Genomic DNA, 72,089 nt, shown 5'->3' on the forward strand with positions numbered 1-72,089 from the left:
TTTATTGGACAGTTAACAGCAAAGAGGCAGATTTTAAACGTGGCCTGCAGGGATATGGTATGTGCTATAACTTAGTGAAGTGACAACGAAGCTTCGTTAATCATTTTGCTTTTTTTTTTACCCCACTAGATGGCAGTCTTGCCTTAAAAAAAGGCTCTAGCAATGGTAATTGAGTGTGTTTTCAGCCCTTTGTTGAACAAACAGCGCCATCTAGTGGGCTCAGAAAATAAAGGAAATGGTTCACTAAGCTTTGTTGTCCCTTCCCTTCTATAACCGTTCAGCTGCTAAAGTGCTCTGTAGGTTCTTATCATTCATCACTGGCTGTAATTATAAACAAACAAGGTTCTATTAAGGATAAACAATGTGATTGGACTGTGAAAAGGACAAAAAACACACAAATTCACTTCAGTCATGATGCTGAACAAGAGACTCAAACAGCAATAAAGCTGGGGAAAAAATACATAATACAAATAAATAAAAATAGGAAATATTAATTTTAAATGCAAATTTAATGATCAAAAATGTCAAATAGTTCCAGGTTGTTTACACTCAAAAGTTGTGAAAAGATACAATATGTGAAATATACCTTCAGATACACATCTCTACATTTTTCCCATAAACATTCTTCTTCATCACTTCTTTATGGTTTGAGTGTTTGCATGATTAAGGCCACATGTGCAAACTCTTTATTACATTCCATTTGTTACACACACGTCAGGAGGTAAACTGACTTGTTTAATATAAAAACAATACATGACTTGATGGTAACCAGTTACAGATTACATATGAAATGTTAAATTAAAACAGAATTTGATAGATATAACATAGATAAGTACCGAGATATATGTATTATAACAGTTATAATATCACCATTGCAGACTTAGTGTTGTGTGGTTGTCAATGTGCTTAAGTGATCGGACATTAAAAGCGGAATTGATGATATATTTAGTGCAGGATGCATGACACATGCATATTACTTCATAAACTAGGACTTCAGGTTTGTGCTGAATTTTGAAAGTGTTTTCATCCACATGAAATAATTAGACCTTAACTATGAAAAACAGGCTCCCTCGCTTACACACACAATGCCATGTGAAGAGCACACTGTAATGTTATAACAAAGCTGGGAGTGTTGCTACCAAAGCAGACAGTAAACTAGTTTGACGCTTTTTAAAATGAGTGATACCTTTAGATGAGCTAAAGTAACCAGATGAATAAAGAGGTAGTAGATGTAGCTCCTTAAAGTTTTTCTTCAGATCAAACTTAAATGTTTGTTCAGACTGGTAAAGTATTTGTGCTTACTCAACTTCATCAATATAAGGAAAGTAGATGGGTCTCCACTCATTCAAACTAACTGTAGCATGCTAGCACACTGCGGGAGCATGTCTATGTTCCCCGGGTCCTATGTTCCCTTCTTTGTATGAGACTGGGGAACATAGGACCCTTTTTCCCCGCTTTTCCCAAAAAGGGTCCTATGTTCCCTGGTCTGTTACTTTTTCCAACATTACTGCCAAATTTCATGGCAAATAGGCCTACAGGCTGTTTGACGGGCATATGCAAATAGGCCTAGACAAGGAAAGATTAGGTCAGGGGTGGCAAACCTGCAGGTCTCGAGCTAACCCTAACCCTAACCCTAACCCTAAACCTAACCCCGCAATAGCGGGGAACATAGGACCCTTTTTCAGAAAAGAGTCCTATGTTCCCCGGTATGTATTGCTACAGTGGAACATAGGACCCTTTTTGGGAAAAACGAGGAACATAGGACCTTTTTTCTCAAAAGGGCTCCTATGTTCCCCACTCGGGAACATAGGGATGACCCCTACACTGCCAGCTACTGCAGTGCAGTGTTCACTTTACAACTAACGTCTCAGCAGTCAGTATTGTCTGCTGTTTATAAATTCAAAAACAATTAAGCTTTCAAACTCAACACGAGGTGAGAATCCACTTTGTGTTCAGTGTGACCTGGCAGAGTTTAAAAGAATGAGCCGAGCCTTCATGCAGGGTTCACTGCTCTTGAGTACAAGTGCTTGCTTTTTTATGTGAAATGATATAGGCCGCAAAACACTGAGCCCTAAAACCAACAGAGATGATCACTGTGGTGTTATAACATGTCATTAGTATACTATGAGTACATCATGTCCAGTAAACAGGTGGTGCTGTGGTCATGACAGCACAGAACATTATTTTGTTGATTACATATATGTTTTTGGTAACACTTAAGATTAGGGAACACATATTCAACATTAATTAGTTGTTTATTTGCATGCAAATAAGTAACATATTGACTCTTAATTAGTCATTATTAAGTAGTTATTAATGCCTTATTCTGCATGGCCTTATTATACAACCAGTAAGACATTAACTAAGAGTTTTCCCTCAATAACCTCAGAATTATTGCTTATTAGTAGTAAGTAAGGAAGTTGTTGTATATGAGTTATGATCTTAATATGCTTTACTTTGTATGGACTTTATAAGTCTCTACATAGCGGTGAATGAAACCATGGAAACAACAAAACGCCACCTTCTCCAGACCTTTGACGTGACTGGTGGCTCCTTTTGGATGATTGGATGAAGATTGGTAGATTTTAATGTCAATCATTACTCTACAAAGTGGGGGTTATTGAGGGGAAACTCTTAGTTAATGTCTTACTGGTTGTATAATAAGGCCATGCAGAATAAGGCATTAATAACTACTTAATAATGACTAATTAAGAGTCAATATGTTACTTATTTGCATGCTAATAAGCAACTAATTAATGTTGAATATGTGTTCCCTTATATAAAGTGTTACCATGTTTATAATTGCTAAAAATGAAAGCTAATGAGGCCGGCTGCAGTTAATCAGCATTAGCGTTATTTTCCTAGTCATAGACTAAAGAAAGAGTTCAGTTTTATGCAAGTTAGGTTCAGTTCCTTTGAAACTTTGAATTAAATTATTATTATTAGCATTATTTTTATTATTATTATTATTATTATTATTATTATTACAAGTGGCAACACGGATGGTCTTGCTGGGGACTTTCAGAAAACATGACATTTGACTTTGGAGCTCTGTTTCATGTGATGTATCCTGTTTGTTATGTCAGTAAAAGTCTGACTGAAGCTGCATAATAACATCCTCAGGATAAACACACAATAACACTGGCTGAATCAATTTAATGCTATTATAAGCACTAATTTTCTATAATAGTAGGATACCATTTAAATGCCACTAACAATAATGTAATTTAAAAACAAGTACATAGTGATATTAATGCTTCAAACAGTATGATACGGAATAATAGATACAGGGAGACAAACCCTGTGATTTTACCTCTCACATTTTTTAAGTTCTCACATTCATTTTTTGTGAAACGGTGCATGTGAGGTAAAATTGTGAATGTGAGAGGTATTTTTTGTGTATGAAAGTGGAGATATGATATTTCATACTTTGACATCATTTGTATCGTTATGCTAATACACTGGGAAGATTAAGATTAAAATAGGTGTTGATGGCTTTTATATTTCTATGTCTACTTCCATATCAGTCACCCTTAACTTCATATTGTCCGCTGTCTTCATTCATTCCTGCTTTTTGGAGCGTCCCTTGAATGTGTCCATGAGGTTGAAGGCTCCAAGGTACTGGCCCAGCAGAATGCCCTGCTTCATGGGGAGGATACTGTGGACACAAACACAACAAAGAAATTAATGAGTGGAGAGACAGAACTCATGAAGATGCTTCCACACAGCTGCACTACTTGTTAAAGTCAGGCACTTGGCATGCAGTCCAGCTCTGTGCCATGTAATACACACCAAGGTTATTATAGTTAACGAAAACTAACAAAATCACAAAAACCAGAGTTGAAAAAACATTTTCGTTAACTGAAATAAAAATAAAAACAAGAGTTACAAAACTAACTAAAACTAATTAAAATTATAGTGAAAATGTCCTTCGTTCTCCTCTTTGTCAACTAACTTAAACTCAAAAAAAATTTGAAAACAAAATTCACAACGAAATTAAAACTAAAACTAATAAAAAATCCAAAACTATTGAAAACAAAAATTCACAACAAAATTAAAACTAAAACTAATAAAAAATCCAAAACTATTATAACCTTGATACACACTGTATAGACAAAACACAGTCGGGTTATTTACTGAATTCAGGTTTTTCAAACAGACCCCTTGCCACACGTGTAAAAAGTCAAGCTCCTAGCCATTCAGTCTCCATTTGCAAACATTTGTGATGCAAAACGGGTCGTTCTGAAGAGCTCAGTGACTTCAAGTGTGGTATTGTGATGGGATGCTACCTCTGCAATAAGACGGTTTGGGTAATTTCATCCCTGCTGGATATTCAACGGTCAACTGTAAGTGATTTTATTAGAAAGTGGAAGCATTTAGGAACAAAAGTAACTCAGCCACGAAGCAGAAGACCACGTAAAAATCACAGAGTGGGTCAACGACTGCTAAGGATCATGGTGCGTAAATGTCACCAACGCTATGCTGATTCCATAGCTGAAGAGTTCTGAACCTCCACTGCCATTAATGTGAGTAAAAAAAACTGTGTGGTGGAAGCTTCATGGAAGGGGTTTTCATGGCCGACCTTTACATCACCAAGTCTAATGACAAGCATCGGATGGAGAGGTTTAAACTGCATCGTCACTGAAATGTGGAGCAGCGGAAGAGTTCTGTGGAGTGTTAGAATAATTTGATTATTCTACGTTGTTTAAATGATTTGATTACACTGCTTCTTTTGTCTGACTCTGTTCTCTGTCTGTGCGTGACGCAGGTCACTATCAAAGGTCAACCTTGGTACTATTAATCAGGCAATATGATTATGATACAAAGATTATGTTTGTGTGTTAATGTTGATTTAGAAACTGTGATTACATATATTTCATTTGCTTAAACTGATTAAGATTCTATAATCACAAAGATTATTATTGTCTGTTTTATATTTTTTAGACTTTAGAATCCATGTAAGACAGTGAAAACCCTTTGGCTCCTGTTACGTGGTTCAGACTTCACGAACTGAAACCCATCTGTGTGTATCAGGGACATGGAGAGTTTTGGACCTGGAGATCTCTGTATTGCACATTTTTTGACGTATTGTAATAAGCTTTTGTTAAACTGAGAACTTGGACGTCCTCCTGCTCATCATTCCCCATCAACGATCTGCGCAGAGAAAATAGGTGAGGATTTTTGGTGTTGGAGTCAGATTATTCATTTTTCAAGGATTCCTCAAGCTAATTTTCTAACAGGAGTGACGAATCACGCTTCTCTGCTTAGCATACAGATGGTAAAGTCTGGGTTTGGTAGATGCTGGGAGAATGTTACCTGTCTGACTACACTATGTCAACAGTGAGGTTTGGTGGAGGAGGGATAATGGTATTGGGGCTGTTTTTTATGGTTTGGGCTAGGCCCCTTATCTCCAGTGAAGGGCTATGTTAATGCTTTGACAGACCAAGACAAATGCTATGCTTCCAACTTTGTGGCTACAGTTTGGGGAAGGCCCTTTTCTGTTACATTTAGTCATTTAGCAGATGCTTTTATCCAAAGCGACTTACAGGAAGAATAAAAGCAAACAATCAAGGTAAAGTGCAATAACAGTTAATAGTGCATCAATAAGTGCTAGTGACAATTCTTTAAGGAGTAGAATTATCGTGTGGTGCTAGGAGAGAAGATGCTCTCTGAAGAGCTGGGTCTTCAGGAGGTTTTTAAAGGGTAGTGCCTTCCACCAACGGGGAACAAGAAATGCAAAGAGTCTGGATTGCCTTGGACCAACGGCTGTTCATTGGAAGAGCGCAACGGTCATGAGGTAGCATATGTCTGAATGAGGGAGTTCAAGTAGGTAGGAGCAGTACCAGAGACAACTTTGTAGGCCATCATTAGAGATTTGAATTTGATGCTTTGGGCTGCAACAGGTAGCCAGTGGAGCTCAATGAGCAGCGATGTGACATGTGACTTTTTTGGCTGGTTATAGACCAGCCAACATGACTGTGCCCCAAAGCACAAAACAAGCTCCATAAAGACCATAATCATGGTTTGATGAGTTCGATGTGGAAGAACTTGACTGGCCTGCACAGAGCCCTGACCTCAACCCCATGGAGCACCTCCAGGATGAACTGCAACAGAGATTGCGAGCCAGGCCTTCTGGTCCAACATCAGTGCCAGCCCTTATAAATGCTCTACAGAATGAATGGGCACAAATTCACACAGAAACACAGAAATCTTGTGAAAAGCCTTCCAAGATGAGTGGAAGCTGTAAAGGGCGGACCAACTCCATATTAAAGTTTATGTATTTGAATATAATGCCATTACACACCCTGTTGGTATAATGGTCAGGCGTCCAAATACTTTTGTCCATATAGTGTACACATGAAGGAGGCATTTGACCTTGATTTGTGCCACTTTTATCTGTTTGGTACACCCAGTGACGTAGACAATTCCTATGAAAATAGCCCATCAGCCCAGCTGTTAAAGAGACTTTTTACATTGACTGGCCGTAACAAAGTTTCAAGCACATTTGTGCAAATAATGTCTTCAATCTAAATGAATGTGTGTTCAAATCCTTTCATTCACATTTCACATTATTATATACTGTATGCTTGTTCTGTTTGGCATTATGCCTCCCACATGTTTGAATGTATGGATATACAGAGAGGAGTGACAGAAGCCACCATGTTGGTTTTACAGCGGTTTACTACATTTTCACTGAAATAATGTAAACTCGTCTTTACACAAAGTGAACATTAGAAGCTCCACGAAGTAGCATTTATTAGACTGTATTAGATTAAGGTGGACCTAATAAACCGGAGACTGAGGGGCAAATTCACAAAAAGATTGAGCGGCTTTTGCAGCAGCTGAACATATGCAAATTAGTTAAACACCAACTGTAATTCTCAAAGCGCCTGCAGAGGGGGAATTGCACTTCTAACTCGGTGCTCAGGTTCTATTTGCACATATTTAAATGAAGTTATATGCATATATTTGGTGCAAAATCAGCCTCTTTCTATGCAAATTAGCCTCATTGCAAGAAAAGGCCAATTCACAGACACTAGCAGTCTTTCCCTATAAGTCACTTTGGATAAAAGCCTCTGTTAAATGGCTCAATGTAAATGTAAATAGCCACATGTAGTTAGAGTGAAATTGTGTGTGTGTGTGTGTGTGTGTGTGTGTGTGTACGCATGTGTATCTCATTTTTTGGATGTGCAGAGAAAACATTAATAAATATTAGTTATGGAGCGATTGGCTGGTCTGACTCTGGAGATGTTAATAATAAATGAAGACCTGCTGTTGTGCTGTTGTGTGTCTCTCCCATCTCTGAAGCCACACTTATCTTTGCGGTTAAATGAGCCAAATCTGATCTATTAAAAAAAAATATCACAAGCCCAGCCCAAATACGTGTCAGACTGAAAGTTATTCAGGGCTTCACCCCTCACAACTCACACTTTAACCTCCTCAGCTTCAAAACTTTATGGATGTATTTGCACCGTGATATAATTAGCGCAATGACTTTTGTAAATTGGTCCTTATAGCAGATAGCAGTTGCGAGTGATGTGCATTTCATTGTGCTATCAGCACCCAGTGAATTGGGGGGGGGGGTCCTACACGGATTCCCTGGTTTAACAACGTCACTCGCGATACAGAGTTTAAATGTTTGGATGTCACACTCAGGAGGGGTCGATCAAATGGTGGACTTTTACCCAGGAGAACGGGGTTTGTGCCCTGTGTGAAAACAAAACTGAACTACTTCTGTTGTTTGTGAATCACGTTTGTTACGTAACTTCCATGTCTTCACTTCAACCTCTTAACTACTTCCCTTTTGGCATTAACGTACATTTATTTAATGTTTAAACTGCCTTTTATAACACCTTAGCAGGAATTTTTTCACCCTAAACCTAAGGTCAGTGGTTTTGTAGCATAAATTCATAGAAACGGCAGACTTTTTGTAAAGCGATTTGAGAGATTACAAAGTCTTGAAAAGAGCTGTATAAGTGCAGTCTACCTAGCATTAATAGTGATTCTTTCCATCCTGTCATTAGATTTATTGGTTAGAAAGGAACCATGCAAGTTGTTTCAGCACATTGAACATATGTTGTCATTAACCCTTTGATGCACAACATGGGTCTAAAGCGACCCGATAAGTATGAGTTTTTATGATCTATATCTATGCTTTAAATTATTTTCATCATTCAGTATTCCAGGTTTTCCTCAATTAGTATTAAGTAGCTTGTAATTAAGTAGTAGTTGGCTTAGCAAGCTACTTTAAGAAGTTACCTTGAAGTAGCTAACTACTTAGCGGATTTCTTGGCTAATTACACAGCTAACTAGCTTGCTAAGCTAACTACTTAGCTAACTTCTTGGCTATGTAATAATACAAAAAAAAACGTTTTTCTTCCTAAAGTTTGAGGGGCAAAATGGAAATAATGATCTGTTGTTATCAAAAACAGGATATTTTAAAAATACTGGAATATTCAATCATAAAATAAGTTGATATCAAAAGATAGAGCACAGAAACACACAGCAAGCATTAAATAAATAATGAATAACAAATTAATTTCTGGTCATTTTTGACCCATGTTGTGTCAATATGTTGTGAATCAAAGGGTTAGGTGACACATAATGATTTACAAAGCTGATTTATATGCGGGTAATATTTTACCTTTAACTTTTGAATAACATTTGATGATTTGATTTGATTAAGTTCATTATAAAAACATTTATGTTCAACTTTGGATCTGTCTTTTTGCTTTGTGCAGCGTACTGGGAGAACTGAGAAGGAATTAAAACAACAGCTTGAGAACACAATGAATAAACCAACAGCCCACTTTTATCATAAGTGCCATGTTAATGGGTTTGGATGAATGAAAGCTGTGGTGTTCAATAAATATAGGAATGTAAGTGGACGTTACAAAAGAACAATTTCCTAAGAGAGAGTAGAGTGAGGCCACACTGCTGTGCATTATCTGCGCTGTTCAACAACTACGTCAAAGAGCAGCAGCACTGTTCAGTCCTTCAACATAGTTTGAACATCTGACATAAAAACGAAAAACAACAAAGGATCCAGTTATCAGGTAAAAACAAATATCACTTCACGAGGGTGCATTTTAAAGGCATATTTACATTCAGATTACAATTTATAATTTAGCTCGTAGTAATTATTATACTTAATTGTTTTTACTTCAATGAAATAATGAAGTTATTCTGCTCAATGGAAGCAAGATATGGGGCTCATAAACAAACCTAAACAGCATCCTATTGAAAATACATACAGTGAATATTGAACAAGACCAAAACAAAAATGCCTGCAAATAGGGCTGGGCGATATGGACCAAAAGTCATGTCCGATATATTAACATTTAGATTTACATTTAGCAAATGCTTTTATCCAAAGCGACTTAAAGGAAAATAAATAAATAAATAAATAAATATATATATATATATATATATATATATATATATACATATATATATATGACCATGTTTGAATGTTGTGTTCAAGACTTACTTTTGATAAGATAATACAAGTTTGTGTTTTAACTAGAGGTAGACCGATTGTTATAAAAATTTGTATTAATCTGGGGTTTTTCCAACGTTTTAATCATACTAAGCAAATGTGATCCTGTCTGCTGTATGTAGAGGCACTGGCTTTGAGTTACATCAGACCAGTGCTTCTGCAAAAGGCTGGCAGGCTAGATAAGGTTAACTATATGTTAAGATAAAAGGAAGTACACATGACCGGGGGAATAAGACACGGGACAGACGTATTTCTGCTGACCATACCTTTGACTTTGGGGAGCTGAGAATAACACCATCTGTGTCAGACAGGTCAGCTAGACGTTGGAAACCTCCCACTATAGGAGGCATATAAGCCAACAGTTTTGACTATCATATTGAGCCTTTTCCTCTGTAACCTTACTCGCTGTGTTGCATGATTTAAACGCTCCTCTTGTACAAGACTTTAATTAAATTCAACTTAAACTTTGATACTTTGAATCCAATTGTCTTTATTGAAGGGTCACTCTAAAAAATTCTTATAACACCGATATATTGACCGGCCGATATATCGAGCCGATATATCGGGCCGATATTTGCGTTTTTTACTTGTATCGGCATCGGCTGATACGTGCGTGCGTTCGCCGATCATTTAGCCCATGTCACTGAGCCAACAGCAGGCAAGGCTCGGTGCAACATCTGCCATTCTCTGGTGAGCTGCTGCTGATACCGGAAAAAAGAAAAACACATCAAATATGTGGATCATCTGAGGCGCCACCACCTCGAGGCCTAGAACAACATACACATTGTTTGATATCCAACTGGTAATATGTTTTGTTTATTTTGTTAATAAATGTTGTTGTATTGTTAAATTGTTTCTTTTTTTGTTTAAATTGAGACTTGTGTAACATTTGTTATCATTGTGTCATTTTTATCATGTAAATGGAGGGAGAAAAGGCTTCAAGAATCGGCCCAAAAAAATCGGCAGCACATATCGGGGATCAGTTAAAGCTGATGTCAAAATAATCTGTATCGTAACATAACAGTTATTTGTGCCTCTGACGGGCCCTTTTACTAGTAGAGATGGCCCAAACCTGTGAGTACTGTAGTTTAGAGCCAAGTCACACACTGAAAGAACCCAAACACTTTTATATAATAAAGGAGAAGGCGTTGAGGAAATTATTGAAAAAAAGTAGGTAACTAGTAGCTCCTGTCATTTCACAGTTGTATAGAGAACACTTTAGGGGAAATGCTTGATTCAAGCTTTTTTTTTTTTACCTTGACCCAAACACTAAAATTCCAGTAGGCTTCTGCATTCTGTGACTGTGGAAGAATTCCACATTTAATAGTAGATAAACATTGTTCGTGTCAACAATAAGATTGAAGCTCTGAATGGAACGACATATTTGTGCAAATGGAAGGAGGCTTTGTCTGCATCTCTTCTTAAATGAGCCTGTTAGCGGCTTTTGGATGACTAACAATCATCTGACTAACAACGACTGTCTTCAAAAGGGGAGCAGATAATACATTATTAAAATCTTCAATACAATGGCTTTTATGTAAAATGAACAGAGGTGACAGGCGAGGCACTATCTCTAATTGTGTGAGCTGTGTTCCAGAGACAAACAGCTTTCTAATAGAGAATAATGGCTCTGTCCTCAGACAAATGGACCAGACACAGAAAAGGAACAAGGACAGAAGACGTCTCCAGAATGCTCTCTTATCAAAAAGAACTCCGCTGAAGCACCAAGGGGATCAAAGATATACCACGTTTTAACCATTTTGGGTCAAGTGCCCTCCTTGTGCTGGAGCCAATGCAGTCTGCTCTGTTGCTATATGAAAGATGTAGTTGCGGCGACAAAGCCTTCTTAATTTATACTGACCGTCAGCTAATGATGTGTCTGTTGAGATAAAAACTACAATATGTTTACACCGTCCCAAAACTATGTCATGAAAGCTGATTCAACACAAAACAGACAAAAAGCCTTTCACACTACAATATCTGCTGAGTGCCAACTGGTGCAGGAGTATGTGGAAATATTGAAGCAACATCTCAAGACATCAGCCAGGAAGTTAAAGCTTGGGTGCAAATGGGTCTTTCAAATGGACAATGACCCGAAGCAGACTGCCAGATTAGTTACAAAGTGGCAACAAAGTGAATGTTTTCGAGTGGCCGTCACAAAGCCCTGATCTAAATCCCATCGAAAATTTGTGGGCAGAGCTGAAAAGGCATGTGAGAGCAAGGCTGCCTACAAACCTGATTCAGGTCCACAAGTTCTGTCAGGAGGAATGGGCCAAAGCTCAAGCAAACTATTGTGAGAAGCTTGTGGAAGGATATCCAAAATGTTTGACTCAAGTACACTTGTGACTCTGAAGAAAGTAATAAAAAATGATCTTGAAAATTGCCTCTCTCATTATTCTGGCATTTGCAAAAGTGACCAAAAACAGGAAAAGTGTAGTCTAATTTAAGGTCATATATATATATATATATATATAGTCATATTGATAATAACCAAAATCATTAGCCGTGTTTTGTCTAGGGGGAAAAGTGGCCACCAGGAAAGTCTCAGGCCACTCCCTCTCAAAAGTCCGCTCACTCTGCTTGTTTCGACTACAAGTTAGCCCCCAGAGGGATTTAGAGACTGCATATATGAAATATGGTTTTCGCTGTCGCTAACTGTGCACAACGTCAGCAGCTGAAAGCAGCATGGCTAATTATGCACAGTGTCTCCGCTGATCATAAACATAGTGATTGTGAATTAACGGCATCATGTCCGGTGCTTGCTGTAAATAAACAGAGATCGCTAAATGAACACCTCCTGCAGCAGCAGCACATACACACTGTACTGCTACAGAGCTAACTGTAGCTAACTGCTGCTAACGGCGGCTCTTCTTAACAAGCCGGCCTCCAGCTCGTTAGCAACTCCTTAAGAAGAGTAAGAAGGAGTTGCTTTCTTAAAAAATAGTTGCTAAGGGGGTCTGGAAAAATCACTAAATTTAACAACAAACTCGCTAAGTTTGGAACACTGCTTCGTTGGCTTTTTTAAATGGCGTGTGTTGTTGTCGTGTAGAGTACTACGTCACATCCTGCTTAGAGATCTATCCAATCAGTAACCAGGCTGTTTTCAGGGGAGAAAAAAGACCCTGCTCTTCTACAGGGACGAAAAAAGTCCCAACAAAAGCCGTCTCCGGACTTCTCATATTCAAATTAGGGCCGTTTCGGCAAGTGAGACCCGCCTCATTCCAGGTATTGCCCGGTAGTGGAAACAGCCCTATTATCAAGAAAACCATGGAAAATGGCTGGATATCAGCTCTTAAATTAAACTCTAAGCTATTTTTGTTGTTATCATTATAGTTGTCCAAACAAATGTACCTTTATATGTACCAGGCATTAAATGAACAAGAAATTGAAGAAAACAAGGGTGGTCTAATCATTTTTTCTGTTTATGAAAAATATACATTACTACTGAGTGGGTGGAGAGAGACACTTTGGGAGGTGGGAGCATTGGTGCTCCTGGGTTGCTGCTTTCAGTAGGGAAGCTGGTACTTCACCATGGCAGAAAAGAAGGAGACTTATCAATTAACTGATCTTGATGTGTATAAACAGTAAAGTAGGCCTTTAAGTGACAATACATACACTAACTAATCTAAATCCACCAGACTCATGTGATGGACAGATTTTTAACTGCATTGACAGTGTATGGTCAAAAGCTCAGATCACTGATAGGCTGATTTAACAAAAGTGACATTTCTGGACCAGATTTGGCAGTAACATCAATTAAATTTATCTAGCGTAAAATACATATTTTTATGCATACAGCTGCACATAAAACAGCAATTAAAATCACACCATTGCAGATAGTTTGAACTTGTAACTGATGTGTTTAACATCAGCTAAAAACCAGATCTGACATTATTATGTTTAATAAGTTGAATCAGGCCATATACTTGTGCCAACTGCCATAAAGGCACACAGAGGCTCCATAAAACTCAGTGTTTGATGGCTGTAGAAAGGAAGCTTGAGCCAGTTTCGTTTTACTGAAGGTCATAAACACTCAGTAAAAACAGAGCAGCGAGCTGATTTACCTTTAAGATCATGTCTGTTGTTTCTGCTGGGTGTTTTTTTTCTACTTTGTATTCAGTCAAGCTCTGCATTAGGAGACATTTGAAAAGGATCACCTTAGATATGCTCTGGGAGTGCAGAATGTTTGTTTCTACAACCATGAATCTCCCCATGTACTTTTTTATCCATACCCTATTTTATTGATCAATTCATCAACTCTGTCAATGTGGGAAAAACACACGGAAAGAGTATTTATATTTGTTCTTCCGGCACCAAGGTAACAGTTTCAGAGCACTGACATGATGAGCTGCTGTCAGAGCTGCCAGCATCTGACTGATACTGGCTGGACTGTCAAGATATTCAGAATTACTGTTTCAATAGATTAATAGAATAAAAGTATTTGTTGCATGGAAATATAAGACGCAGACAAATGAGCTCAGCAAGATGATTTTGAAATGTTACCAAAAGTAATCCTAAGGATTTAGATTATGTTTCCTAATTGGAGTTATTTTATGGAATGTTACAATTTAAATTATAGGACATGTATTCAATAATCTGCAGTGGAATATGACTTTCCCTACGCATAAGGGTGTCTATAATATTTCACCTTACTGTTGCAGCACTAGCATATTGTATGAGTCTATATAATGAAGAGAAGTCATGATGTTGTTAAAGGGGCAGTGCTTCAGTCTTCTACATCAAACAGTTTCTAGCTGTTGACGAGTTTGAAAGCATATCTGAAAAAGAGTTGTATAAATAGGTTTAGCGTCTCCAGAGGGAGCTATGTGAAATGTGATAAACTGTCTTCACCTAAACTGTCACTTGAGTCAGTGTCAATTGGGTCTGCTAACAAGTTTGAGGATAAAAACTTCTGCAAATGTGGAGTTAGAAAGAAGTGACTTATCAGACCTCTGTAACCCACTGAGGCACCAGAATACATTAGCTGCTTCAAGCATGACAGTTGACATTGTGGGAAATAGAGGCGGAAGAAAATGCATGAAATGAAAAGATGATATATGGTTCAGCTGCATGGATTATCACCTTTTTGGTCCATCATGAGTCCGACAGTGTTATAGGAACTCTATGTTGAAATCATGCAAAAAAGAACCAGCAGGCGGCTGTGGCTCAGTTAGTAGAGTGGGCTGTCCACAGATCGGAGGGTTGGTGGTTCAATCCCTGACCATGGCAGCCTACATGTCGAAGTATCCTTGAGGAAGATACTGAACCCCAAATTGCTCCTAATGCTGCGTTCATTGATGTGAGAATGAATTCCAAATGGTGGCAGATGGCACTGTTTAGGGTAGCCTCTGCCACCAATATGAATGTGTGTGAATGGGTGAATGAGCGCAGTTTGTAATGTAAAGGGCTTTAAGTGGTCGCAAACACAAAAGCGCTATGTAAGTGCAGGTCCATTTACCTGTGAATCACTTCAGAGTAGTAGATTCTTTCTTTCTTTCTTTCAGTAAATTTCTGGCAGTAAATGTCATACAGTCCTGAACAGTATTTTTTGTTCAGGAACCATAACAAAACTGAGTGTAGAGATTGTTGTGGACTGGTGTATTTTTGACACCCAAGACTGAATTACCAGTCAGGCAAAACCCTTTCTACCACCTTCAGTGGTCCCGGGTTCACTGGGACTACTTTCTGTCCCGTTAACACAGCGTAGATAAACTATTATGTGATTAATAATGTACACAAATCAGTTCATTCTTAGACACAAATGCAGAGTCTCTTATTCACACAAGTTATGGATGCTTCCATGAACATTACAGCCATTGACACCACCCCAAATCCATATCAACTCAAGCTTCCAGTCCTGTCTGTTTTCACTAGCCCCTTTCAGACTGCTGTTCCAAGCTGCATTATTTACACCTCTGTGACGTAATGGGGGGACTGAGGGATCTCGGCTCTGTACTGCCTATGAAGGTAGACTGTTTGAGATGGGATCAATGTGAACTGGCGGAGCCAGCAAGACGGAAAATATGGGACGTATGTTATTTGTGCGACCAACACCCAGGAAATAAGAAATGAAAGTGAATGAAAAGTGGAGCGTATTCTCAGAAACAGCCTCTCAGTCCAACAGTAACTCAGTGCGTTTACATGTACAGTTTAGTCGAGCTATGCTTAAAAATCGATAATGGTGTCTAATAGGACTTCTGTCCTTGTCCTAGTTTACTTGCAACTGAGAAAATCAAATAACTGACAGGAACGTGTCCTCCTCCTCAACACTGGGTGGTGATATGCGTCGTTTACGCGGGCTAATGCGACCATAGAGATCTATGAATGTGAGCGGCTTTCTTGGATGTTACTGTTCCGGGGTCATACGCCAGCGCGGGGGTGGAGCATGGGAGTATGAGCACATGCGTTGTCTTGTCATACATGCCGGCAAAAATCCTATTCCAATCACATTATCTGGGTGTCCTAATCGGAGTTGGAGAACTCCAACATTAGTCGGACGAATACGTTTACATGCACTTCAGTTGTCCAGTTATAGTCAGATTAAGGCAATACTTGTTTTTTTTCTAGTGTCATGTAAACATACTGACTGAATCATGTTCAGCAAAATGCAGGACAACTTTGCTATGTAGAGTATGTAGAATCTAGTACTATAGGGTGCAACTGCACGACGACAGTTCTTCCAACATCATTGTTTTGAATGCACTCACTGCTGCACTCGCTTAGTGTACATGTAGCGCCACTGCTCTGTTACACCGAACTATCATTTCCTCACACTTTGTTCCGGATTGCAAAGTGAATGTACGCAAATATTACGCTGTTGCAGATTCAGTATGAATGGTGAAATGACGGCAGAGCTTGTTACAGCACTTTTGCAAAAACGCAGTATATAAAGGGTTACTGATTACCACTACCACATTATATTAAATCTACTGTTCTGCAGCAGTCAGCTTCTGCCTTTGACATCAACCATTCATGCGTCATCCTATCTGTTACCTCATATAGCAGGTTTTCATAGGTGCCTTAATTGGGCTGCAATTTATATTTCGCTCTGCAGTTTTGTGATTCATAGAAACTAGGTAGCTTTTCATTTCCTGTAATTGTCTCCTTTTTTAGGCCCCTGCCTAAAATAGAGGGTTAAGAGGTTGTACAAAGAAATTAACCTGAACTCTTAATGAAAGAACTCTTACCTGAAATCGTAATGAGGTAAACAAAAATTGGACTAAAGGAAAATGCTTTTAGAAGTGAAGTGAGTATTGAAAGAGGCCTGTGGTGGTGTGACACAGCCCAGTGAATCAGTGCATATTGATGAAGTCAAAGAAAAGGTCCAGTTGAGATGGCTGCCTACACACATGTGTCATCTGTGCTCCTGGCTCTTTGAAAGCATTATGTAGGATTTATTTGTTGTAGTTATGCTTGACAATATGAATCCATGTCAGTGGACTCAATCAGAGACTAGATAGAGACACTTTATGATTGTTAGTATGCTTTTCTGAAGTCATTCTCCACAGCATGCATTGGTAAACTCAGCACACTTGATACTTATGGTATGTGTGTATTTTGAGGAACAGACTTTGTGTCTCTACTGTACATCTGAGTAAAATATTGATATGCTGACAACACACTGACCATACAGTCTGACCATATTAGCTGTGGCCAGTCTGACCAGTTTGACTACACCTGACACATATATGTTTCATCTGTGTAATACTTTGACAATGTATGTACACTATTGAAGAACCTGCAAATGTCCAAGAATAGCTGGCACCGTGCCATGACATGTATATAAGTGTCCAGTCTCTGTCACAATTAATTTCATATTCCTCTATAATAAACCACTAAAAGCATACTATCAATGATGGTCTCAGAAGCCTGTTAATACCAAAGAACTGAGGGAAGGCCTTTATATATTTAATAAGAGAAATGGTTAATTTCTCACTAATGGTGGCATGTCTTTAAAAGCCCCAAAGAAGAGGCTTTTAATGTCTAAATCCTGCAGAAAATGTTGAATTTCATTCATGGTAGCTTGACAGTGTCAGAGTTGAGCACCTGACATGACTGTATTGATGGAGTCAGCAGTGGAACAGGGCATTAGAACAGGTATACATTGAAGGAGATTGCAGTTTGCAGAAAGTGGAAACAGGTAAAAATGGAAAATGAAAGGACCCTGCTTACGGGCGGCTGTGGCTCAGTTGGTAGAGCGTATTGCCCCCCAACCAAAGGGTTGGTGGTTCAATCCCTGACCATGGCAGCCAACATGTCAAAGTATCCTTGAGCTGGACTGAAGCCCATATTGCTCCTGATGCTGTGTTCATTGGTGTGTGAATGAATTCCCAATGGTGGCAGGTGGCACCGTTTAGGGTAGTCTCTGCCACCAGTATGTGTGTGTGAATGGGTGATTTTATCTGACAACTTGAATGCATTACTTGCATTTTTGATTTGACATACAGTATCATGCTCCTCATATGAAGCTTACTAACTAACTAAACCAAGATGTCAATGTTTTGCACCAAATGAAGCCAGCGCTCTCACGGGATGATGGGATGTTCATCAAAGATGAAATACAAATAAACTTTATTCTGAATGAAAATATATCAGCAGATTTAAGCCGGGGCACTTTGCTTCAGGGAATGCCACTGAAATTATTAATCCTATTTGGTGTCAATTTTGCTTTCATGTGAGTCAGACATAATTCATGTTGGGAGATGCAAGGGGTCACTGTGGAGGTTTCAGTGGATCAGTTAGAGGTTCAGTGCCTTATTCAACTCAACTGTAGTGGGCAGCAGCAACAGACAGAGAGTGACTCATTTACTCTTTCTGTAGAGATTTCAGAAGGCTGTTAACACTTTGATGCACAACATGGTCAAAAGTGACCCGATTTAGTTTTTATTTTCTATATTTTTGCAATAAATTAATCTCATAATTCAGTGTTGTAGGTTTTGCTCAAATAACTTGTTTGTGATCGTCATACATCCTAATTTTTTGTTTACATTTCTTACTTTTTGAATAAAAACACTTTTTTTTATCACTACACAAGGTCATGTTTGACCCATGTTGTGCATTAGAAGGTGTTTATAAGTTGTCACCAATTCACCAATCACTAATTTAAAACCTGACAAAGAAGACACAAATATGATATATCATATTTTGTTAAATTAGTGTTTTTCCAATGGAAATTATTATTTGGTGGCTCTAATAAGTCATAAATGTTAAAATATGTGATTTTCCAATGTAATCTGGTGGTTCAAACATCTCTTTTAAAGTTAAACCTTAAAAATAAGACCAACATAGTTACACATATACTGAAATTGTTAATTTAGTATATCACTTTTTGTTTCACTACGCTTCTAATGCACAAGGTCATTTTTGACCCATGTGTGTTAACTTGATGTAATAATACAAAAACTATTTTTCTTCATAAATATGAAAGGAAAAATGGATATAATGATCTGTTGTAATAATAAAAAAAAGATATTCAAACACACAGCCAGCATGAAATAACATGGGAAATGAATGCGGGTCATTTTGTGCATTAGAAGGTGTTTATATGTTGTGCATCAAAGGGTTAAAGAAGCCAGTGGGCCCTCAGTTACATCATATCCTCAGCTCAATGTCACTAACTGAAGTCAGAATCACTACAAGTCAAAGTGCATCGAGTAGTCAGTTCCAACTACTGAAATGTTGAACACAGCTACAGCTCCGTCGTAAAAAACAGTTTTTACCAGTTAAGGATTTTATCAAAAGTAAAAGGCTACCTGCCACGCAGAGATCTGGAGAATGTAATCCATGCTTTTATTAATACGAGATTGGATTACTGTAATTCACTGTATGTTGGCCTGGACCACTCACTTTTGCAACCTGCAGCTGGTACAACATGCCTGTCTCCTTACTGGCACAGGCAAACATGACCACATATCACTGTCCTGTAGGTAACTTTACATTACCTAAAGCAAGATCTTACACCATCATGCGCACGTTTCTGTATAGAGGTATGAAAGAATGGAATTCACTATAAAACTCACCACTAACATAAAGCAATTCAAAATATTAATAAAACAGTATTTATCAAAATAAGAAAACATGGTATATTTATATGTATGTAGTATATTTCTATAGATATATATGTATTATAATGTATATGCTGCAGAACGAATGTATATACAATATATGTATCATGTGTTAGTAGATTTTGTAATGATGTATACATATATATGTAGAAATGTGTGTAATATGGATTAATATGTGAATATTTTTTTGTTTTGTTGTTTTTAATTTTTAGAATGTTTATGTTTTGCATTTTCAACTGTATATTTGATACTGTTGGACCCCAGGAAGAATAGCTGAGGCTTTGCTGCAGCTAATGGGGATCTCAATAATAAACTAAACCGTCCTAGCTTCGCTGCACTGGTTCCAGGTTGCTTTTAGAATAGATTTTAAAATGTTATTGTTTGTTTTAAAGCTTTTAATGGCCTAGCCCCCCAGTGTGACCGAGCTCCTTCAAATCCACGCCCCTGCCGGAACACTGAGATCCTCCAATCAGCTGCTACTGGCCGCCCCTAAAACCAGACTCAAAACCAAAGGGGGCCGTGCCTTTGTGGCTCTGGAAGAACCTGCCCTGGAACATCCCATCTGCAGGATCTTTTAAGGTTTTTAAATCCTCCCTAAAAACACACTTTTTCTCCCTGGCTTTTAACCCATTTCAGCCGGGGAACCGGGGTGCTGTTGCGTTATTCTCCCATAAAAGCCGGGAACGCGGATACGTCATTTTGTAGTATTTGTAGTTTTTTTCCACCTATTTTGTCTCTTGGCCAATGAAATGCATCAGAATACATGTGGGAGTGTCCCAATGTAACATGTTGATTTTTAAAAAAACTTTATTGAAGGTTTGGACAAATAAACTCAACTTCTCATGAAAGCCACATGTATAAGCTCTCAAATACTTTTTGAATTTCATTTCTATCTGCTACAGAGGCTGAAAAATCTATTATTTAGTAGGAAGCGTTGACACTTCTGTTGAATTTCCAGAAAAACTTCAGGTTTAAGGGGTTATTTTAAAATCGCCCAGAGGTTTTACAGGCATTTTTTCTAGGCGTTTTAGGACTAAATGGGTTAATCAAGTTTAAGCGAACTTCTGGCAAATTGTATTCAAATTTGAATGTATTTTATTCTATTTTATTTTTATTCTATTGTATTGCATTGTGTTTATGTATTTTAGTTTTTACCTCATTTCCTTCAACTGTGATATCTGTACAGCACTTTGGTCAACCCCGGTTGTTTTAAATGTGCTTTATAAATAAAGTTTGAGTTGAGTTGAGAAAGCCTTAGTGATAGTAGTGTCGACTTGGGCTTTATTATAAACACTCATCATTTAAATTCATGACAAAATACACAATCTTTATTCAACACATCCCATATCTGCATTTTTAGGGACAATTGACCAACACGGCACAACATTTTAGTCATTCAAATCATTACTAACTGCAAGTTATTTAATTGATACTGGATATTTAAAAAAAATATAACATTATTCAATTGACCCCATGATACCAAATCAAACCTACACGCTTCTGTCAAACCAGGGAAGTTGTCTGCAGAGTCATAATGACAGCTGATCTGAACATCAGGAAGCTGCTGAGCATAAGTAAACAATCCACTCCCTTCAGCTGTTTGCAGTTCATCTACAAAAGTCTCTGTCTCTGTAACGTCATCAATAGACAAGCAGTTCAAACAGGTTTGAGTTGTGTCTCAGGGTAAGAGTGACAGTTGTTTATGTCACAAATGTCTCTACACTGTCTCTGCACAATAACAGAACAATAATCCTAAAAAGCCACAGAGTATCAGTTCTCCACAGCTGATGCAGATAACAGTATGGGCTGAAATATGTGCCACCAGAAACTGAATTTGATTTATATATATATGAATTTGAATTGCTTAACTTGAATAATTGCATTAAAAAACTCAATTTGAATCAGATAATTTGAATTTGTATTGTATAATTTGAATCATTGCATTGAAAAACTGAATCAGAATTGTAATTTGAAATTGAATGTATTAGTTTGGAACTGAACATTCAGTTTTCTCATTTCAAATCCAGTTTGCAAAATTCAATTTCAATTTTCTGCGGTAGTTGAGGCAGAGCAATCGAGCGCAGATACATAGAGTGCTTCTTCGGCCAATCAGCACCTGCATTTTCAGCGCTCGATTGCTCTGCCTCACCTACCCGGATGTTTGGCGCAGAAAATTTAATTTGAATTGTAAGAACTGAAATTGGATTGTGAGAACTGAATGTTCAGTTCCAAACTAATACATTTCAGATTCAGTTTTTCAATGCATTGATTCAAATTGAACAATACAAATTCAAATTATGTGATTCAATATCAGTTTTTTAATGCAATTACTCAAGTTAAGCAATTCAAATTATACTCATACACAAGTCCAAAGTGTGTGTCCATAGACTATGTGTATTTGATCTTTTATCTCTACTTGTTGCATTATTAGGTTTATTCATCCATCTGTTGTGGAGATTTAAACTACACATATATGCACACAATTCAGACCACCTTTTCCCATAACCCCACTGTAGCTCTGGTGCTTTAATAACAATTCTATGTATAAACTGTTGAATGTGTGCTAGTGGTATTTGTAGTGCAGACTGGAGTTAGTGAGGCAGTCTGCTTGGTTTGTCAGTCCCAGGTAAAAGCCGAGGAGGGAGAAGAGCTTCCACTGCAGGACACTGAAGAGGATGATGGAGGAGGGGGAGGGGGGTAGAAAACACTCAGCTGACTTTGTGTATTCAGCATTGTAATTCATCAATCAGGCAATATCACACGAAAGCTGGTGTTGCTGTACTGAATCTTTCACCACTGTAATTTGGTTGTTGAATATAATCATCAGATCACTGGTGGTCTCTGTATCAGCACTCAGGGAATGTTGCTTGTCCAATCAAATGACTTGAGCAGAAATAACTGTTGTATAAAAGACACTATGTGTGTCAAAATTAATTAATTAATTGTCTGGTTTCTTTGTCTCTCATATCTTTTCACTTCATGATTAACAAACTTTTATGGTGATCTTTTCCAAATGTTCTGCACTGTTGGAACTTGGAACTCAGAATCCTTAAGCCAACTGCACTAAAATGCACTGTACATGACAGTAGGGCTGGGCGATATATTGATAAAAAAGATATATCGATATATTTTTAAATGTGATATGGAATTAGACTATGTCGCATATAGTTAAAAATATAAAATATAAAAATATTTTAAAAAAAATAAAAATATATAAATGCTGCCTTTACTAAGGTTTGTCATATTTAGTTCTTTTGCAATGCTCATTATTCTATTCTCATATAAATATATTTATTTCAGAAAAAGATTGGCCTATTTTATTACATAGGCTATTTTTATTTAAGATATTTCTTTTATTTAAATGTGCACTTTATGGGCCTGTTGTTATACAGCATTTATGTTCACCTAAAAATGGTTTCAATAAAACTACTTGTGATATGTCATATTTGACTTTGACTGAACATTTGCTCTCACTTTGCGATAAAAATATTGGGATATATATAATATATGGATTTTCAACCTAAATATATCAGGATATGACTTTTGGTCCATATCGCCCAGCCCTACAATAACCTTATTGGGGCTGAGATGGATCAGACAAAGGAAATAAAGGCAACATTTATTGCCACCTCTTTGAATCTGGTACCCAACAAATACCCCATGACAAAACAAACTAAAAATAACACTAAAACTAATAAAAACTAAACTAAAACGAAGCATTTTCCCAAAAATAAAAACTCATTAAAACTAGCAAACTCACTCTAAAAACGAATTAAAACTTACTGAATTTGAAAACAAAAAATCACAACGAAATTAAAACTAAAACTAATGAAAAATCCAAAACGATTATAACCTTGCTGAGTACTTAAGTGACCCTCAAGCTTTACTTGCACTGTATCAGGTGACTTTGCCTAATACTTAGGTTTCCCTAACACTTTTGTTTCTTTTAACACTGAACATTACAGTGTCACCTCTCAGTGAGTGACATTACTGTGAGCTTCTCATGCAGCTTTGCACTAAACACAGGAATCTATAGTTCACAAATGCGGTCATACAAGGATGGTTCCCATTTAGCAGTAGAGACAGGTCTAACAAACACAATTTCATAACTTGTCAAGAGGACCAATCTCAAACACTGTGACAGGATACACAAAAAATGCACATGCTGATAACAAACAGGAGCTCATCTACACAGGTGGGTTGTGTAGATGATTCATGGCCCAGAGGTAAAGGCTGAAACCTGCACCTCTTTGAACCCTCTCTATACAATGTGTACATCATGAGCAGTAAAACAGATTTCATGACCAGGGCTGCCATTACATTACAAGATTAACTATGGCCATTGCACGAAAACACAAAACCTGGACTCCTCCACCCTGCAAAATAAAGCTATTGTTCAGTGTGATTTTGAATGCAGGCAGATAGCTCTCTTTCCCCTCAAAGAATTTCTCCATTTGCACCAGACAACTGGATTTACATCAATACTCCTCCTGTGGCTCTGCACAGTGAGCAGCATTACATCTCCTGCCTAATCTGTCTCCAACATCAGATTATTTACATAATACATACATAATTACCTAGACTGTGGCAGTTGCCTTAGTCTAATCTGTCAAGCTAAAATTACATTTTTGGAAGGTACTGAAAGTACTTTTACACTATTCATAATGTAAAGGTAGTTTGCATTGTGTTGCAAAGTGTGTGTCACCCTGTCAGTCAGTCAAATGACTCCCTGACCCCTAAAGGGGGTGAATGCACACTCAATTTACCAATCTGCATCTATACCAAACATCTACCATGAGCTTGCTTAAATTAAGTTATGTGCATATATTTGGTGAAAAATCAGCCTCTTTCTATGCAAATGAGCCTCATTGCAAAAAAAAGGCCAATTCACAGACACCAGGAGTGTTTCCATTTTTGGAAGCCTTTTTGAAGAAAAGCCTCTGCTAAATGACTAAATGTAAATGTAAATAGCCACATGTAGTTAGAAATTATTAGTTTCTTCAGAGAGCTGGTGGTAAATGTGTGTGTCAGTGATGTATTTTCCATAGGCCAGCAGTCTGCCACTTAAGCGTTTATGGGCTTAATGAATGAATTGTCTTTATTTGCATTGCTATTTTTAAAGCAGAGCATGTCTAGGACATATAGCAAACTCTGCTATGCTACGTCATTTTTCACAAAATTAAGTTTGAGCGTATTCAAAGTGATATAGACAGTTGCGAGGTTGTTAACTGTTGGTGCGGTGATTCCGGGGTTGACATGTGACTTAATCTACTGTTGAAGTAACGTGACTGTAAGGTAGCTGCTACAAAAGTCTGCAAATCGCCTTATCTTTATCAATAATTTGGCCATGAGTCAAGTCATTCAAATGTTTCTTTTTTCACAGTTTTTGGCATACGTTTATTTTATAAAAGATATCCTTATTTATTTTTATTGAATAACACTGAATTTATGTTTCTGTAAAACAATGCATTCATGGCATCATAGTGTTTTGATATAAATAAGGTCTCACGATTATAAATTACAAAAGTTCTGATCAGTCAGGAACTGGCATGGTTTAAATAAAACACACAAGATGTTCACAATCAGGTAGCAAACTCATTAAAATATGCAGTGATTGAGATCAGTGTACATAATGAAATGCCTTTACGGCATTATTTATATGCTCTGGCAGATGAGTCTGGTCAGTGACCCATGCAGACTGACCTCCAGCTGACCTGGAACTGAACGGGCCAATCACAGCTGATGTCCATATAAGGCAAGTTTGATAGGAGCAGCTCAACTCAGGGAACTGACATCAAACTGTCAACCTAGGCAGTGCTGATCCAATATGAATCAGGATTGTGTTAGGCTGCAGTCACGCAAATACAAATTTAACATGGGCAAATGTTTGCCTCCTGTTTACTTCCATTCTAGCCAAGTAAAGGGCAAAAAAACCACATCTTTGCATAGTGCCAAGTTCAACTGTGATGAACTTTGACCTGCGATTTTACAGCCTCATCCAAAAGCAAAGGTGTGTGTGTGTGTGTGTGTGTGTGTGTGTTGACCTCAATTGGCTGTCAAACAGACAACAAACCAGCAGCTGATATCCATGTGTCACATCCTGCACAGCCCACATATTTCCTCACAGGCGATGGTCACTTGTGTGCATCTGTGTGACCTCATCCTTCCTGTGTCGTCTATTTGTCACTTCAAATGTTTTCAGAAAAGGGTAAGCCCTACGTCTCAAGCTAGACTCTTCTACCTCTTCTCTGTAGTTCCCCGGTGGTGGAATGAACTTCCAAACTCCATCTGATCTGCTGAGTCCCTCTCAATCTTTAAGAAGAGACTAAAGACCCAGCTTTGGGTTGGGCGATATGGCCCTAAAAGAATGTCACGATATTTCAGGCTATTTTTGCGATAACGACTTAAAATATATAGAAAATTATTTTTTTTAGTTTGTATAAATAAATAAAAATCTGAAATGTAGTGTGATCTCAACAGTTGCCAAATACAAAAAAAATTTCTCTTGACTCTAGAGTATGAGCAAATAATAAAAATAACCATTTAGGGGTTTCGGGGCATATTTTAATGACATTTTGTAAAGGATAATAAAGGTTCTTGTATGTTTTATTTAAGGCCTCTTATTTTGACAGTCTTCTTGTAAGTTCTGTGGTGGATTCTGTTAACACACTGTGCTTATTTTGAAAGCTGCATGTGTTTAGCGACAGAGAGTAAAGCCTGATTTCCACCAGGCGCGTTACTGCAGCGTAACGTCAGCGTCGCGTATGACGTTGCAAATAGGTAACACTCTAATCAATGAGAGCATTTCCACCGGGCGCGTAGCGTAACGTTACTGCAGCGTCGCGTCATCGTCTCTACGCGAGCATTAGGTAGGACTTCTATTTCTCCGCGAGACGCTGCCAACTCGCGTGAATCTCAACAGAGCAGATCGCACCAGACAGGAAGTCCGACTCAGATTCAGCGTAAAACACTTCCGCCCCTTTCAAAATAAAACACAATACGCAGTTCATGCAGCCTAAAACTACTTCACATCAACGTTATGTTATGACCGGGGCACCGGATCGGCAATCAATCAATCAAAGGGTCTCAGAGGATCGGCGACACGGAAGACAAGAGACTGATTGTTGAAGTGGAACATCATACAATCATTTATGACATAACATATTGTTTTTATAAGGATAGATGGTCAGATCAAGATATCTTTCACCTCAGAGAAGCAAAGTAAGTTGGTTTTTGTTGTTGTTGTTTACTTTATACACACAGTTTATCCATAGACTGTATAAATAGAGTTTAAAGTTTATCACGGGAGCTTGCGGTCTCCCGTATGGTCAGGATTATCGCGTGATCTCGTTATCTCGCGTGTATACGGCCGGCTCGCTAAACTGACGTGCTGCTGCAGTAACGCGTCCGGTGTGAATTGACAAGACGCAGCAAAAACGATGTGGAGACGTGCTGCTGCAGTAACGCGTCCGGTGGAAATCCCCAGTAAGTAGCTTTTTGTGACTAAAACAACTTTAATTGTTAGCTAATGTTTTCTCGTGGCTAACGAACGGCATAATGCAGCAGTGTGTTTGAAGCGCAGTGGGGAGGGCAGCTCGGTATATTCAGTGGTGTAAGTGTGTGAATGTGCGCGCATGTCTAGGAGAAGGACGGAGAGGTGGGTCGGGGTTTGACTGACTGGTGGCAGACACTCAACCTTTACGCCACTACATCAAGAAGTAGGAATGTTGGCAATATCATGATATGCATTTTTTTAACCATAAAAAAAAATACTGATATTATCGTGAACGATACGATATGGCACACCCCTAACCCAGCTCTTTACTGAACACCTTCACACATATAGAAAAAAAAACAAAAAAACATAAACAAGCTCTGTTTGCACTGTCCTTAAGCCCTACCTGATAGCACTTACATCCTAAGGGAGTCAAACTTAACCCATGACACTTACTCCTGTGTTGTCTTTTGACGTGATCTTGCTTGTTTTATGAACTCTCAAATGAACATTGCTCTGGATAAAAGCTTCTGCTAAATGATATTGTAGCATTGTAGAATCCCTCTGCAGAGGGACTATTGTTTCACTGTTTGTGCAGCATGTGTAAATGCCCACCATTTTTACTTCACAAAGTGATAACATGTCCATTTTAAAAGATCACTCTGCTGCCTCCAAGTAGCCTAAATAAATCTATGAATGCAGGTGTGAGGAGAACTTTCATTAGTATTTCAGTGAAGCCAATCAAACAGAACAGGTGCTGTCATTTACATGTTATTATGTTAATGTGACCTCACTGCATTCTCCAAACAGCAGTGTAATTAACAATGACACCTTTGTTCAACAGGTAGAGTTATGACTCATGAGCCAGAAACTGTGCCTTCACCTGAAAACGAAAACATATCAAAGACAACATCTGTGTTGTGTGTTTGGATCTTTTTTTTTATACCATTGCACAGTAAGCGATCCTCTGTTTCTGTGAAGACACTAAGCTTCTCAAATCTGTCAATAGGTGGCCTTTGCAGAGGTATCTCATTAGTGTGAGAATGGCCAAGTAGACTTCAGGGCTTGATATAAAGGTTTGGAGGCTAAAACAAAAGTAGAACTACTGGACATTTAGTTCTTGACTTCTCCCGTGGTTGGTAGGAACTAGTCAGTGACAGTGAGCTCTGTATGTGAGATAAAAGATGTGTGGAACTTTGGGTCATATATCAAAAAAGGTAGACACTAACTTCTTGAGAGCAACGATGAGGTACATGGTCTTGGGCAGCAGCAGGAACACCTGGTCTGTGAGCACAGCATCAATGATCTTCTTGGCTACATAGTTGGGATCCAGGATAGGCAGCAGGCTGGGCCACCTGATGAACATGAGAAAAAAAGGTTAGGAGGAAAATATATTAATATATAACCAACTAGAGATGTTCAGATACCATTTTTTCCCCTCCCGATACAGATTCAGATACTTGTGCTGTGGGTATCGGCAGATACCGAGTACCAATCTGATACCAGTATGTTATTAAAAAAAATATCATACTACACCTGCACGACTGTGATATGATTATCATTGTGGTTATTTTGGTCATTAAGCAGCGAAATCCCACATTTTTGACAGCAGACAGGGGTTGGTCATCCAGGATAATAAATTCCAGGATTTAGTCTGTTACCTTGCTTGCTTTGCGCTGTCGTCCTTCTTTTTCCCCTTTTGTTTTAGAAAATTGGTTGTGCTCTTAAGGGTGACGCGTCTTCAGGTGTTTAATTAAATTGCTTGTGTTAAAATTAGCATCACTTGAGATTTTATCTTTGCAGACATTACATGTCGCAGTCGGGAGATTCCAGTGTGAAATATTGCCACACCGCCGACATGATAGTGCTACTTAGCTTAGCTCCAAGCCTCACGTCAACCTGCTCTGACACACGTGTGTGTCTGTTGTGTTGCGTAATCAATTCCTCCTCGTCCCTCTAAAAACAGCAGGTTTGCAGCACAGTGCCACTGTTTTAAGAGCGGTGAAGAAGAACTGTGCCAGAGCTTAATGGAGCGAACCAGTAAACAGATTACTAATTTAATAAATTAGGGGTATTGGATCAGTGCCTGGAATCCAGTACTCACAGATACCGATGCCAGCATTTTCGGCAGTATCGGAGCAATTTCCGATACTGGTATCACAACTGGAACAACTCTACTACCAACAGCACTGAACCACTTCCTAGCAATTGTTAGATGGCTTGTGGATTGTTAGATCTCTTTAAAATGTCATTTTTTTCATCTCATGTACAGGTTCAAGTTGACTGAGGAGTTGCCACACAGTTGAATATCCATTACCTGTTTGGTAAGGTACACAAGATGTGCATGTAACCCTTCTTTGAACTATGGACACCAGTCGCTAAATGACAAAGACATTTAAATCCATTTAAAGCAGGTCCAAGTGTTGTTTGGAGTGATTTTAAAAGAGTTCAGATGTGAGTAGTAGAAAGTGACAGGCCAGGTGTTTGGTGCTGACGTAAAACGTGTGTCCTGGTGGCTTCAGGGGCTGCAGGCTGGATGAAGTCAGGGAGACAGAAATAAAGATGGACACAAGTCTCCAAACACCTTTAAAACCTGACCCCAGGATGTACGGGAGTTTAACGCAATGGCAAATGTGCAATGGTCTGTCTGTGTGTGTGTGTGTGTATGTGTGTGTACTGTATACAGGCAGGTAAAGAAAGACCCTGTCAGTCCAATGTCCACTATTCTGTTTGTTTGAGACCTCAGGCTAGTTGTTTGTGTGTAGCAAGAGATGAAGTGTGTTTTGTATTACACTGAAGTAGGAAGTAATTATACAATTCATTAGTTCCTAGTAGGGTTGTCAAAAGTATCGTTACCCAAAAAGTATCGATACTAAAATGTTGTATCCGGATACAATACTCATTTTCAAAAGGATCGAGTATCTGAAGCTTGTTATCATAGTTGCAGTTTATTTTTGCTATATTTGCTAAACTATTTTTTATTATAAATATTTAACCTGTGGTTCTGTTCATTTTTACATGTTGCATTTTTCTTGTTAATAAAAATATTTCTGTTAAATTTTGGGGTCTTTGTTTTTATCCTTGTGGTATCCAAAATGGTATCGAGTATCGAATATTTTCCTGAGTATCGGTATTGAGTTGAAAATGTAAGTATCGTGACAACCCTTGTTCCTACAAAAGGATAGAAAACAACTTGTTTCATTATGCAAAAATGCTTAATAATTCACTGAAATGGCTAATGACTGTCAGATTATCATACAAGCAACACTTCACATTATACAGTCATCTGATCCACTGTTGATATAATAAATAGCGTCATGAAATTTTAAAGACACAGTTCATCCCAAAATCATAAAATCTGACATGGACATTTTCAAAGGACACTTCAAGATGTCAGAATGAAAATGGGTTCTATGGGTACCCTTGAGTGTTCCCCCTTTCCCCATTTTGTTCCCTTGTGTTTGTGGATAAACACTACTGCATTGGATCAGCCCACTTGATGCTAATTCAATGCAGTTTAGAGCAGAAACCATGAAGTAAAATGTGTTTTCAAAAAATGTTATTTAAACCAACCATTATCATTTGTGCCTATTGTTTTTTAATATTTCCACATAAGTAAGGGTATGACTGGAAAGTAGGGGTGGGCGATATGGCCCTAAAAGAATATCACGATATTTCAGGCAATTTTTGCGAAAACGATATTCTTGACGATATTACGAAATACTTAAAAAGATATAGAAAATGTTTTTTTTTAGTTTGTATAGATAAATCCATCCATCCATCCATTCTCTTCCGCTTATCCGGGGCTGGGTCGCGGGGTCAGCAGGCTAAGCAGGGCATTCCAGGCGTCCCTCTCCCCCAAGTGCAAACAGTTGCCAAATACAAAAAAGAATTACCTTCAACTCTTGAGTATGAGCAAATAATAAAAAATAACCATTTAGGGGTTTAGGGGGCATATCTTAATGACATTTTGTAAAGGGAATAAAGGTTCTTGTATGTTTTATTTAAGGCCTCTTATTTTGACAGTCTTCCTGTAAATTCTGTGGTGGATTCTGTTAACACATTGTGCTCTTATTTTGAAAGCTGCATGTGTTTAGCGACAGAAAGTAAGTAGCTTTTTGTGATTGAAACAACTTTTGTTAGCTAATGTTCGCTCGTGGCTAACGAACGGCATAATGCAGCAGTGTGTTTGGAGGGCAGCTCGGTATATTCAGTTGTGTCAGTGTGTGAATGCGTGCGCATGTCTGGGAGGAGGACGGAGAGGTGGGTCGGGGTTTGACTGACTGGTGGCAGACACTCAACCTTACGTCACTACATCAAGATAATGTTGCCAATATCATGATATGCAATTTTTTAAACCATAAAAAAAATATACTGATATTACCGTGAACGATACGATATGGCACACCCCTACTGGAAAGCTGAGACTCTTTAGATTCAATGAGCCCAATTTTATTCATGCGTTTTATTTTCATTCATAGTTGCCAATTGCACTGCAGTGAGAACTAACTTTTTAAAATGACCTGCTGTGAACTCTAGCACAATCACTTTACACACTTTGTGTTAAAAGGTAATCCGGGGCCATACAGGCCATGTGATTACTATTCCCCATTCCCCATAGTGACATGGCATTACATACAACAGGATACAGACAACAATAAAGATGTTAATAAAGACAATACAATACAACAATAAAGATGACATTGACATCAGAGCCAAGAAAATATTGTGAAAAGAGATGGAGAGATTTTGTATGGTTCATTTAAGCCGAGCAGAGCTGAGCTGAAGTGATAATAGCCAATCATTTGAAGCCAGCAGAGCGCTCCAAAGTGAGCATTATTGACTTTGTGATGAAATTAGTTTCATCATTCTGAGATGTATGATGAGAGCTGGTGCCTGCAGCTCTCTTCACCAATAATCATTTTCACTGATAACTTAGAGTGTGCCGATACAACTAACCACAACCATGTTAATATAGCTATATACAATAATACATAATAATAACAATAATACTGATAATAATAATTAGTGTGCTTTAGAGTGCTTAGAGAGAATTAGAGTGCTTAACATTTAGATTAAAAAATATTAAAGCTTTGTGACGATGACTTTCACACCTGACCAAGAAGAGTTTATTCAGAGTATATTGCAGACATATATACAGTAGTTAAATTATCTCTAGTATGTTACTTAAAGACAAACAAGCACCAGCAGCAGCAAACGGCTCAACGGACATAATACTTTTTCTTGTGCTAGCCTAACTTAAGTGCCTGTGATTTCAGGTTTATGTAAGAATCCAGCCCTTTACAATCCATTTAGCCAGGTTTGAATCTTGCCATGTCTCTATTTGATGTCTAGTACTATGGTCAACTCAGTTGATTTTAAATGTGCTCTTTAAATAAAGTTAGATTAGATTTAATTGGAAAGTTCGCGGTTTCAGCCAGCCATGACATTTGTTTTCCTCCAACCATACAATGACACGTGAATCCTGTCATAAGATGATTTATACGCTGAGATCTGCGCTCATTTCTACGTTTGATTGACAAATGAGGGCCAATATGTCTCATTGTTATTACAGATATGCCTCCGGACCCCTCTTGCGTTGCTAGGTTACCAACTCACAGCACCGTTACAAAAACATCTAGGGAAAACACTGATGAATCAGTTTGTCATCTGCATAGAAATTGTAATTAATGCTGTATTTATGTATTTATGTCCCAGTGGCAGCATGTATATATAGATCAACAAAGGGCCTTGGGGAACACCACAGGTTAGAGGAGGTATCAGGAAGACTACTGTGAAATATTTCTAGTGATACTCAATTCATGCAACTCTAAGACTGTTTAGAGACCAGATATGCAGAAATATTCAAATACAATAGAGAAAAAACATTTGTACGGCATGAGACATTCAGATATCTTGACAGAGGTCAAGGGATCCCTTTCAAAATGGCCATGTCAGTTTTTCCCTGTATTATGACTCGGTTGTTACCAAGGTTATAATGGTTTTGTTTTTTTCCATTAGTTTTAGTTTTAGTTTTAATTTCGTTGTCAATTTTTATTTTCAAATTCAGTTAGTTTTAATTTGTTATTGGAGTGTGTTTGCTAGTTTTAATGAGTTTTTATTTTTGGGAATATGCTTAGTTTTAGTTTAGTTTTTATTAGTTTTAGTTTTTTTGTAATGGGGTATTTGTTTGGTGCGAGATTCAATAAGGTCACAATAAATGTTCCTTTATTTCCTTTGTCTGATTCATCTCAGCCCCAATAAGGTTATTAAGTCATAAAACCAAATAGATGAAATAGATTTCATATCAACCAAAAAGGTGTGAAAACTTCGGTATGAAAAAAATTGACAGACGAAAACTTACCACATTTTCACTATAATTTTAGTTAGGGTTAGGGTTATTTTTCGTTAACTATAATAACCTCGGTTGTTACCAGTGGATTCCTAAAGTCTTCCAGTTTCAAATGATACCATCTTTAATGTTGTGTTATTGAGCCTGCTACACCCTCTGAAACACAGAACTTCAGCCAGGCATGCAAGTGGTCAAGTGGTTGGCATCCCACCTCCAAAATACAACAAGACCCAAACATGATTCCACAGTTTTTAGGAATTCCTTTGCATATTTTATGAGAAACCCTTAACAAACATTTCTGAGTAACCCCCCTTCCTTTTTTTTAATCTAATATTTAAAAAATTTTGTCAGTGGCTGTATATGTGTGTCTGTGTTTGGATGTTTGGGCAGTTGTTTGTGTTGTGTCATGGGTGGATGTTGTAGAAAAAAATAAAAAATGTTCTCCCTGTACAGTGATTGTCTTATACATGCTTTGTCATCAATAAAAAGCCCATTGAAAGGAATTCCTTTGCATTGGGCATCAATCATTTTTAAAAACGTGCACAATTTGCATGCCTGTAGATATAAAAAAGCAGTGAAAGGTAAACATCATGTAAAGAGACCTACTTAGTTTGACATCCATCGAACATTCCAGTGTTAATGAAGTACGGGCAAACAATGGTGGTCTTGATGCCATCTTTCCCAGTTGCCAGGAGCTCCAGACCCACAGACTCTGCAAAACCTACTGCTGCAAACTTACTGCCACAGTAATCTGCAGGGAGAAGGGAAAAACAATGTGAAAAGGATAATCACTTCTTAGAAGTCCAGAGGTCAGTTTAGGCCATTAGTTGTCATTTAGTCAGGATACACTCCAACAGGACAGGTTATGGCAACTTATTTCTTTGGATAATTGTTATTTTCTATCATATACAAATGGACCTTGATGGTGGTTATATCTCTAAAACCCAGAGCTTTCCTAAATACCTTCAGATTTCAGTGAACATGTAAGTAATTCAATAATCTTTTCTAATCAGGACAGACACCTGACTATATGGGAAATAACTTAAGAAATAGACATCATCAAAATCTGAAAGACCTATGCATCCACACTAGGTCAGGTGGGCGGGCTGTCTGTCGAATCACCTTCATATGGAGTTAGACTTTCAAACATTTCAGTCAGGGATCCCTGCCGGGTGGTACAGGACTTTTTGTTTTTTTACCGAGGCCATCGTCACAGCAGCAGAATGTCAATTTGTTGCTTCTTCTTCATTTAAGCAGCCTGTGCTGCTCTTGTTCTTCTTCTCTTGGTTTAATGGCAGATCGCTTTTGAGTTGAATACCACCATCTATTGTCCCACTGCTCTGCTCCCGCTAGCATGTCACATGACCGGAGTATAATCGCGGCCTTTGCGGTTAGAAAATCGTGTTTTATCATATCGCGATATAATGCAAATGTGATTAATTGTTTAGCCCTATTCCACACTAGTGTTTTCACAAAGATCTCTGTCCATAATGAAATATCAGAACAAGAGGAAAATATTTTATCCAAGTCTTTAATAGGGTTGATGACAACAGCTGCTCTATAAAGAGTGACTGCAGAGAAAGGTAAAGGTGACACAAAGCTGTCTTTATGAGTCAATTAGCACACAGCCCCACCCGGACAGTGTTTGACCAGGCTGCGACCAGCGTTTTACCAAAGCTCTGTTTTCCACATCCACACATCTCACATATTCGGCCAGCCTGTGGAGATTATGGAGAATTATTCTTTCTGTGTCTGAATAGCCCAGAGGACCTGCATAACATCAGCTTCATCACTTGTCCATGTCTGTGACATGCCCGCACACTCGCATGCAGCACTAAATGACTTCATGCAGTAACCCTTCATCCTCACTGCACGTTAGAGCAAGCCTGCATATGGAGACAGCCAGTGTACTATAGAATACTATATATTATATATAACTCTGACTGGACATCTAAGGACAACCTAGTACTCGTACAGGTGACTGTATGAAATGAAAGGCAAGTACTTGGTTACTGAGGATTTATTTTTTTCTTTCAGAAAACGGAATTCCCCAGCTATTTTAAATTATACCTCCAATGAAATATGATTCCGAATTATATTGTTAAATATATGTATAAATTATCAGAGGTAATATCTCAATGTAATTTACACAATTGTGTTAAATTCAAAGAGTCTCTTCTGCCTTTTAGAGTTGGCGTTTCTTATTTCTCCAGTTACAGAGCGTGGGTAAGCACATTCTACTATCAAATGTGTTGTTTTATAAATCCTCAAGTTGGCTTAAAAAGTGACATACGCCTTCTTCTAGGCCTTCTAGACTGTAGCTTTCATATTAAAAGATGGCAAACCTATGCAAAATGTACTTCTACATGTATCAAACTGTGCTCCTGTCAGGTTCTGGCACCTTTCCTTGATACATCCCAAACAAAGTGAATTTGAGTGCACCTGTAGGAGCCACCACCCACGCCCTGGCTCCTCCCCGACAAGTGATTATGCAAATAAAATGTAAATGACATAAAATACACCGGCTTGTTCACTGACTTTAAAAGACCAATGGACAATCAACCTGCTGCCAGGAAAAAGGAAGAATCTCACTACATGTGAGATCGACTTGCTAATCTCTTAGGTGGAGGGAGGGAAAAAGGAAAAATTTTGGTGGTCTCAGCTCTGGAATCAGCAATACATGCGAACAGAGTGGCAAGGTATCACCAGCCAGAAGCCCAAAGTCATGAAAAAGTGGTCTGACATTAAGGTGAGTTCAGAGAAGTTTTGCATTCATGTAATACATGGTACACATATTCTCCTGGATGATGTGTCGTGCTAAAACATCTCTTGCCTTAACCCCTGTAGGGTGGACGTTCGAGAGAATATAATATATATATATATATATATATATATATATATATATATATATATAAAATAACGTTCCATGCAGGGGTACTCACTGGGGTACACTGCATCTTCTCAGATAGATAGATAGATCCTTTAATAATCCTTTACAGGAAATCACAGTGTCACAAACAGCGTATGGACAGACATAACAAACATACATTCCCTCATATAGCTAAAATACCTTTAAAAAAGATAAGATAGTTTGTCCTGTTTAATTTAAAGAAAGAAGACAGGACAGACTCCAGTAATTATCTTGTGTCATGGCTACATCTGTTACATAATCCTACTCAGGCAGGGTTCCATCACTGATACGGTAAGAATATCATCTCATAAGGTGAGAGTGTGACTCGGTCGTGAGTGTGACGATGTACTAAATTGTCATATTCTTTGGTAATGAAAATATCATCTTGTCTTCCTAGTAAATGGTTAATGTACTGCACCAGTATAGCACGTTTCTAGTCAAAGAGACAACTCAGTGTTGTATAATCATCTTTGGGGCAATACAATTTTTAAATATTACATTTGAAAAGTTTGAGGTCCATTTGAAGTTTCCAGCTTTACGTGCTGTACTCAGAACTGCTGGTTCTAAACAGAAAAGGTTCTTGTTTGTCCAGCTTTAGGATTTATTTGTGTCGTTGTAGCCCCTGAGCACTTCCCACAGTAGAAGTGTACTGATAAACAAAGGTCTTTAAACACCGCCAACATGAGGTAGGAGAACATTTGACAATGAAGTGGTGTGACGATCATTTTTTGTGACGTCCTTAGATTTGCTATGGCCCAAATTACATATTCATAATGTAGCGTGTCAACATTCACTTCATGACATAACCTGACTCTCTCCTTGTTCAGAATGAACTGACCTTAATTACTGGCGTTCCATTACTTTCTGTTTTCATACATGAATAATTTAGAAACAGGTGAATAACGTTTTACCCATGATCAAAGCCTTGGACCTGAGGCTACAACAGCTCTGGAGTTTAGACACACACACACTCAGCTATCACAGTGAGATTAGAACAGAGTTCAGGGTGTGTAGTACTTTAACAAAGATAAGATAATGATTCAGTTACTCTTTCACTTTGACAACAAACTATAGTAATAGAGACTTTAGCTACAGATGCTACACTCCCTGCTTCTTAAGACTGTGTTTGTTTTCGTTAACTATAACCTTGGTGCAAACGAAATAACGAAAACTAGAATTGTAAAAACATTTTCTTTAACTGAAATAAAAATAAAAACGAAAGTTAAAAAAAATGATAACTAACTGAAACTGTATTGTGTGGTTACAAAAGTAATTAAAGCTAACTAAAATTATAGTGAAAATGTCTTTCGTTTTCATACATAATCCAGTGTTTCTATTAGAAAGAGGATTCTGTTAGTGAACATACAGGAACACATGGTAAATGTTTACTGAGACTGGGATGTCTACACTCTAACCAAAATTCAAAACACCTGGAACTGTAAGAGTTAATCACCTTGCTGGGGCTGAGATGGATAAACCAAAGGAAATAAAGGCAAAATTATTATTATGACCTCTTTGAATCTCGCACCCCACACATAGCCACATAGACATTACAAAAAATCTAAAACTAATAAATATGAAACTAAAACTAGCAAACTCACTTTAAAAACGAACTAAAACTGAATTTGAAAACAAAAATTAACAACGAAATTAAAACTAAAACTAATGAAAAATCCAAAACTATTATAACCTTCGTTTTCACAAAGCACTACAACAGTCTTGGAGATAAAGCCTCGACTGTAGATCATAAAACATGGACGACGGTTGTAAGCTTCGGGACAAGGCCAGAGGAAATATCTGTTCACATACATGATCAAAGAATGCCTTCACCTTAACAATCACTTTGAGAGTCAACTGCACGTCTTTGGACTGTGGCAGAGAACCGTGCTGCCATGAGGAGACAGTGCTAACCACGGCACCGCTGCGCTGCCAACAATGGAGACTAAATGCAATGCTCATAAAAATGGTAACAAGTATGAAAGCATTCAACTTACAGATAAAACTAAATCAACACATTTATTTGAATGGCATGAAAGACAAAGGCCCTCATTTATCAAACAAGCGTACGACTGAAAGTGAGCATAAACTGGGTGTACGATCATTTCTACTCAAGGCTCGGCATTTATCAATGTGGACGTGAGCGGAGGGTACGATCAGATCTCAGTCTGCTCTCAGCTCGTGTACGCAAATTAGAGTCAGCGTGAAGTCCACACGTCTGAGAATTGATCTAAGACTATTGTATCGATGCCTGGAGCTGATAAAACTCTGCCGTGTTTTGATTTTAATGGTGACAAAGCAAAACATGTTTAAAATTATGTTTTAATGATAAATGATATAGCCTAAATAAATACTGACTGATCACCAGACTGCCAACTTTCTTCAGACTTTCTAATTTTTCTTTTAACAAAAACAGACGGTGTAACAGAAGGGACACATATGTTAAGGAGGAGAAAACACACCTGCCAATCCATTGACTCCGATGAGTCCAGCGGAACTAGCAATGCTGACAAGATGGCCATGGTTGTTGGCAATCATGGCGGGAAGGAATGCCTTGTATGTCTACACAGAGACAGAAAACACAAACATGACACAAAATATAGAAACAAACATGGATTTGATTAGGCAGTATGGAGGACATCACCAATTAAATACAGTGCATATCACTTGATTATCAAATCAAAATTTAACTTAAGTTTTTCTCGTGCTTTCAACTGCATCTCATGTTCTTTCGGAGCAGAGGAAGTTTGCTTAATAATCATCACGTGACCTTAGTAAAGAACCGTAGTCATGTAAGTTACCGTCAATTAAAAGTCAAGTGCAAGTCTCTATGACAAACTGTTCAGTAGTTGAGAAAAGGGGGCGTGGCTAATCAAAAGGGATGGGAATTTATGGAATATTGTTATGTAGAACTGTTCAGTGATGGACCATCATCATGCATGACAAGTTTGAGGCAGATTGGACAATACGTGGTCAAGTTATACAGTCTTGTGTTTTATGAAAAAACGCCAGATTTTGCCACCATTCCACGCCCACATCGTGTGTCTGCAAAGCTTTTAATACATTTTGATGTCAAAGGCCTTGTGATCTATCGGATTAAATCTGTAGCAGAAGTTTAAAATGTCTAAACGTCTAAAATGGCATTTTCGATCCAAGATGGCCGACTTCCTGTTCGTTTTTGGATATGGCTTCTAGAGACTTTTTGGTGCGTCTTCCCATTATACATGTATGTACCAAATTTCATGTCTCTACGACAAACCTGTTTTAGGGGCTCAATTCTAAGGAGCGCTAGTAGGTCATTTTGCCGCGCCGATTTCTGAAACCAATGAAATACATACATTTTCGACGAGATTTAATTTTGTCCCAAGTTTGGTGAGTTTTGGAATATGATAAAGCCCTCAAAAATGTGATTAATTTGCCGCTATAATTATAAACGGAGCAATTTCAATCGGGCCCTAAATATATGGTGTCCATAATCATTGTGGTGGAGCACATAAACAACATTCTTACAAAGAGATAAAGAGATGCTAAATGGGAACTGGAGCCCAGGATAATAAATTATTCAGTCAAGAAATAGCCTCCAGAAGAAGTCCTTTGAATCAAAGTGAAGCTGTGTAGGGTTTTCTAACTGTGTCTCACTGACCCAGAAGTGAGCCATAGTGTTGACCTCCAGCGTCTTCTCGATCAGGGAATCTGGAGCATCCATAAACTTCTTTCCTGTTACGATGCCAGCATTGTTCACCAGAATGCTGACGTCGCCCACCTCTCGCTTCACCTGCATGAAGAAAAGAAAAAATGGCTGTCATGTATGATGTAATACCCTTTGGTAAAAAAATGTCCCAAGGGCAGACAGAGTTCCCAAATATGCAAATTTGTGAGAATATTGAGTCACTGTTCCAAAATGAGCTTGTTTACATCATACATGAAATGTCTTAAGAGCGGCTGTGACTTTCTTCTTCTATCAAGCAGACTAGGGATCAGATCACAGCAGCCAGTTCTGTTTTTGGAATAAAGGGTTGGAAATTAATGCTTTCTTTGTATTTTTTTGTTTATCTGATTCATCGATTAATCTACAAAATAATCAACAGATTAATTGATTATTAAAATAATCGTTAGTTGCAGCCCTATTAGCAACACACATATTTACCCATATTTATGTGAAAATTGTCAGGAATTCATGATTTGAAATCATTTTGAAAATGCTCAATAAAATCTATTTTAAAGAAAGGAAAGATAGTTTAACACCCAGCAACTTAAAAACAATTTCAAATTTCAAATTGTCAAGCAGAAATAAATTCCTGGTGTTCACCTGAACAATAAACTGAAATAGACACACAACACAACTGCAATTATTATGAAAGGTCAGAGCAGATTCCATCTACTCAGTAGACTAATGTCTTCTGGGCTGCAGGGGGCATCCTGAACAACTTTAATGCCACTCTAATGGCACCATCCATCTTTTATGAAGTGGTCTGCTGCTTCCTGTCCGGAGCAGCTGCTCCCAGTAAACCACACACACCAAAGCCCACAATAACCTTATATCACTTCAATGTACACAAACTGTGCAATATCAGTACCTTCTCAGGTTGATGTGATACTGTGAAATATTTCACTCAGTTATTTTTATTTATTTATTGTTAAATTTGTTGTATTTCGTCTGATTTATATTGCTTTGTTACTATTAATTGTTATTTTATTCATGCTTCTTCTATTTTTACTATCCACTTGGTACTGTAACATTGGAAATTCCCTGTTGAGGGACATATAATGCAATATCTTATCTAAGCTGATTGTACTTGACCTGAGTACTGCCTTTGATACAGGAACCACCAGATTATGTTAGAAAGATTACGTGACTTGGCCTGTTGAACATTTTAAGCGGAAAACAGACAAGACCAGTGACCTGCCTCTGAAGTTCAACGTTACGTAACTGATCAAAATGACAGGCAGCTGTAAAGAAGCTGGTCCCTGAATGTTTTTTACACTGCTCTTTGCAAATAAAGATCTAGTGTGTATTTTTTTCTGTTAGCTTTGTATACTTTACACAGTTTTCACAGGTTGGTATAGGTTTTACTGAAGACTCCATGACTCCTGACTTCTAGCCTGACGCTAAAATGAGCATCTCTCTTGACCCCAGGGCGTAAAACCTACCAGTTGTCTGTTACTACTAAACATCAGTGGGAGACGAGGTGGCAGCTTGACACTCACAAGGTATTTTACACTAATCTCTTGCAGAGATTATGTTGGAAGATGCTGAGCACAGGATTCTGTTAGCCCTCTACTGTCAGCTTGTCAGGTAGTGGCACGTTGTGTGCTGAGGAATCTGTTTAATAGCCGTTTGTCTTATTTATTATTGGAGTTATTCTTATTGAATGCCTTTTTAAAAAAGAATGATAATAAAGATGCCATTTGAAGCTGCCATTAACACAGGTTTGTTGTGATAACCAACCTGATTGTTGGTGGCTCTCCTGCTCAGCTGAATTTATTCATGACATACCCTGCCCATGTTTATTCAATAACGCATCAGTTTACACAACAACTCTCCCTCCCCTGCCTCAGGGCAGGGATAGCCAGTCTGAAAGCTGATTGGCTAACTAAAGTGCTTTTCTAGTCGCTTTGGGATTCACTCACACACCGATGAACGGTGGAATGAATTTGGTTCAGTATCTTGACCATGTAGGCATGTAGACAGGCTTCAACATGTAGGCTGCCATGGGGAACGAACCACCGGCCTTCCATTCAGTTGGCGACTGCTCTACCAACTGAGCCAAAGCCAATCCAATGTTAATAATAGACTTTCCATGGTGCAGAGCCACATGACAAAACTTTTTTACAAATAAATAAATAAAATTGACTTGACATTTACCATTATCAAAAAAGGCAGCTTAGGTGTACCGAGTCAGGCGAGAGCAAGAGAGGGAGAGAAAAGCCACTGCCAACTGCTAAGCTAATGTGGCTAACAGAACTGAATAGTGAGTAAACAGCTGTGGCAAAGGCTGCTGTTGTGAGATAACAGGTGAAGGGTTATAATAGTTTTGGATTTTTCATTAGTTTTAGTTTTTTTGTTTTCAAATTCAGTTAGTCAAATTCAATTTGTTTTAAGAGTGAGTTTCCTAGTTTTAATTTGTTTTTATTTTTTGGAACATGCTTAGTTTTAGTGTTCGTTTTAGTTTTTTTGTAATGGAATATTTATTGGGTGCGAGATTCAAAAAAGTCACAGTAAATGTTGTTTTAATTTATTTCCTGTCTGATCCATATCAGCCCCAATAAGTTTATTAAGTCATAAAGCCAGATGGATGGAAAAAAGTTGACAAAGACAAAAACAAAAGACATTTTCACTATAAATTTAGTTAGTTTTGTAACCACACAATAGCATTTCAGTTAGTTATCGTTTTTTTAAAAACTCTCGTTTTTATTTTTATTTCAGTTCATTTCTTTTTTCAATTTTTATTTTCGTTATTTCGTTTGTTCTGGGCTCAGCGTTACCCCTAAAATCCAGCGGGGCCATCCGCATAGCGTGAGGAAGCATCTCGACGCTCGGCCACGCGTGCATTACACTTGACGCAAGTGACATGCGTCAAGCTGGATGGAGAGCAGATCGTTCTGACAGGAAGTCAGACTGAAATTGCAGAGCGAATCCGGTCGTTTTTCAAAATAAAACACAATGAGCAGACTCCATGTCATTTTACACACCGCTAGATCAACATTACGGCTAAATGCTTTTGTTAACTAAAACACAGACACAAAGCTTTCATTCACGTAGCTTATAACTAATTTAGGCAGTAAACAGAAGTACACAGGCTACAGCATAAAATGCATGAAACAACAATAAACACAAGTTAAATCACACAAAAAACACCAAGGACATTTAACTGCGAAGCCTATAGCAAATGTCGACGAAAACTATCAAATCGGCAAGTGAACACTGTCGGACAAAAGTTAAACACCGTCGTACAAAAGTTAAACACTGTGGCGCACGAAAGACGATCCACTTTTTAAAACACTTCTGGTGGGTGTTGACGCCTTGTGGAGGACGGACCAAATACGTGCTGCGGACAGTCCCGGTGGATTTTCATGAGATACTGCAGTCTCACGATGTTTTATGGGGACTGGATATGCTAATTGGGCTCCATTCTAAGAAAACAGGTAGGAACAATTTAGCAGTTTAGGAAGAGATATTGAGTGAATGAGGCCCAACAGTCCCAACAGTATCTGGCTCAAAATCAAGTGCTGTTCAGACTGTAATCTCAATAGAAGCCTGTCTGATTGCGTGTCTTGTTGTGTGTCTTGCCCCATCAGATCTGACATCATACACCGATACTGTATCTGGTACCAAATGAAGGCCAAAAAATCAACAAAGATCAGCAATAAACTAAGGAGGCCAACACTGCACAGCTGGTTGAGTACAGCAAGCCAAGCATGGTACCTAGTGAAAAGACGGAGGTGGAAGTGTGGTGGTTTTATCAGGTTTTAAGGAGGCTTACCTGGTCAGCCACTCTGTACACCTCGTTCTTGTCGCTGCAGTCACACAGGTAGAAGTGGACTCTGCTGGCTCCACTCTGTTTAGCCAGACGAGCGGTTTCTTTCATCCCATCCTGGTTAATATCCCACAACACGAGCACAGTGTCAAGAGCTGCAAACTCCTGAGCCATGAGGCGTCCGATCCCGCTACCTGCCCCTGTGATCAGCACCACCTCACCAGATATGTTCTTCTTCCTCATGGGCACAAAGAGGTGGATGAAAGATTCCACATTGTACCAGATGGACAGAAGGAGAACTTGGATTGTTTCCAGGAAGAAATTCATGATGGATCTAGAAAAGAAAGAAAGCGGACACAGTAGAAAGAAACATAATGGGAGAGCAGGGTGAACTGAGGTAAAAACTTTAAGTGGTAATTACATTAGCAGTGTAATAGCAGAGTTGGGCTACATGGCTCCAAACAGTTTGAAACAGTTCAGTTTCAGCATCAACTGTTTGGGACATATTTAATGTGTATGGCTATTATTTAAAATTAGGGCTGGGCGATATGGACCAAAAGTCATATCCTTATATATTAAGGCTCAATATCGATATATATTCTGATATTTTTATCGCAAAGTGAGAGCACATGTTCAGTCAAAGCCAAATATGACATGTCACAAGTAGTTTTATTGAAACTTTTTATTTAAGTGAACATAAATACTGTATAACAGGAGTACCTTTTTTAAAAAAAAATCAAAGCTCCATAAAGTGCACATTTAGATTAAAAAAATATTTAAAATAAAAATAGGCTATGAAATAAAATAGGCCAATCTGTTTCTGAAATAAATATATTTATAAGAGAAAATAATATCAAACATTACAAAAGAACTAAATATGACAAACCCTAGTAAGGGCAGCATTTATATAGAAAGAAAGGGGGGGAAAATGAACTATATCGATGTATGAGATATGTTTTTAAATGTGATACAGAATTAGACCATATCAATATATCTTTTATATCGATATATCGCCCAGCCCTATTTAAAATGTCATCCACAAGCTAAATTGGTAATGAAGAGGCAGTCCATGTTGGAGGAGTGGGGTTGTGTGCTAATTGAGCAATGGATTAATCAACTAATTATTTCAGCATGAGAACTAATACTTAGGCTACCATGTTGTTTAATACATTCACTTTTAACTCTTCTGACTCCACACTTTGAATAAAAAAACATTAGAGTGGTTACGTTCACAAGCTCACACTGTACGCAACTTTTATCTCCTGACTAAGAAATTAGACTTTAAAAGCCACCAAACCTTTCAGAGTTCACTGCGCCATCAACTCAACATTACGTCAATATAACGACTTTTTGCAAGAACCGCGGAAAAAAAAAAAGTAGTGACATAAGCGTTTTAGTAACTTACCCAGAGAAGTCTCAGTGAGGACGGTGGACGCTGAGAGCCGTCTGGTCCTGTAACGTTCACTTTATCAGCTTTACGGAGACCTTTGCTCCGCACACAGTTACAACACAGCAGCTCTGCTCCTATCGACCGTCTGTTATCACGGACAGCTTGACGAGTCCGTGAACGTACCGTGGTGCTGCGTCTGTCTGACAGTGTGTCCCGGTAAAGCTTCAGTGTTTTCTGTTGCCTCAGGAGATTGTTTTGTGTTTTCACATCAAACACTCTGCTCCCAGGGAGAAGCCGGATGTGTCACGTGACGGGCCAACAACCACTCCCAGCTCCGCGCGGCTCCTCTGTCCCGCCAAGAATTGTGGGACTTGGAGTGTGTCTTTTTCACGTCTTAATTCAGGGGTCGGCAACCTGCGGCTCCGGAACCACTTGGCTCTTCAGGCTGTCCTCAGTGGCTTCCTGTGGCAAAATGAAACGTTTATTTCTTTATATTTTAAATTTAATTTACATATTATTTTATTTATTATTTATTTAATTTATATATAATTTTTTAATTTATCATTGGTGTAGGCCCAAAGCAATTTGTATTCTTCAATTGTAAAAATGTATACGGCTGTAGTATATTTTATGTTACAAGTTGTATATTTTATGTTACTCTTAATGTAAATGTTCTGTTTTACTAAAGAAGCTACAGTCTGACCTTTTGTTCAGAACAGAACTGAAACAACTGGTTTAAACCACAATAATGAAATATAGGATCTGGGATTTGTCAGATAGTAGAGGATGTGGATTTTGAATATAAACAAGTATAGGTTGTATCCTTTTAAGGTTAAAAAGTAGACTTAGCAGCGTGCTCGTTCCCGGGAAAACGTGCCCATGCGTTGGGTATGGGCTGGAACATTCAAATTAAATGGACAGACAGAAAAGGCAGAGAGAACAAGGGCTGCAATGGACTCGGGACCACCTTTTTTTCAGCAGCCTTGAAATTGTCAATTGCCACTGTACCTAGTCAGTGTATTCTGATGTCCGATAATAAAGGATAGCTGTGTTGTAACCTGAAACCAAGCAAGCTTATTAACTAGACGCCTTTAGGGACCTGCAAAAAATGCCAATTGGGTATATGGGAACCTATTATACCTACCCAAATGGCATCTCCTACTATACTACAACCTTTGAAACCCCTGAAAAACTCTTGGACACAGATGTCTTCAGTTGGACCTTTAAAGAGAGAGCTGGTCCAGTGCCTCCTGTACCAGGGTTTACTCAGGATCTAACAGCATGAATTGTGTTATTTTTCTGTCCTATGTTGGTGCTTGGCGGAATAAAGCCTGTGGATTCGACTCCTACTACTGACTTCTCCTGTCTTTTAACCCTGTATGTGTGGCAAGGTGTGCTACCTTAGTATTGTGGCAAATACTACACCATAGGACTCAAGAACCTTCCAAACAAGGCTGTTAAGTGGAATTATCTGCCTCCAAAAAATCTAAATGTAGTGGCCAAGTCCCCCCAAAAATGCCAAATTTAAGGCTTTTGGAACATTTTACCTTTGCAGATTAGGCAGGCCTCATCACTGAAGAAATCTTAAAATCAATTTTTATCCACTGGCTTTTATCTCAACATGAGCCTTTGCTCTGTTTTATTTGTTCTTTGTGGTTTTTAAAATTAAGATTCATTTTAAAACCCACTTTTATTTACTGGTTTTTACCCAGCATGAGGCTCGCTTTGTTTTGGTCGTTTTTACTTGTTTTCTGTTTTCATTGTCTGGTCTGTCCTGCCATGTACAGCGCTTTGTATCAGCTAATGCTGTTTCAAAGGGCTCTATGAATAAAGTTGATTTGATTTAAAATTGCATTCGACAAACCACTGGGTGATGTTACAGTGGCAAAAATATATGTTCTTCTTGTACACAGTCTATGGACATGCCCCTGAGGACACATGGAGTCAGGACACTGCAGTCTGCTTTGAGGTGAGGCCTGACATGTTTTGGCCCTACTCAGGAGGAGGTCCATCTCTGGCATGACTCAGCACAGCTCTGCTCAAACCTTAACCCTTTGATGCACAACATATGGGCATCCCTTTTAATGCACAACATGGGTTAAAAATGACCCTCATTCATTTTGCATGTTAATTAATGCTGCTGCTGTGTTTCTTTGCTTTATCTTTTTAAATCAGTTTATTTTATGATTGAATAGTCCAAGTATTCTTTAAATCTTTTTTTTTTAATACCGATCATTATATCCATTTTTCCTTTCATACTTTATGAAGAAAAATAGTTTTTGTATTATTACATCAATTTTACACACACATGGGTCAAAAATGACCCATTCATCCACATTTGATTTAAAATTAAATGACCTAATACTATAATAATAATGAGTTGTTTCAAATAGTTACTTTAGCAGTAGTCATATATTTAATATATTTACAGTGTATCTGGAAGGTATTCACAGTGCTTCACTTTTTCCACATGTTATGTTACAGCCTTATTCCAAAATTGATTGAATTCATTTTCCTTAAAATTATACATACAATACCCCCATAATGCAATTTTTGACCCATGTTGTGCATTACAAACGTAGTGATACAAAAAAGGGTTTTTTATTCAAAAATTCAGAAATGAAAACAAAAAATTAGGATGTATGATGATCAAAAACAAACTAATTGAGGAAAACCTGGAATATTGAATGATGAAATTAATTTATTGCAAAGATATAGAATATAAAAACTCAGTCGGGTCACTTTAGACCCATGCTGTGCATCAAAGGGTTAATAGTAATAGTTCATATGTGACAGCTACAGTTGTACAGTCGGCTCTGGTTTGGACTTTGTTTTGTTTTTAGCTTCTGCCTGTCCTTCCCCCCTCCCTTTTCTGTTCTCTTCCTGCAGGCATGTGTGTGTTGCTTTTCCCACTCCTGCAGATGAGGAAAACCTGCTCTCCGTCAGATCATCCACCACTCCATAAAAGCTTGGTCAAGACCCCATTCCTGTTGCCAATCGCCCCGAGCACTATTGTTATACTGTGGATTTTTTCTTCTTCCTCTTCCGGACGCAATTTCATCCCGCTAGTCCTGCGACTCAAAGAGTTACTTACGTCGCGAAAAACTGCCCAAAATTTTGCATTGAAGTGAATGGGACGGCCAAAGAAAAAGAACAATTGAGATTTTGAAACGTCTACTTCTCCGGCATGATTTCACCTAGAGACTCCATTTAAACTTTAAACAGTAGACACAAGTCTTGTGTATCGGTGTATTAATCCACGTTTCGATAGGTCATATAGTTTTTTATCAATCCCTGTTCAATGACCATGATCATTTTTGGAGAAATTCTGAGGTTATAATGGGTGTGTATTGCATGGAATGTTCGTGTCAGTGTGTGACATCATCGCCAGAGTGTAGAGGGAGAGAAAAAATTGTCAAAAAACGCACACAAACACACATGCGCGGATAAGCGCGCACACTCCTCCAGATACACATGCTTCACACACACACACACGTAACATTATGTGATTTTAATTACACATACACACACACACACACACACACAGTTGCGCGTAAGCGCCACACTCCTCCAGATACACATGCTTCAAACACGCACACATAACTTTTTTATTTTTTCGTTACACACACATTTTGAGGTTAAAGGGCATAGGTTGCTGTATAAATAAATACTTGAAAAGGAATGCTTGTTGTAGGTGTGCTCCTTGTTTATAATATAGTATCATAACATTACGAGTATTAATTCTTTGAAATCTCTAAAGAATCTCATCATAGTGTGCACACACCGGCCGTGGCCCTTTCACAATTTCCCCTGAGGAAATTTTCTAGTTAATCACTATGAACACATTATTTAAGTAGGCCAAGTTACTGAAACCATGCAAGTGATCGTACGTTAATAATCTAAGAACTTCCTAAGTGAGAAAACTAAGTTCATAAGCCATACGACAATTCTTAAGAAAAAAAATGATAAATAACATTTAAGAACACTCTTAGGAACATCCTATTTTTTTTCTTAAGAATTTTCTTAAGTTTTATCTTAAGAACAGTTTTGTGAATCCGGCCCCAGGTTTTGTTTTCAGTATCACTGGTTGGCTCCTTGGACCCACACATTTCAGACTCCTGACACAAGACTTCATCACAGACTGCAGGCACATGATAGTTTAAAGAGAAACTTTGGATCACGACAAGAATAACTTCTTGCACAGTTGCATATTATAAAATCAATTTACCTAAGCCTTAATTATGGTTTGTTTGATTGATCAGTTAATATAAAGTTATCTTGGCAGTGATGGTTGATATCATCTGTCTTTATCATACTTGATGGCAAGATAGGAATTAATATTCATTTTTAATTATGATAATTAATCCCTAGTTCAACCTCCAGATGTTATTAAGATCGAGGTAGCCGATTGATTTATAAGATACATTTAGATCTTATCAACAGATGTCAGACACTGTGTGTCTGTGTGTCTGTGTGTGCTTGCGTGTGTGTGGATAAAGTGAAATCCTAACCACCAACTTGAAGAGGTCTCCTTTAAAATAATGCATAAAATATATCCAGCAAAAACACCTTAGACTGATTTAAGCTTGATATTGAGTATAGTTGTGTTTTCTGTGGTGTAGAGGAGGAAACCATTTGCCATATGTTTTACCACTGTGTATATGCTTGAATATTCTGGAAGAATGTGCTAAACTTTGCCAGCAGGAAAACTGGACAAGCAATCCACTTTAAGGAAAAAGACATTTGTTTGAAGAAAATCAGAGAGAAAAGGGCTTGATGTTTTTTTTGTACAGCTACTTCTGTTTTTAGGGAAGTTTCACATACATAAGAAGAAATGGGCTGACTCCAAACCCAGTTTTGTTCACTTTCTACATGACCTGGAGCATTACTACACTTCATTTAAGAGATTTAAGAGCAAGAAGCCTCTGAAAACTGACTTTGTTTTGGACAAATACTACAATGATTGATGAATTATACATCTTGTTATTTTTGTTTTTGTTCTGTTTTAGTCTCTATTCTTACCCTGTGTTTATTTTGGATCTCTGTTTTGGAATTGATGTTTGTCTGTTTTTGTGTGCGTTTTTCTTTCTGTAACCCCCTGGCAAGAATAATGTATATATTGTAAATTGTTATTGTGAATAAAAAAAAAAAAAAAACTAAAAAAAAAAAGACTGTATAATTAATAGATGTTGTGACCGTGACGTCACCCATTAGTTTGTGGCCCATTGGGAGAATTGAGTTCAGCGTTACACTGGTCTCCATCTTGTTTGTGATACGGGGAGCAGACCATATCTGGACTGTGGAGGAGCGAGAGGGATCTGATCACTGACTACAGCCTCTCTACAAAATGTATAGCCGTGTTTCCACTACAGTCAAATACCCAGAATGAGATGGGTCTCAGCTCTATAGCAGGGAAGGCGAACTCTTCTTCAGAGAAGCCGGAGCAGCAGACACCAACACAGGAACAGTGAAAATACAACCAGGAAACACATAGGCTGGAATCAGAGTCGGGGCCAGAAGGCAGGCAGGTTTACCAGGGCAGAGACGAGAAAACAGAGCCAGGAAAAGACGGGATTGGAACCGGGAAATCAAACCGAGAGAAATCGCTGAAAAGTTCTGCATGGTACAAAAACAATCTGGCAACTGGTGCTGGGCTGGTGAGGTTTAAATGCTGGAGCTTGATGAGCTCTGAATGAGCTCCAGCTGAGTTCTGCAGGTGCAGCAGATCTCCTCTGATGAGGGGGCGTGGCATGCTGCACCAGAGCCCATGGCAGACATAGTAAATTACATTATTAATATATGATCAAAATCAATATGTCCAGGGCAGGAATTTGACGAGGGCCAGGGCCCTAGCACTTTGGCCTCGTGACCTTAAAAAACATATCTGCCCTGAGGCCACTGTGGCCTTGATGCCCCGCCCCCACTGCCCCAGTTCGTTTTGCGGTTTTCTAGTCTGCCTCTTTCCTGTCAACACAGCTTTGACACCTGCGTCTCTTGAGAAAAAAAGCATCTTTTGATGACATTCATCATCAGCGGTGGGTTTTATTTGAGTCTGGCATGAACCGCTCAGACGGGCTATAATGACAGTTTGATACGAATCTATCACCGGCCAAGCAAAGAGACTTCATCAAACGCTCTAATCTGTCCCGCCACAGTCTCATGTGCTGCGCTAATGTCACATTTCAAGCTACTGAAAGTATTTTTACATGATTCACAATATAAAGTTATTTTGCGTTGTGTGTCACCCGTCAGTCAGTCAAAACCCAGACCCACCTCTCGGTCCTCCTCCGAGACATCACACTTAAACACGCACTAGTCCCCACATGATCGCTCCGTGTCTCATCCTCTGCGTGTACGTGCGCCGAACTAAGTCCTATCAACCTGTCTGGGCCGTCAGAGGTCCAAACAGTCCAAATACACTGTTGCATTATGCTGTTCGGTAGCCGCGAGCTAACATTAGCTAACAGTTAAAGTTGTTTTAATCACACTAAACTGTGACTTACTGTTTTGAATAACTTCCTTTCGCTAAACGCATGTAGCTTTCAAAATAAGAGCGCAGTATGTTAACAGAATCGACCACAGAATTTAGAAGAAGACTGTCAAAATAAGATGCCTTAAATAAAATTTACAACAACGCAACCGAGATTGTATATGATGGAATAGTTGCATTAGAATGTGTGAGAGGCACCAAATTTGGGCTTTTATGGAAAAAATTCTAGCCAGCTATTTTTCCACACTGGCTGGCTGCTCCATGTCCTAGTGGAAAGCATGTTGACAGCAATTAAAAATGACACAGTATAGGATAAAAAAGATTTTATGATACGGTATCTCCCAACTGTGAAAAATGTTATGCAAGGTATTTGCTCTCATTTAGCTCTCAACCAGATTGATGCATTTTACTTCACAAGGAGATGTTTCTTTACCTACTTGACATTTCAACCGAGACTCCAATCTTCCTCAGAAGCGTCATTATTAGTCCTTAAATTAGTTTCAATATGAACGTGGACTTAAAATCATTGTTTTATTTTATGGCCTTTGTGCCCTCAAAAAATTGACAACACAAAAGGCCAAGTGGCCTTTCCCCTAAAATGACGAAATTCCAAGCCTGAATATGTCCCTACAGGAGGTGATGTAAACCCTAACCCACTGATTACATCCATATGATATTTCAGAAGGTGTCCATTAAAGCTGAAACAAAAACCTGAAAGCCTGTTAAAGGCCAAACACTGACTTACAGTTCTATCAGGAAAGGCAAGACCATCTGAAAAAAACAAGAAAAATATCAAAAATCATTACTGTATTGTGAATTATCCCCTATTACACACCATTATAATACTGTTGAAATACATTAATTGTGAATTTTACCCTATTAAACTGTTAATACTGTTGAAATGGATATATTATGAATTGTTGCCTTAAGACACGATTATTGTAGTGGGTTGTGTAAGGACCCAATTGCAGCACACAGGATACCAGTCACAGTTGGTAATGACTTTTAATGGAAAACTCAGCAGGTGCAGGCCAATGCAAGTGACTTGCACACAGAACAAAAACACACTACACACAGAATGCAACACCAAAGTCTCTCTGGCAGAGCAGCTGATACGGCAGGCTGAATCACTCCAAGTCAGGGATGGCTGGTGAGTTTACTGGGAGTCAGGCAAGACGGGCACATCAGAGACTGTCTTGGCCCAAAAATGAGATCAACATAACAGAACTGAACTAATGCAGGGGTAAAACAGAAGATGAACATGAAAAACTGACCTCAAAACACAGGGGGACTTATGTAGAGTGGCTGATCAGGCCATTATCACACACAGGGGGTACAGAAAGACAATTTACAAACAAAGTGCTACAAACAAATTACAATATCATACGTCACGCTAATGCAATCTAGAACCACCGACTGATGAGTGGCAGGCAGGCAGGCAACACAAGAAGTCTTCAAAAGGTAATCACAAAAAGAGCAGTGGAAGTTTAGACGAGTAACTACGAGTAAGGGTTCTTCTGCAGCAGCTGATGAGCAGATGAGAGGCTGATTACAGGCTGAGTGCTGGGTGAACCAGAGCAGGAGGAATGCCATGCTGTAGAGCACTTTGTATAGCACCTTTTATACATAAAATGCAGCTCAGTTATTAATAATAAACATGATTAATTAGCAAAGGAGTTCAAGTACAGTTGAAACCAGAAGTTTACATAAACTATATAAAAAGACACATATGCTTTTTTTCTCACTGTCTGACATGAAATCAGACAATCACTTTTCCTGTTTTAGGTCCGTTAGGATTACCAAAATTATTTCTATTTGCTAAATTCCAGAATAATGAGAGAAGGATTTTTTTAGACAATTTTTTATTACTTTCTTCAAAGTCAGAAGTTTACATACACTAACATTATTATGCCTTGAAACAATTTGGGAAAGCCCAGATGATGCTGTCATGTCTTTGGAAGCTTCTGATAGGTTTATTGACAACATTAGAGTTAATTCGAGACACACCTGTGGATGTATTTTATGGCACACCTGAAACACACTGCTTCTTTGTGTGACATCATGGGAAAGTCAAAAGAAATCAACCAAAATATCAGGAAGATAATTGTGGACAACTTGCACAAGTCTGGTTCATCCTTGGGTGCAATTTCCAGATGCCTGAAGGTTCCACATTCATCTCTTCAAATAATTATACCCAAGTATGAACACCATGAGAATGTCCAGCCATCATAGCGCTCAGGAAGGAGACGGGTTCTGTGTCCCAGAGATGAACGTGCTTTGGTCCAAAATGTGCATATCAACCCAAGAACAAAAGCTAAAGACCTTGTGAAGATGCTGGCTGAAGCTGGTAAGAGTGTGTCATTATCCAGAGTGAAACGAGGACTGTACCGACATGGGCTGAAAGGCCACTCTGCCAGGAAGAAGCCATTACTCCAAAAGAAACATAAAAATGACAGATTACAGTTTGCAAATGCACACAGGGACAAAGACCTTAATTTTTGGTGTGACAAAACTGTAATCTGTCTTTTTTATGTTTCTTTTGGAGTAATGGCTTCTTCCTGGCAGAGTGGCCTTTCAGCCCATGTTGGTACAGTACTCGTTTCACTCTGGATAATGACACACTCTTACCAGCTTCAGCCAGCATCTTCACAAGGTCTTTAGCTTTTGTTCTTGGGTTGATATGCACATTTTGGACCAAAGCACGTTTATCTCTGGGACACAGAGCCCGTCTCCTTCCTGAGCGCTATGATGGCTGGACATTCCCATGGTGTTCATACTTGGGTATAATTATTTGAACAGATGAATGTGGCACCTTCAGGCATCTGGATATTGCACCCAAGGATGAACCAGACTTGTGCAAGTTGTCCACAATTATCTTCCTGATATTTTGGTTGATTTCTTTTGACTTTCCCATGATGTCACACAAAGAAGCAGTGTGTTTCAGGTGTGCCATAAAATACATCCACAGGTGTGTCTCGAATTAACTCTAATGTTGTCAATAAACCTATCAGAAGCTTCCAAAGACATGACAGCATCATCTGGGCTTTCCCAAATTGTTTCAAGGCATAATAATGTTAGTGTATGTAAACTTCTGACTTTGAAGAAAGTAATAAAAAATTGTCTAAAAAAATCTTTCTCTCATTATTCTGGAATTTAGCAAATAGAAATAATTTTGGTAATCCTAACGGACCTAAAACAGGAAAAGTGATTGTCTGATTTCATGTCAGACAGTGAGAAAAAAAGCATATGTATCTTTTTATATAGTGTATGTAAACTTCTGGTTTCAACTGTATCTTAGGGTCTTGTTCAGCAGTGAGGGTAGAACGGAGTGTGAGATTGACAGGTGGTTTGGTGCAGCGTCAGCAGTGATGCGGGCGTTGTACTGGACCGTCGTGGTGAAGAAGGACCTGAGCTGGAAGGCAAACAGACTGATAGAACCTTTCCAACATCCTACTGAAAACGTTGAAAGATCTCAGCTTCCTTAGAAAGTGATATCTGCTCAATCCCTTCTTGTATGCAGCCAAGCTGTTCATCTTCCAGTTCAGTCTGTTGTCCATGTTAACTTGCATGTATCTGTAGTCCTCCAGAATCTCAATGTCCCTTCCCAGAATGCACAGATGCTGTAGAGCTGTCCCCATCACCATCTCTCTGGTCTTGTCCACATTTAGCAGCAGGCGATTTGCTCTCGCCCACTCCATAAGACTGTCCACCAGCACTCGGTACTCCTCCTCCCCTCCATCTCATATACACCTGAAAACTGCAGAATCATCAGAAAACTTCTGTAAGAAGCATGAATCTGAGTTGTACTGAATGTCTGTGGTGTATAACGTTAAGAGAAAAGGAGATAGCACAGTCCCCTGTGGAGCTCCTGTACCACTCAGCACAACATCAGACAAGACACTGCCCAATGGGACAAACTGTGGACTGCCTGTCAGGTAGTTAGTCATCCAGGAGACAGTGGACGCGCCGACACCCATCAACTGCAGCTTCCCACTCAGGACCAGTGGATGGATTGTGTTGAATGCACTGGAGAAATCAAAGAAAGTGACTCTCACAGTGCCACCCCCACCATCCAGGTGTGAATGTCCCCGCTAGGTGACAGCATCGTCCACTCTCAGACGAGGCTGGTAGGCAAATTGCAGAAGGTCGGGGTGCAATCTATCCTGCCGCCTCAGATAGGCCAAGACCAGTCTCTCCAGCACCTTCATTACATGAGATGTGAGAGCAACTGATCAGTAGTCCTTGAGGTCAGACAGAGTTGACTTTTTGGGAACTGTAATTAGGCCGGACGTCTTCCTCAGCAGCGACACCCTCTCCTGGTTCATGCTCAGGTTGAGGAGATGCTAGAAAACATTGATGGAGTATCTCCAGCTGTCTCCACACCTGGCCAGTGGTTACAGTCAGGTGGGGGTGGTAGCTTGCGGTGTCTGTAGGGCTGTTTCCACTACCGGGCAATACCCAGAATGTCTCACTGGCTTAAACGCCCCTAATTTGAATATAAGCAGTCCGGAGCCGGCTTTTGTCGGGAATTTTTTCATCCCTGTAGAAGAGCAGGGTCTTTTTTCTCCCCTGAACAGCCTGGTTACTGATTGGATAGATCGCTAAGCAGGATGTGACGTAATACTCTACACGACAACAACACACGCCATTTGTAAAAGCTGGTAAAGCAGTGTTATTTTTCAAGAAAGCGACTGGAGACAAATCCAGCCACTCCTTCTTACTCTTCTTAACGAGACGCTAACGAGCCGGAGGCCAGCTTGTTAAGAAGAGCCGCCGTTAGCGGCAGTTAGCTACAGTTAGATCTGTAGCAGTACAATGTGTATGTGCTGCTGCTACAGGAGGTGTTCACTTAGAGATCTCTGTTTGTTTACAACAAGCACCAGACACTCTGTGCACAGTTAGCGATGCTGGTTAATTCACAATCACTATGTTAATGATCAGTGGAGACTCTGTGCGTAATTAGCCATGCTGCTTTCAGCTGCTGACGTTGTGCACCGTTAGCGACGACGAAAACCATACGTCACCTCCAGAGTCTCTAAATCCCTCTGGGGGCTAACTTGTAGTGGAGAGTGAGCGGACTTTTGAGAGGGTGTGGCCTGAGACTTCCCCGGTGGCCACTTTTCCCCCTAGTTGAAACACGACTTGTGGGGGAAGAGAAGTGCTGTAATGATGGGGGGGTTGGGTCAAGTGGGCTCACCACAGGGGGGTGAGGGGTGAGGTGATGGGAGGTGAGGTGTGGGAGCATTGGAGGCAGTGGGGATCAGTGGTGGAAGAAGTGTTGAGATCCCTTACTTAAGTAAAAGTACTAATGCTACACTTTGAAATTACTCCACTACAAGTAAAAGTCCTGCATACATATTTTATTTAAGTATGAAAGTATCAGTAATGAAATGTACTTAAAGTATCAAAAGTAAAAGTATTTCCTATGCAGAGTGAACCCACTCAGATTGTTTTATATTTTCCAAATATATTATTAGATCATTATTATTGATGCATTTATTAAGGACGTCAAGGTCAGGCTCATTACTTAATACATTAACATGTGTAATCATTTTAAGTTGATATATTTCTTCATGTTAAATCTCAACCTGAAAAGTAACTAAAGCTGTCAGCACAAATGTAGTGGAGTAGAGGTACAAAGGCACATAAAATGGAAATACCAAAGTAAAGTACAAGTACCTCCAAATTGTACTTAAGTAAGGTACTTGAGTAAATGTACTTAGTTACATTCCACCACTGGTGGGGTGTGTGGGGGGCTGGTGTGGTTGAAGAGACAGGGGAAGGCTGTGAGCTAAACCTGTTAAAGAAACAGTTTGCTCTCTCCAGGCCACCTGATGTCTGTCTGTCTCTCAATCCACATCCTGTGATCTCCTTCATACCTGTCCACACATCTCTAATCATCTGCTGAAGTTTTATCTCCAGCTTCCTCCTGTAGGAATATTTACACTCCCTCAGCTCATGCTTCTCAGTTCTTGTCTGTCCCCAGACCTGAAGGCTTTCTTCTTGTTGTTCAGAAGCACCTTCAGGTCATGTTGAGAAATCAACATGGTCTCACAGGAATCCGTGAAATAGCCACGGATTTGCTTAACTCAAAATCCGTGGAATAGCCATGGAATCACTCAAATTTCCGTGAAACTACATTTATTTAGTATAAAAACATATAACTATATGTTATCCTCATTTTACATCATATATGGTATATTTGCAACCTGTGTTCACATTTGCAACATTTAAATGTAAATTTCTTAAGCATTGCTCAATTTCTTGGGCATGATTGTGTTCTGGAAGTTAAAAAAACACATATTATTTTCAAAAGATTTTATGATTTTTTTGTGTGTTTTTTTGTGTTCAAATTATTGATCCAGTAAATCAAAATGAAAAAATAATGATCAGGTCATAAAGGTGAGGTTGTGCTGATAAAAAAAGATACCAACATGACATGGTAAACATTGTTTTTAAGTGTTATATACAGGCAGAATGAAAAGGATTAAAAAACAGCCAAAATAGCCCCAGACTCCAGAGGGTTAACTTCACTTTATTACAATACGTCAAGAAATGTGCAGTTTACAGAGTCTCTGGGTTCAATCTACACGTCCCTGACATGACATTAGGCTGGTCAGTTCATGAAGTCTGGACCAGTCTACTTTCCCTTGAACCCCTTTTTGATAACCTAACAGAGGATTTACTAAAAAAATGTAGGTTGAACTCTCCAGAAGGTGCTTCCTTTCAATCCGCTGATTTGTCAGTTTATTCAATATTATTCATATTTACTCATCTTTCTGCTCAGCACATCATGTCCGTGACCTGACCTGGAAAAAAATATTCAAAACACAAACTCCTGCCTTGATAGGACTTGCAGAGATATTACTAGAGACACAGATTTTGCAACAAACAGTAAAAATATAAAACATAAAATATATATTTTTGTGATTATAGAAGCTTACTCTAAGTAGGACAGAGAAAGTTTAAGCAGATGGAGTAAATGTAATTATACAGTTTAAATGTATTTAGAGTAATCATAGTTTAAAAACAATATAAGCACATGATCATTGTAGCAAAGCATCTTGCATGATTAATCTATAAATGCACAGAGAGGGCACACACACACACACACACACACACACACACACACACATAGTGAATTACGCACGCACAGATAGTGATCTATGTCAACAGAGACAGAATAACAGATTATTTCTATCAGTCACTGGTAATACACAGTTTATTGTATGGGAAGCAATGTACAGTCCGGGTGGGCATGGTGATGTCCTCACAGACGTGGTAAAGAATGAATGTAAAGCTCAGATTTTTTATCTTATGAAAATTGTATGCATCACCACATGAATACACACTTTTTCTGATGATAAAGAATGCTTGAATTGTAAATTACGAAACTTGAAAAAAAATCATTAGTGGAAAACAATCAAGAATTTGAGAAAAAATAAAAAAGGTATCTGGAAAATAATTAAATGGGTTTCAATCACAAACTAACTGCTCCAGAGTTAGCTTGGAACTGGAATGAGGGTCTTTGTGGAAAATGAACCAGAATTACCTTTAAAGCATCAAACACAAAAAGAATCAAATAAAACCCTTTGGGTCAGTGGACTTGAGCTGACTCAATTTTAGGATTACAGAGAAGATGGCGATATATAAAAATAGAAAATTGCAATAGCATTACATTTGTTTTTTTCACCTATTATATTTGAATTTTTCTGCATACTGGGGTCCCTAAAAAGTCTTGCAATTGCAAAAATTGGATATCACTGAAAAGAAGAGACTTATGGATTCATTGAGCCAATTTTATTCATATGTGTTGATGTTTGTCCCCATATTAGTCATTTCAACTTGACCTTGTTGTATAAAATGAGCTGTTGTGACCTCTGGGTTAATCACAGCCTTATGAAGCTTTACAACAATAAACTATACATTTAAGGCATTAAAAGGACAGATGGCTTTCCTTGGTATACTGACAATAGGGATATTTCTCAGCTGTTTCCACAACAGAAGTACTTGCCATCCAATTAGTGAAAAAACTGAAATCCAAAAATGTCTAAATTGTTTGAAGCCAAATCATCAGACAGATTTTTCTATTTTGTTCCTCAAGGTCTTCGTGTCTTGATGTAGTATTCTGGAGGGATTGTTGACCATTTGTATTGATTCTTGAAAAAAATATATACATTTTGGAACAATAGTATGTAACAAATAGTATCAACCCATAAATCGCTGCAACAGCTTATGGGACATAATTGAACATGAGAATGGACTTCTTATATTCATATCATACTGCTCTGAACCCTTATACACCTTAATAGGTTTAATTACTTATCAATCTACAATCTACAATGTCATTTAGCAGACCCTTTTATCCAAAGTGACGTACATTTGAGAGATCATACAACACAAGCAAGGATGAAGTCGAGAAACAACACAAGAATAAGCAAGAATAGGTGGCATGTACTACATTGAGTCAAGAATAACTATGACCACCACCGACCCATCTCCAACCTACCATTTATGTCAAAAACACTCGAAAGAGTAGTTGCAGCTCAGGTTCACTCTCACCTCTCTAACAATAATCTGTTTGAAGTATTCCAGTCTGGTTTTCGTCCACATCAAAGCACTGAGACAGCCATGGTAAAAGTCATTAATGATGTTCTGATGACAGACTTGCTTCAATTGGTTTCACTGGCACCTCCCTTACCTGGTTCAAGTCATATCTCTCTGGTCACACCCAGTTTGCTCAATTAAAAAACTTCAGATCCCAGCTCACCCTAGTCACTACCGGTATTCCTCAGGGTTCTGTCTTGGGCCCCACCCTCTTCATTATCCACCTACTCCCTCTCAGTCACATCTTCAGGAAATTTGGCATTCACATCCACTGCTACGCTGATGACACCCAGCTCTATCTCTCCTCCAAGCCCAACTCAGTCCTTCCTCCCTCATCCCTCTCCGACTGTCTCTCTGAAGTTAAATCCTGGTTCACCCATAATTTTCTTAAAGTCAATAGCAATAAAACTGAAGTTCTCCTTGTTGGCTCCAAATCCACTCTGGCCACCTCACAATAACAATTGACAACTCCATAGTCCCTCCCTCCCCCCGAGTAAAGAGCCTGGGTGTCATCCTGGACAGCACTCTTTCATTTGAATCCCACATCAACAATATCACTCAATCAGCATATTTCCACCTGAGCAACATCAACCGTCTCCGTCCGTCTCTTACACCTCACAGTACTGCCATCCTTGTTAACGTCCTGGTCACCTCCCGTATAGACTTCTGCAATTCCCTCCTTTCTGTTCTACCTCTCAAGCTTCTCCATAAACTCCAACTGGTCCAGAACTCAGCTGCCCAGATCATCACCAGGACCCCCTCCGTAAATCACATCACCCCTGTTGAAGTTTTTTTTAAGCCAAAAATAATAAATCAGATGACACTTTTACTACAGTATATATAAAATACTTGTTTTTTTAAACATAATGTTTTACCATTTGGAACATTGTGTAAATCAACCCTTGCTTGCTCTTCTAGTTAAATGTGCTACATTTTGAGATTAAAAACCATATTATGTGACACCCTGGACATCATTCATTCATTGGTAATATAGGGCCCCAAAAATCAAATGCTTAGGGCCCCGTGGAGGCTTGGGCGTGACATTACCTCTCTCTCCACCTTCCAATCACGGCTCAAAACTCACTTGTTTAGATTAGCCTTTTCTGTTTGACCTCGCCATCCTCACTTCTGCTCTGTTTGTTGTTTTTACAGTATGTAGTTTGTTTTATGTAGTTGATTGTGTTCTTGTTTTTATCCATCTATCTGACGTGAAAGGCACCCAAAAATAAAATGTATTATTATTGAATCCTATTAGCACGTAAGTGCTTTTAGGACCTAAGTGCTTTTCAGTAGTGAGTGCAGAAGGTGTAGGATTTTCTTCTTTTTTTTGTTCTGTATGGGTTTTTTTGCTCTGTGCATGTTTATTTGAGATTACCAGAACAACTTTACACATAATGCTGTGCAGCATTTCAAATTAATCTTCAGTCCCACAGCTTCCAGATGATGTACACCACTTCTATCTGACATCTGCTCTTGACCTGCTATCTCCCCCTTAATATCCACTGCCCCCCACCCTCAATTATGCGTTCAATAGGGTTTCAACCAGGCCACGAAGGTGTAAAACCACCCTGAGACACAAGTGTAGGGAACTATTTAGAGAAATGAGAGATGCTCAGTGGGTGGCAGGAGATGCTGCCTTGAGGAATGAGAAACTCTGTGGGAGTAATCAGAGAAATCAGAGGAGCTGCGATTGAGGCAATGCGCTTTCCCTTCTGACTTAATTTCCACTAATTGGTTTAAACTCTACTTGTTTAAAACTTTTTGATAACTTATGAGGTTATCCTGTTTACTCTTTTGTAAATGTTTAAAAGCTATGAGGTGATGTCATTATAAAAACAATAGAAATTGTGAAAAACCAAAGAGAAAGAAAATGAAAATCTTTATCATGCAGTTGGTGTCATCAGATAGATGTATTCCCAAACACTGTTATTAGACCGCTATACTTCATCTAATTTATTTGAATGACTGATTTAGATAATCCTATAAGAGAGATGGTGTGGCCCTGAGGGGTGATATGCAAAGGGGAAACTGAGATGGAAAAAGAATCTCTTGGTTGATTAAAAATTACAATGACTCAAGGATTCAATATTTCTGATTCAGTATAATTTGCTCTGCTCACCCCAACATTATTTATTTAAAGGGACTCAAATAATTAGTTTAAAGAGTCAAAAAATGTCTTGACTATATTGACTTGTTTTTATAGTTTGTTAACAATATCAGAGTACAAGTATGTGTGCAGAAGCGGCTGCCATACCTGCCTTCGTCTTAAGGACCTATTCACATAAGACTAATGATATTTCGACCAAACACGGCCATAAAGTTTAAGAGCCTAGCACAATTGGCCTCCTTTTTACACATGATTGGATTTATTTCAGTGGCAAAGTATAAATGAGCAAGAGGTTAAAATGTAGCTCCCATGCGGATGCAACTTAGCCTGCTTTTTTAAATAGACCTGGCTTGGTTCCTTCAATCGTAATATTTACGTTCTGGGCACAGCAGCTGATCTTTTTTTTTGTGATCAACTTTTTCTTTATTTCAAAAGTAAGTGCAAATTTACGTACAAATCGGCATATGCACATTATAAGAAAGAAAGATAGATCAAAAGTCATATGTCCATTATACCAGTATGTACGCCACATTCAGAGGCACATCAAAGAACAATTTAAATCAAATAATTCTGAAGAAATATAAATAATAATAATAAATAACTAAACACAAACAAATAAATCAGATCAAATAAATGAATCAAAACCCCCAGATGAAACCCACCCACTCCCTGGATCCAGACCCCAGACCAACAAAAAACATCTTACACCTGAAATCCACGGAGAACAGTTAGAAGTGAATGCCAAGGGTCAATTGCCAACGCTTAGCTCCATGGACTCTAGCTGTCGTAAGTATGTGAAATCCCAAACTCGGTAAGAAAGTGAATGAGGAGGTTTCCAACGTGTGGTGATTAGTTTCTTTGTGGCCGTAAGTCCAGCCAACAGTGCTCTTCTTTTGTCAAATGTTAAGCCCAAATCTGATAAATCATTCAGGATAAGTGTAGAACAGGGCAACTTGATCTTAAACACCTTCGAAAGGTTAAATGCAACCATTTTCAAAAATTCAGTCACCGGGGCACACTCCCAGAACATATGAAAAAAACTGCCAATCACTTTGGGAGAACAGAAAGAACATATGGGATAATTTATAACCTTCATCAAATGAAGCTTTCTAGGAGTTAAATATGCCCTGTGTATAAAATTGTAATGTATTTGTTGATGATGAGGATTTCCGGATGCTGAACTCACATTAGCCCAAACTTTATCCCAGTCAAATGCAGGTTTCAGATCTTGAACATCTCTCCTCCATATTTTATCTAACGCCAGGGGTCCGTAAGAGTGCTGCAACAAAAACCCATAGAGTGTGGAAAAATAGTATTGGATTCTTGGTATTTAAACAATAATTATAATATATTATATAATAAAAACATTAACAGCACAGTGAATTAAATCATGTCTCATGGACAAATGGGCAGACAAGCCTACTGAAGTTGATTTGCATGACAATTATCTGACTGACTCCCAATCCACGTTTCTATTGTTTCTTTGAAGTTTCTCTCACTACTTTGTAATGTCTGGATCATGTATGTTAATTACATTAAGACGCGACTTCATCTGTAACTACCTCCTGTTCTTTGATCATGTAGCACTGAAATTTTGTATATAAGGTAGAAAGTTTCTTTTGTCGAGAGAGATTGCCGAGGACTCTCTCTCCATGCTGCACGTAACTAAAGGCTTTGATTGATCACACCGGCTTGCTGCATTTTTCTTCAGAGACTTAGAAACACTCTCAATATTTGGGAAGAAAATGCTACTACAAGAGTCTTGAAACGAGACCACTTGAGCTTCTAACAGGGTGAAACAATTTATGAAGTGGATGTGGTGTGAGAGGGCCCTGTAAAGGAACACCGTTGTCTTTTAAAGACGATCTTAGCTGCAAATAAAGAGAAAAGGATGTACGTGGTGTACCAAACTTATTACATATATTCTGAAATGTAAGTTGCCCCTCCTGCCTATAAATATCACTAAGTGTACAATTTCTTTCCCAGTCAGGAAAATAGATAGGACGACCGCCAATCAACAGTTTATCGTTATTTAATATTAGAGAATGAGGGCCCCATCCAGAAGAGCAACCCGCTAATTTCTCCGCCCTCCTCCATATGAATAAAAATTGGAGATGATAGGACCAAATCTCAGACGCCATTGGTGGGCTGAGATATTAGATTGCAAAATATTGGCAAAAGAATATGGGGCTAATATCCGCTCCTGTAGAGCTCGCCATGACACCTGGACATGAAGTGTAAACCAGGTTGAAAGAGGCCTTAGTGTAAAGGCCCACTTATAAAGTTTAAAATTCGGCAGAGACAGACTACCAGCCTGTCTTTCTCGCTGCATTATCATAACTTTAATACGGGGTGATTTACCAAGCCAAATAAATTTTGTTATTGCCAATTAATTCCATTATTGAGGAGGCGGAGGAAGAGGGAGCATCGAGCTAACAAAATTAACTCTAGGCAGAATGTTCATTTTAATAATAGGTACCCTGCGACGAAGTGAGTTGGGAAGGCTAGACCACCTGTCGAGATCTGTCACAACTTTGTTGAGTGTATTACAAAAGTTGTTTTTGATTAGTGTCTGTATAGAGAAGTTTTTTGTAACTGAAATGGATGTAGGAATGGAAGCATTACACATGGCTTGAAAGGTTGCCAAGACGTGTGGGATACACTGTGCCGGGTTGCTTAAATACAATAAGACGTCATCAGCATATAATGAGATGTGATGGTGTGTTCCACTAATATAAATCGGTGAGATTATAGGTGAGCTGCGAATGGCTTGTGCCAGTGGTTCGAAAGAGAGGGTGAATAACAGAGGACTGAGAGGACAGCCTGGTCTTGAACCTCTAGAGATAGCGAATGGAGAGGAGCTAGTTTTGCCTGTAAGCAATGCAGCTGTGGGGTTTTTATACAGCACTTTAATCATATTTATAAACGGTAAACCGAACCCCATACCCTCGAGCACTGACCACAAAAAAGGCCACTCCAGGCGGTCAAAAGCCTTCATTGCGTCAAGTGAGAGGACAGCAGCAGGAGAGTTTAAAATTTGGGCGCCATCTATCACATGCAACAATCTTCTGACATTGTCTGAAGCCAGTCTAGATTTTATGAATCCTGTCTGGTCGCAGTGAACCAACTCTGTCATGTGGCCTTGAAGCCGCCCGGCCAATAGTTTTGCGTAAATCTTTAAATCTGCACCTAAAAGTGAAAGTGGTCTATAGTTGGAGCAATATGTCGGATCTTTTCCTTTTTTAAGAAGAAGTGAGATTAATGCTGAATTAACATCACTGGAAAATTAACCCTCAATGACTGAATACCAGATCATGTCAGGTGGATTCAGGTGGTATACCATCTGGCCCCGGTGATTTACCTTTACGCATGTCCTTAACAAAACCAATTGTAGCAGTCATACTCGTTGAAGTTATTTTCAGAACTGTGTAACTCCTGATCGAAGGAGGCAAAGGAAGCAATAACTTCTTTCGGGTCAGATTGAATAGTACCGTCTTTATCTTTAATGCAAAAAATATCAGCAAAGTGCTCGTCCATCCGGAGCCTCATTGCTAATAGATAACTGGGTTTTGAGGAATTAAAATAATAAGTTTGTCTTGTTTTATGCATAAGAAATTCAGAACGGCTCCCCAGAATAGAGTTAATCTCTTTTCTTTTTGAATCAGTTCCTTCTGTAGGGCTGTATGATCATTAAAGTTATGTTGTAAGGCCGCATCAAGGGTTGCATATTTTAATTCTAAAGCTTCCAATTTAGCTACACATTCCTTATTTCATGTTGAGGCATATAAGGTGGTGTTACTCCTTATAAAGCCCTTCACAGCCTCCCATAATATCCTTGGGTCAGAGACAGAGCCAACATTAAACTCCAGAAATCCATCAAATTTTAGTTTGCGTTAACACAGTACCATTACCCCTTTGCATTTTGTCGCTGCAGATGAAGTTGCAATGGGGTGGTAAAACTTAGAGGCAAATGGGCCCGCATCTCTGGACAATAAATGTGATTCCTGAATCATCACAAAATCTATATTTTCCCTCCGGAGAACCTCTAAAACAGTGGTTCTTTTGTGTGGGATTGTTACGACCCTGACAGAGCAGAAATTAATCTAGGGGAATATAGGGAGGCAACAATTAAAGCAAAGACAAAGGTAACACTGATAAGGCTTTCTCAGAACGAGACGACGCCGGCCAGAAACGTCCACACTGCACAAACAGCGCACACCACGACCCACTGGCTGCAGGAGCACTCTCCTCACTGAATCAGCCGGCCGCTGTCAATCAGCTAATCAGCTGATTGAGGCCGAGAGGTAATGGGCGGTACCTGAAAGGACAGAGAAAAGAGAAACAAAAAGCAACAAGCCATACACAGGCCCGTAACACCCCCACCAACAGACTAACACTATCACACTACACACTATATAGCCCCACAATTACAGACCATACAGTAATACACTTAATGTTGAAAACGGACTTATGTGTCCCGCTAAGCGATGACCTTACCCACGGGACAGCATGTCAGCCACCAGATTATCGGCACCTCTCTTGTACCTAACATCTATGTTATAGCGCTGGGCTTGGAGCGCCCAGCGCATCAACCGCTGGTTACTGTTGTACATCTGCATCAGGAAAACAAGAGGATTGTAATCTGTGAACACAGTAACTGGTACAGAAGTAGAGCCCACATAAACTTCAAAGTGTTGAAGAGCAAGAAGCATGGCCAGGGTTTCTTTTTCGATCGTTGAATTTCAATTTCAATTTTGGAATTTCAACTTCACCGAGAAGTAGCAGACAGGGTGGCACACATCATCAACACCATCTTGCAACAGCTCCGCTCTAGCTCCTAGGGCACTAGCATCCACTTCAAGCTTGAAGGGCCTGGAGAAATCAGGAGCGGCCAGCACTGGGGCACTACAGAGAAGGGACTTGGCAGCAGTAAACGCATTATTACAGTCATCATCCCAGACAAAAGGAATGGCTGGACTACACAGCTTCGTCAACGGCGCAACCACCACAGAGAAGTTTCTACAAAAACACCGATAGTATCCTGCCATGCCCAGGAAACGCTGGAGTTCACGCCGGGTCGTAGGCTTCGGGAGAGCCAGCACAGCCTCAACCTTTGTGGTCACGGACAGAACCTGCCCATGACCAACCTGCTTCGCATCTCTAATGGCAAACAACACAAATGGTACACCCTCATCCCAGTCCTTACCACTGTCACGACAATATGTGCGCAACATAGATTTCAAAGTTTGATGCCACTGTTCTAGCGCACCTTGAGACTCGGGATGATAAGCACTTGACATCGAGTGCGAAATACCAAGAGACCGCAGGGTCTCATTAAAGACCTTGGAAAGGAAGTTAGTCCCCTGGTCAGTTTGCTCCACCCTCGGCAAAACCATATGTCGCGAAGAACTTAAGCAGCGCCTTCGTGACCGCTGGTGCTGTAATTCTTCGCAACGGGACAGCCACAGGAAAACGAGTGGAGACACACTTTATTGTTAATAAGAACTGGTTACGAGCCTTGGTTCTTTGGAGCGGACCCACACAGTCAACCATCACATGTTTGAAAGGCTCACCCACAGCTGGTACAGGACGAAGAGGAGCGGGGCTCACAGGCTGATTCGGTTTCCCTAACATCTGGCAAGTGACACAACACTTACAAAACCTCCCCACATCATTCTTCATACCAGGCCAGAAAAAATGCCTGAGAACACGATGATATGTTTTAGACACACCCAGATGACCTGACCACAAATGTTCATGAGCCCGCTTCAACACATTCTGGCGACAATTAACAGGAAGGACTATCTGATGGACCACACCCCAATCCTCACCGATCTCCACTGCTGCACTGTCTAGCTGTGAAACCCACCTGCGCATCAGAACGCACGACACAACATTGTCACGAAAATACGGCTGCTTGGATGTACACTCACTGGGGTCCTTCACAGCAGCGCCCATACATCTAACGACTGATCTGTTAGCTGTGCAGCAATTAGGGCCTCACGATGCAGTGGCAAGGGAGCCGCGAGAGCCACAGGAGCAACAGGTTCCTCATCCTGTTCAGGTTTTCTAAAACCACAGTCCGCTGAACCACCAGCAGGGGGCAGCTCATCCTGAGAGAGAACAGATACAAACAGAGAATCTGCCAAATTAACCTCCTGGTCCTGGACCTGCTCACAGGCCTTAGCTCTTGTTAACACACTAACTGTAAAAACATCAGGATGTTTTTTAGCTAAGTCATCATGATCAGATTCTGGAATGGGCTCAGCAACGACCTTGGGGACAGGATAAACCTTACCGCCAGCTATATCATTACCCATGATGAAATCAACGCCATCAATGGGAAAACAAGAGCGTACACCCACAAGAAATAACCAGTTGCCAGGCCCGATTGCACATGGATTCGGTGCAGGGGTGCGGGAATGAAACCCATCTCATTTCCCTAACCACAGCGCTGGAGTCAGACTCGGTACCAGATGGCAGCACACTGGACAGAATGAGGGACTGTGAGCAGGCAGTGTCACGCAGCGCGGTCACACAGCGCTGGTCCTCGGCCTGTCCTGTAAGAGATCATCAGGCACCCCTGACACTATGACCTCATCACCAATGGAGGTTTTAATTAGCCCCACGCCTTTTGGCGGCCTCGCAACAGGCCCCTGCTTGCACTTCCAGGCAACACAATCAGCAATCAAATGACCCGACTTATGGCAATAGAAGCACTGCCGGTCAGCTTTGGAAGCACACAAAAAAGCAGTACCTGACACCTACGAAACAGGCCTCTGAATAACCTCCCGAGGGAACTCACGTTTCGCCAGCACACTTTTGTGTGTGAGCGCAAACTCATCTGCCAAGGCGGCAGCCTGCTGCAAGGTGGACACCTTCTGTTCATTTAGATACACAGCAGTACGCTCAGAGAGGCAGCTTTTAAACTCCTCCAGTAACATCAGCTCACGCACCGAGGCAAAATTGTCTTACTGGCTGCACACCACCGGTCAAAGAGAATGCCCTTTTCTCTGGCAAAATCAATGTGGGTCTGATTCGACACTTTGCGAAAATTGCGAAAACGCTGTCTGTATGCCTCAGGTACCAGCTCATATGCCCGCAGAATAGCACTCTTAACTTTTTCATAATTAAGATCATCCTCCACGGACAAAGAAGAGCAGGCCTCCTGAGCTCTGCCTGTCAACTTACATTGCAGTAAAATAGCCCACACATCCTGTGGCCATCGCAACGCAGAGGTAATACGCTCAAATGCGCCGAAATAAGTCTCTACCTCCGCCTCGTGAAATACAGGGACCAAAGAATGGTGTTTACTCACATCAAAAGTGACAGATGGACATAACACGGGTTGAGCCTCAGTAAACGGCTGCCCAGCCACTCCCGCCGAGCTACCCTCACCTGGAGAGGCTGCTGCCTCCGCACCCCCAGACACCGGTAAACTAAAAACCCCTTTGCTGACCAACTCATCCAAAAGCACCGCTTGTAGCTCAGCCTTGACAAGGGAGTAAGAAACTGTAACGCCATAATACTCCGCAATCTCACGTAGATCACTTTTCTTACATCTATCAAACACGATTAATGATGGATCAGACACAAATGCTTCAACATCAAACGCTGCCATCATCAAACACATCGAAGAAATATCAGCAGCCCACAAACCTAATTGCCGCTGCCTCACACACACAGAATCAACTGAGAACTACCAGGGACACACGCGACGCGTATGATGTCCGAGGCCACACACACAGACAGCCGTCACGAAAACAAACTTCCCCAGATCCTACCTAACATCAACTTCACCTACCTATCTTCTGGAGCGTGCCGGGCTCGAGGCGTCTTACAGGCAACACATCAGCGGCCGAAGCCCTGAAACGCCAGCCCCCGTCAGAGATCACAGTCCCCACCCGTTAAGACCCCTGGCATTAACTGAAATAAGATTTGGAGCTGTCATATGCTCAAAAGAGTGGTGTAAAAGAAAAAATAAGGTTGCCTCCATAGCAATAAGTCTGGATCCAAGAGGTCTGGAAGAGGTCTGGATCCAAAAACACCCCAAAACAAGAAAAAAAAAAAAAAAAAAACACCAAAAAAGAACAAAGGAAGGTGAAGGACAGGAGGATTCGAAAAATGTTTTTTAGCAATTGAGAAAAACTGTACATGTAGCACTTGTAAAAACAAGCAGAAATCTTGTGCATTTACATGCAGCACTTGTACAGTACAAAAAAACAGAAATCTTGTGCATTTACATGCAGCACTTGTACAGTACAAAAAAACAAAATCTTGTGCATTTACATGTAGCACTTGTACAGTACAAAAAACAAAAATCTTGTGCATTTACATGCAGCACTTGTAAAAACAAACAGAAATCTTATGCATTTGGCACTTGTGTACAGTAAGCCCATGTAAAAATAAAGTACACAAATATACAAATAAGTGCATTACTCAGCCACAGCATCATGTACCTGTACTGGGTCAGGCCACAGGACTTCATCCACATCACAGGCCACATTTTGTCTGGCCAGGCAACGGGGGGAAAACCCCCTGGCAAGTTCCATGGCTTGCAGGAGATTTACCCTGGTGTAAGGTTGGCGTTCATATGCCACCGCCATGAGGAGAAGAATTCCTCAATGGGGTTTAGGAAAGGGGAGTACGGTGGAAAGCAAAGACCGATAAAACCTTGGTTCATATTGAACCACTCTCTAACCTGGAGGGCTCTGTGAAAACTCACATTGTCCCAAACAACAACATAGATGGGATGCTCATCCTGCAGCCCTAACAGATCGTCTCACATGTGATTGAGGAAAATAAGGAGCTGGTCAGTGTTGTAGGGCCCCAGGTTGGCATGATGGTGGACAAGCCCATGATTGCTGATGGCAGCACATTATGTGACATTGCCACCGTGCTGCCCAGGGACACCAACAATGGCCCAATGACCAATCACATTACTGGCCTTAAGTTGGTGCTCTGGCCGGCACTCCAGTGTGAACTGTGTGACAAATCCCTGAACTAACGCCTAGTCCCAGTTTCTTCACTACACTCAGACTCTTATTGCAAAACCAAACTTTCACCTCAAAACAGTTCAATCTGTGCTCAAAACTGAACTATGTTGTCAAATCGTGCCCAGAGTCAATCAAAATTAAAAACACTACTGAGCAGTCACTAAACACTAGAAAAATAGAAAACACAATGCTCAGGATATGAAGCTGGAGAAATAAATGTTCATTGTTCACTGTAGGCTAAATGCATGTTGCAAAACAAAAAATCTGTGCATTTAGCGTTTGTACAAAAGGACAAAAAACAGAAATCTTGTGCATTTACGTGTAGCACTTGTACAGTACAAAAAACAAAAATCTTGTGCATTTACAGTTTTTCTCAATTGCTAAAACACTAATTCCTGTGAATCAATTGCTCAGTTGTCTAAACTCATTCCCCGAATCGAACATCCTTTTGACAAAACCATAAACTATTTTCATCTAGTAAAACACTATTTGCAGATCTTAGTCATTCCTTCTGCAAAACTCTAAACACAATTCTCATGCAATAAGACACAGTTGTCACTGTGATGCACTTGTGATACATAATGGTAACAACAGGTGACAAAACAGGAACACAAATGAAACGTGTCATCCAGTGAACACAACGATTCAAAGTTGATCACACTTTTCTCATCATGTCAAGACAGCATTTGGGATAATGTTAGTT

At 39.3% G+C, this 72,089-nt stretch overlaps 1 protein-coding gene across 2 annotated transcripts; it reads right to left on the reverse strand.

The window, feature by feature from the left end:
• Positions 1-490: 490 nt before the first annotated feature.
• On the reverse strand, positions 491-45,467 carry LOC131980646 (epidermal retinol dehydrogenase 2-like). 2 transcript variants are annotated; one of them, XM_059344925.1, is made up of 7 exons: positions 45,202-45,459; positions 43,803-44,130; positions 39,962-40,093; positions 38,781-38,880; positions 34,017-34,161; positions 28,288-28,413; positions 491-3,658 (listed from the first exon to the last, which is right to left on the reverse strand). In XM_059344925.1, the coding sequence occupies exons 2-7, from the start codon at positions 44,121-44,123 to the stop codon at positions 3,562-3,564; spliced, it is 921 nt and encodes a 306-aa protein (XP_059200908.1). In that variant the 5' UTR covers positions 44,124-44,130; positions 45,202-45,459; the 3' UTR covers positions 491-3,561. The 2 variants fall into 2 exon arrangements, with proteins under 2 accessions (XP_059200908.1, XP_059200907.1); XM_059344924.1 differs by lacking the exon at positions 491-3,658 and adding an exon at positions 21,827-22,229 and having other exon boundaries at positions 45,202-45,467.
• Between the last annotated feature and the right edge of the window lie 26,622 nt (positions 45,468-72,089).

This window comes from Centropristis striata, chromosome 11 (assembly GCF_030273125.1).
Source record: "Centropristis striata isolate RG_2023a ecotype Rhode Island chromosome 11, C.striata_1.0, whole genome shotgun sequence".
Taxonomy (NCBI): Eukaryota; Metazoa; Chordata; class Actinopteri; order Perciformes; family Serranidae; genus Centropristis; species Centropristis striata.

Excerpts from the sequence above, each read along its gene's own strand:
- LOC131980646 (XM_059344924.1), bottom strand. The coding sequence starts at position 44,123 with ATGAATTTCTTCCTGGAAACAATCCAAGTTCTCCTTCTGTCCATCTGG. Across the intron at positions 40,094-43,802 it reads TGTACAGAGTGGCTGACCAG|GTGAAGCGAGAGGTGGGCGA; the intron begins GTAAGCCTCCTT and ends TTCTTCATGCAG. Across the intron at positions 22,230-28,287 it reads CTCATCGTTGCTCTCAAGAA|TGTCCTGCAGTGGAAGCTCT; the intron begins GTTAGTGTCTAC and ends CATCCTCTTCAG.